Genomic DNA, 72,089 nt, shown 5'->3' on the forward strand with positions numbered 1-72,089 from the left:
GTTCCAAAAAAAAGAAAGTAACACAATGGAGAAATTGAGTCAAGAAGCTCCTACATTTGGATTTGCAAAGGTGATCCTCTCAACTTTTCCCAGACTCAATAATCCATTGTATGGGTCAGCTAGGTGGTACATTGGATGAAGCATTGGACATGGGGTCGGGAGGACTTAGGTTCAAATTTGACCTCAGACACTTGACATTTACTAGCTGTGTGACCCTGGGCAAGTCAACTCCAACTGCCTTGCAAGAACAACCACAAAAATCCACATGTAGTAGTTCTCAGATTGAACTCCCTTAAAGTAACTTGTGGCACTTCCCTCAAATGGTGGATTATTGACTTAGTGATATTTCAGACATTCATAATTGAATTCAAAATTCAAAACAAAATCAAATTCAAGTTCCAAGAGATTTTTACCTCCAACAGCAAGTTTCACTAATTATGACTTAGGGCTAAATACAATTGTTATTGTTCACTCACTTTACTGCAATACCAGTTAACAATAAAAACATTTATCATGCCTTACACACACACACAAAATTCATTCAACATCCTTTTCTTCTTCTCCAGTTTAAACTTATCCTGGTATAAAAATCAATCATCAGGGATCAAGAAAATAATTACATTCTGGAATTCCACACAGATAATGAATAAACGATTATTCACTCAAAAAAAAAACCCAGAAAAAAACCCCACTCACCATAATATGCTCCAAGACTAACAGATATTTGTACCTTAAGGTACTATATATTAATCCCTAAATCAAAAATAAATTATTGAGACTGGAGTCCATTGAGACAAAGATGGCCCAAGATATAACTTCAATATATACTGTTCCAAGTACAACTTTACAATTTTCATAATCACAAATAATCATATAAATCATTTCTACACTATAAACAAATTTGTAAATCCCCTCCCCCACCTTTGTCAAGGAATATTAGTAATGGAAGAGCGGATCCCATTTTTTCAGTAAACCAATTCACAAGTTTTCATCAAGCAGAAACCTGACAAGTTTACAAACAAGGAGATTATGAGGTCTCACTCTCTCTCTCTCTCTCTCTCTTCTCGCAAAGTAATTATTATTATTCTCTCTTAAAATATACTCATTTAAATACTTCATTGATTTTAACATTATAACAATAGCCTCTAATAAATAACAATTTCACAATATCCAGATGAAAAGATAATGATAAATTCAATGATAAAATTGCATTATCTACTTGACAGTATTCCTTATACAATGGATTCCCCAAAATCACAATATAAGAAAATTTATAGACACAATAATAACATATATGATAGCATGAAACAAAACCAGATACCAGTGAGATGACATTAATTCAGTCTAATTATCTTACATAAAAAAGCATTCATTTTATCATCTTTAGCATTTTATACTAATCACATTAAAAACCTAATATTTAGTTACCCAGTATGGAGTGATTATATTCAGTTAAAGAATATAATAATAATAAACAATTACATAGTGCTTACCATATGCCAGGCACTACATTAAGCATTTCACAATTATTATATCATTTTGATCCATACAGCAACCATGGGAGGTAGGTCATCATTCTCCTTACAGATGAGGGAACTGAGATAAACAGAAGTAAGGTAGCTTGCTTAAGGTCACACAGCTAACAAATATCCAAGACTACATTTTAACTAGGGTTTTTCTGAGACATGAAATTACCTTTCGTCTTGCACTAAAAAGAAATAAATCTATCACCATCCAGGGATAGAGTGACACAAGATCTAAGTGTTGTTTCTCTAACTTTCACAATTCTATTCTCGTTTTTCCTCAAAATAAATTCTACTGAGAGTTACCTCAAAATTTACTAAAGTATTTCAACATTTATAAAAACATTAAAAACACATTCTGGAAATTCACAGCAGAGAAATTATATTTAAGTCATAAATTTAGTCTCTATTTTATAATGCCACACATTTCTGCAAATTGGGAACAAATGTTCCCTTTTATCACTGTGTCTTTTCTGTTTTCTAAATTGGCCAGAATTAAAAGATGGGGAGAGAAACTTTCTTTCTGAAGAAAATTTTTTTTCCACTCCTTCTCCCTCTCCTTCAGCTGACCAGGCCCCAGGAAAAATCTAGTTTGACTCAGAAACACAAACAATAGGACAAGACAAACAAGAACACTTAAAAATCATTGTGGACAAGTAGAAGTCTCTTTTAAGCCAAATTTATTGGTAAGGCTAGCAATTTTCAATAAAAGGGGTCATTAGCTCCTCTGCAAGCAAAAAGACCCCGAATGAAGGCAGACAGATCATTTTTTGATAACAAAAGTAGAAGCATCAAAAAGATAGAAAGCAACATCATAGATGTGAAAACAATATGACCGGCTGGAAGTTTGGAATGCAGGGCTAGCAACAACCCCTCCTTCTATCTTGTTGCTATGGAAAGCTCATGGCTAGTTAATGTTACAGTGATGACAGATCAGACTTTCTCGAAGGCTAGTTAGTGTTGCAGAGATAAGAGACTTCCTGGCATCCACCTGCATCCTTCAAGGATAAAAGATTTCTCTGATGCAAGAATAGAACAATGATAGTGGGAAAACTGAACTTCTAAGCTTAATTCAGAAAGGAACTTCTGAACTTAGAGACAAAGAAACATGACTTGGTCAGTATGGAAAATTTTGGTTGTGATACAGAATGGAATAAATTACAAAAATGGGGACAGTATCAATTTGATTTTGCCACTTTGGTAACCTTTAAGAGAAAGATCCTTGGGGCAGAGGTGGCGCAGTGAGTAGAGCACTGGCCTTGGAGGCAGGAGGGCCTGAGTTCAAATCTGGCCTCAGATACTTGATGCACTTACCAGCAGTGTGACAGTGGGCAAGTCACTTAACCCCAATTGCCCTGCCTTCCCCCATGCAAAAAAAAAAAAAAGAGAGAGAGAGAAGGATCCTTGCCCTATATCAAGATGATCATACTTTTGGCTATTTTGTTTTAAATAGTAATTGGTAAATAATACTAGTAATTAATATGACATTCCTTGTGGAACACATTAGGAAATGAGGAAGGTATCATCGACGTAGGTCTACAACGATGTGATATGAGGGTGGAGGGGGAAAATAAGAAGTAGGGCATGAATAAAGGAAGCCCCGAATATCAGCTGGTTTCAGAAGCCAACCCAACCAAGAAGGTTGGGGGAGGAATTTGAAAAGGACAAGAAATATTTGAGCTTCAAAAGAATACTAGATCATAGCTTTAGAGCTGGAAGGGACCCCAGACGTAGATTGTCTAGTCTAACCCTCTTGTGTTACAGGTAAAGGAAGTAGGGCCCAGAGAGGAGAAGTGATTTGCCCTAGACCACATAAAGTGTGGCAGAGCTTGGATTAGAACTGTTCCTCTGACTCAGAAGAGGAGCTTTCCTTTGACATTAAGCCAGGCAAGGATGATCTGTGGGTGCTTGGAGGAGTGGTATCAGAAGTAAGTCTTGCCTTTTAGAATTTTAGGCTAAAATTCTAGAATTTAAATCCAAGCCCTAGCCATAGGGTTCAACTGGACAATTCCTGAGAATTCAGAGGGGTGTTATCAGCCCCCGAGAGGTGGTGCTTGGTATTTGATCTAAATAGTGAAAAGACCAGAAGAAGGAAGGGAGAAAAACACACCAGGCCACTTATGGGCTACATCAAACGCAGATCAGTGCTGGCAGGAACATCTCGAGCACTGACTCAGGGCCAAAACCAGGTATAATTTCAGAGGCCCTGGGTAGACCCCTTGAACCTGTTCCACCTACTAGTCGAATTTTAGCCAAGGGACCGAGACTGTTATTCCCCAACCCCAAATCAAGCAAAATGCCCACTGGGATTGAAACACTCAGTATATACAAATGGTCTTTGCTAAGAAGAGATATTGGGGTGGTGAGAAGGGACAGAGCACAAACCTTTTGGCAACCCCAAACTCGTGGTGATGGTGGCCAATGGTAGAAAGGATGTTCAAAAGTGGAGGAGAGGCCACCAAGAATGAACTTCACAATTTTCAGGAACAGTTGTCTCCAACCTGGGTCATGGAGGATAGTGTTGATTCTTTCTGTTTCCCTTGTATAAGGGAATAATAATAATAATAATAATAATAAGCTCAGCTTATTAAAGTACATTGAGATTTATAAAGCACTTTTCTCATAACAACTCTGTGAAAGAGGGAATAAAGAAATTATTTTTCCTGAGTTGGGTTTTTCGTTTTGTTTTGTTTTGTTTTGTTTTGGAACAGATGAGGAAGCTAGGCCCAAGAGAGAGGTTAAGTGGTTTGACCAAGATGTCAGAGCTGGTAAGTGTCAAAGCTAGGCCTCAAAGCCAGAGACTCTGGCCTGGAATCCAATGTGTTCTCCATCACCCCATCAGATCTCATAACAATGACTCAAGTTTACATAGTGTTCCCAGTTTTCAGAACTGGTTCCTCATAGTCATTCTCTGAGGCGATTAGTATGATATGGAACCTCTCTAAATTCCAAGATCTTTTTCTTCCCTCCTACAATTTTTGCTTTCAGGGTGGATGTCAGCCCTTAGTTGGCCCAGAGTATAACTGGAGACCTAATTTCCAGTAGTTGTGATTAGGCACTAAGTTCTCGGTTTCCTGTGTTCAGCCCTGAGAACCTTGGAGCTCCCAAAACTACTTTATGTAGGGCTGTTCAACTAATTGCTATTCTGCCCTCCATAATGCTTTAACTCTGACATGGGCTTTATTGAAATACATTACTATGTATTTATCAGTGTGGTGTTGTGAAAAGAGGATGGGTTTCCTGGAGACTTGGATGACCTTGGGGAAGTAACAAACATTCTGCATTTCTGCTTCCTGGGCTGTTAAGGGTGGCAATTGCTAAGATTCTCTCAAAGTCTAATAGCCTATGATTCTGTTGCATGAATTTAGACATCATTTTGACTAGCTAACTCCACTAAGTCAGCACAATTCAGTACACAAGTTTTATTAAACTCAGAGTTATGCGATACACTTCACTAGCATGTGATGGGAGTATGAGACCTTCACAATTCAGCTAGTCGTATTTATACACTGCATGAAACAAAGGAAAAAAAATTCCTGATACCACCCCTCCAAGCACCCACAGACCACCGTTGCCTGGCTGTTCATCATACAAAGAAATAAAGTACGCTCATTAAGGAGAATGTATGCCATTAGCTACAGGAGATAGAGAAGGGATGTGTCCTTGCCGGGATAGCTGGTTTCACCAAATCAAAGGGAAGTGACAGGCTAGATAAAGAAGGGAGACATTCCAAAGATTGAAATCCTCTTTCTCTCTCTTTTTTTTTTCTTTTACCAATTTAGTCTTTTTGTACCAAGTAGGGGAGCAAAGGAAGACACTGAAGAGAACCAGCTATTACAACAGTTCATGTAGGAGTCATACACAACAAAATGGTGAATTAGAACAAAATGGAGTCAAGTACCTTCTCCCCAAAATTCACTTTTGTCTGAAGTTAAGCCTGAAATTCTCTTATGACAACTCTAAATACAAACAGTGGTTTCCTGACTTGGAATCAGGGACGCCGGAGTTTTGAATCCCGTCTCAGACACTTATTAGTGGTATGACCCTGGGCAAGTCACTTGACCTTTCTCAGACTCAGTTTCCTTACTTTACCTGTAAAATGTGTACGATACTAGCACCTACCTCACAGGGTCATTGTGAGTATTAAATGGGATGACATGTAAACTGCTTTGCAAACCTCAAAGGGCTATCTAAATGCTAATTGTGTATTATCATTGTGATTATTGCTATAATTATTTCTGTCACGTCTACACCAGTGGCCTGGGAGTTGGGCTGAGCCATCAGTGAACTCTGTCTTTGTTTTCTGCTTTCTGGGATTGACATTCCTGCAACAACTGACTCCTCTTCCTGGCCCTTCCCATGGCCCTTGATGCCCCTGTCCCTTAATTCTCTTCCTCTGTGCTGCACCCCCACCACTTTGCCACCTAAGAGCAGCAGCTGCAGTTTGGGGTCTCTGCCAGGTGAATGGAGGGGCCAGAAGGAATTGGCACCTGTCGGCCTGTGTTTCTGATGACTGGAAAATAAAACAAACCAAAAAATCCCTCCAGGCTCTATCTTTCAAGGCTGGAGGTGACCAGGAAACATGTGTGATTCCTTTATCTTTCCTGTTTGAATGGGGCTAGGGTGGGAGAGGGACTAGCCCTGGGAGAACAAAGTGGGGTGGGGCAGGGAAGGTCCTTTCCCCAGGCCTTTAGCCAACCTTTTCAGCATTGCTAAATAATAGAACCTTTATGCTGCAACTTTATCTGTCCCGTCAAAAGACCCCGACTACCAGAAGAAGGAAGGGCATAGGAATGGGGGAAAGTCACCTCATTCATTCTCAGGAACCTCAAAAGGACCCTAGTCCTGCCATCTGAGTTTCCCAGCCATTGACATTAATATGCTGCTAGCCGGCACAGTGGAGAGGGTCCTGGGTCTGGAATCAGAAAGACTAGAGTTCAAATCCAGCCTCAGATACTTACTAGCTGTGTGGCCCTGAGCAAGTCCCTTGAACTATTTTTGCCCCAGTTTGTCATAAGTAAAATGAGGATCATCGTAGCACCTACCACTCAGCGTTGTTATGAGGATCCAATGAGATAATAACTGTCAGCTGCTTAGCACAGCGTCGGGCACATTTTAAACGCTATATAAATGTTAGCTGCTACAGCTATGCTACGACTACATAACAATACCGATAATGCATAATGATAATTAATGATGATGATATTCAATAACAGCAACAATAAAGTGTATAATAAGTGATGTTGAATAGTGTTGATAAGGATGATGATAAATAAATAGTAACTACCATTTATATTGCATTTTAAGATTTATACAGTGGTTTACAAATATTACCACATTTTGTCCTTATATCAGCGCTGGGAGGTAGGTGTTCTTATTATATTATATTTTACAGATATATAATATATGTGCATAATATATTTTATATATAATATATTATATTATATTTTACAGATATATAATATGTGTGTATAATATATTTTATATATAATATATTATATTTTGCAGATGAGAAAACTGAGGTTAAGTGCTTTGCCCAGGGTCACATAGCTAGTAAGTGCCTGAGGTAGGATCTGAACTCAGGTCTTCCTGACTCTAGTTCCAATGCTCAATCTTCTTCCTCTTAACTGCCAGCGATACTACAAGACATTTGGAGATGTCATCCAGTAACAGTATACTGATAAGTGTCAAGTGGACCGTGTAGACACTAAGTATTATGAGAGTTCAGAGGAGGAGGAGAGCTTAGTGGGTTCAACTGGTCAGAGAAGTCTTCTTGGAGGAGGTGGACATGATCTGGGCCCTGAGGAATGGGAAGGATGTGGATGGGTAACGAGGAATGGAAAGATATTCTAGGTAGAGACAGTGAAATGAGCCAGGGCATGAAGGAAGAGGATTGTCAGGCTGAACTTGGGGGATAGTGAAGAGAGATCATTTTGACTGGCACAATGAGCTTGTATCTGACAGTAATATAGCCACAGGATATCTCTCAAGGTGGAAGGGACCCTAGAGGCCATCTTATCCAACCCCGACATTTGACGGTTGAGGAAACTGAGAAAAGTTGAATCAATCTGGTTCTCTGACTTTTTTTTTCTTAATGCTTTATGTTTAACTGGTTTCCCCCAAAACATTTTAAGTCTCTTCAAGGTGGGAACCATTTCTCCTATTCTTTTTGTTCCTTCCAACAACACCTACTAAAGGTGTCTTTAGATAGGTCCCCAAATCAGTGAGATAGGCTGAAGGACAACAGTCTGAGCCACAGGTGACTGTCCAAGTGGGAAGAGCAACAAGTAGGCATGGATGCCTATTGCTCACTCACTCAGTCACTTCATTCATTCATCTATTTGCCTGGGTGCTAGGCAGGTAACTGGTGGAGTGGATAGGGTGCTGGACCTGGAGTCAGAAAGACCTGAGTCAATATCCAGCTTCATGTACTCCCTGCTTAGTGACTTGAGCAGATCACTTAACCACTCTCTGTCTCAGTTTCCTTAACTACAAAATGGAGACGATAAAGCACCTACCTCGCAGGGTTCCATGAGGATCAAGTGAGATAATATTTGTAAAGCCCTTCACACAGTACCTGGCACAGAGCAGGCACTCTATAAATGCTTATTTCCTTCCCTATCACCTTGAGGTACAGAGGTGAATTCAAAGATGAATAACAGGCAACCCAACCCTTCAAAGAGTTTATAGTCTAGGGGGAGACATAGACAGATGCAAAATTAAGTAACAGATTTTTTAAATCTAAATAATCACTCAAAATAGCTATAAAACTAGAAACGGTGTCCTGAACTTGGTTATGGGAATTTGCTTGTTTTGCTTCATGGATGTTGTTCTAAAGGAACGGACTAAATTTGATCCCAGATGTTACTGCCTTGTAGAGGAAAACACATCTTCTTTGCTCTTGGGGATTGTAAATTAGGGGAGGAAAGGGCAGCTGGAGATAAGTGTTAGGATACACATCAAATTATCAGAAAACATCTTGGTTAATTCCTTTCCTTTTACATAGCAATGAAAACAATACTTTTCATGCTTGGAGCATTTTTCTTTTACCAAAAATGCTTATGGGTATCTTCTTTTGTTGTATTCATGACTTCTGTGAGCGAAGTGGGACAGAGATTACTATTCTCACTTCACAGGTGAGGAAACAAGTCCAGAGATGCTGAATGACGCATTAAATGTCCCATCACTATTTAGGGGCAGAATTAGGGAACAGAACAAAAATCTGATTTCTGAACCAAAGCATCTGGTCTTTTCCCCCTTTCATGGTCTCTGGAAGCCACTCTTATGATTAGAATGGGGGTATTGTGAGTCACTGGTTGAGAATATGGACATTTCTCTTTGTGGACTCTCATGTACACAACCTGACCTTTAGAATCATCCTAGGGCAGGAATTCTTAATCTGTTTTGTGGGTCATGGATTCCCTTGGTGAAACCTGGTGGTCTCTGGACTCCTCAGCATAATGTTTTTAAATTCATAAAATAAGATACATAGAATTACAAAGGAAACCAATTATATTAAAATAGTTGTCAAAATATTTTATTTTTTAAAAAGTACATCATCCCCTGCAAGAGTTTCATATGAGGTCTAAAGTTGACATTGGGTGTTTCTTTGTGAAACCAAGGTCTTATTGCCTAACAAGTGTCATACTATTTCCTAATAGATGTTTTTCCCCCATGGGAAGGTCCTCTCTGTTGACTCAAATCAATTCAATTTGGCAAATGTTAATCAAGCACCTACTATTTGTATAACATTGTGCTAGGCACTGTGGGCGATACAAAGTCTCATTACATCATGAGTAAGTCCAGTTTTGGACATTTCTAATTCTTAGGAAATTCTTGAGTCATTATGTATGTAGGGTGGACTATAAGCAGACAAAGGAAAAGACACTCAGGATTTGTATTCCCACAAATTTGTTGTCCTCTAAACGTAATTTTAAAAAATGATTTATCTTGTTTTTACATCACATTTATTTCCAAACTTGTGCCTCCCTATTCCCCTACTCAACATGAAATGAAGAAGAAAAAAGAAAAAAAATCAATTCAACTCACCAATATATTAACCAAGTCTGGTAGTACACATAATGTTCCATGCCCATAGACCCCAGTTTCACAAATAAACCCCATTTATCACGGTTCGTTCAACTGTTGAAAGAAACTGTTTGGGCCTTTGCTCTCAATAATGAAGCAAAGCCAGTTAGAGAAAATTAAAAGGAGTTTATTGCAGTACCCAAGGCAAAAGTGCATTGAAGGTGGCCAGGAGACAAGACAATCCTGCAAAAAGGGATGGGCTCCTCCCTTAATGCCACATCATAAAGAAATGAAATTTGCAATCAGGAGTTGGGATGAAAGCATGTTGGCTACCTGGGGACTAGTGGGTATTACAAGAACTGGGGATAGCATCAAAGTATGTGCCGCCTTTTCCCACACACTGGCCATTTCTACTCTGGAAGATAAGCAACGTTGGAAGTAATAGGATAGTTCAAACTCTAAACAAATTTCAGTACAACCTCTTCTAAAGCCTGCCTCTGTTTCTAGATACACTCATAGAATTTCCCCTGTAATAATTCAATTTGCTTATACTATTTGCAGTTTGGGTAAAGGTCATGGGGCTCTGAGTCCTTTCTTCCCAGAGCCAAGCTGCCTAGTAAAGAGCATGTACCTGCAGCTGGCCTAGGGCCTCCCACCAGGACCATCCAGCTGGGTGGGCTTAGTTAGGAGAGGATCAGGGCGAAGAGTATGCGTGTATGGGTCTTTAGGTCTGTGAGAAAGGTTTGGCGGGGGGGGGGAGTTGGGGGGGGTGGAAAATTACAAGTAAGAGTAGAAAATTCCATGGTTCTGAGCCAACATAAATGTTTTGGTGTTATCTCTACTACATGATTTTATATATATATATATATATATATATTAGGACCCTTCTCCTCTCCTCTAAAGCCAGTAATTGAGGGGCAACTGAAGAATCACCTTTTCCATTGGGGAGATAGTGAGGCAGAGAGCTAAGATGCTGCGTTTGGAGACAGCTAGCCTTCGTTCAGATCCTCACCTTGCCAGTCACTAGCTATGTGACCTGGGGGAAAATCTCTTCATCTCTCTTCAGGATCCTCTCCTGGACAAGTTGGACAAATTAAGGGGATCTCAAAGAGCACGCACCAAGTCAAGAAGCAGCAAAATGATGGAACCTCAATCTGGAAGAGCAAACTTGGACTTCATCCTTCGTTAGTACAGAGAATATGAAGAAGATTTCTGGAATCTAACAGAGGAATCTGAAGACTATGAGGGAATTAGAGCCATGGGAACAAGAAATAGAGCCATGATGTGGAGCAGCAATGAGAAACTCCATTAGAAATGGGAACTCTGGACAGGAAAAGCACATTGTGCATAGCTGATGTGCAGTTTCACGTACAATCATCTTTTTTATTGGACTGTTACGGAAATGCTTGTTTTATTCCATAAATTCAAAAAAAAGAAATAGGGCCTCTAAATTATACTTACAGATCCCTGCAGGCATATTATATTGACTTAGAAAAACACATTGTTAATGTTGTTGTTGTTTATTCGTTTCAGTCATGTCTGACTCTTTGTGACCTCATTTTTGGTGTTTTCTTGGCAAAGATACTGGAATGGTTTGCCATTTCCTTCTCCAGCTCATTTGACAGATGAGAAAACTGAGGCAAACAGGGTTAAGTGACTTGCCCAGGGTCACTTGCCCATTGTCTGAGGCCAGATTTGAACTAAGGAAGATGAGTCTTCCTGACTCCAGGCCTGGAATTGTATTCACTGCACCACCTAACATTATCTATGTTCTATTGAAGTTTTATTTATTTTTAAAGTATTTCCCAATCACATCTTAATCTGATTCCTGATGTTGTCCAAGTAGAGGAACAAACTAGGATCTTGCCCTTCATTACGACTGCACTTGGAGTCAGGAAGACCCAGCTTCAAATCCTACCTACTTAGTTGTGCAACCCTTAACTTCTCTCCATCTCGGTTTCCTTATCTGTTAAGTGTGGAAAACACTAGCACCCACCTCACAGGGTTGTTGTGAAGACCTAAGAAGACTATATGTATGAAATACTTTGTAAACTTTAAAGTGCCGTCTAAATACGATTTATCATTATTATGATGATGATAAATTTATGTGAACTAACAGCTCGAGGGAAGTCAAAGCTAATGATGCCAACCTTCTATCTTCCGGAAAAGCTTCAATCTTTGAGTAATAGTACAAATCTGGAGGACCATATAGGTCTCCGGGGGGAAACAGAGCTCATTGGAAGGCAGCATGGTCAGTGGAAAAAATAATAAGACTTGTAGTCACTGGACTTGAGTTTAGATACTGGCTCTGCTCCTTACTGTCTGGATGACGCCGAGCAAATCACTTAATTTCTCTGGCATTGATTTTATCCATCTTTCAAATGAGGAGGATGGACCAGGTGACTTCTAAGATCCCTTTCAGCTCTACTTTTGAATCCATGAGGGAGAGTTGCCTTGAATATTCATGAATCTGGTTGTGTGTCCTTTTGTGTTTTGCATTTTCTGTCTGGCAAAATTAAGTCCATCATGTCCTTGATGTGTTGTTAGCCTGAGTGCTTGCTTGGAAGCTAAGGACCTCTTTCTTTTTCTGTAGTGAACTACACATGAACTCTGTCTGTCTGTCTGTCTCTGTCTTTTTCTGTCTCATCCTCTTTCTGTCTCCCTGTCTCTTTCTCTCTGTCTCTATCTCTGTCTCTCTGTCTTATCTCTGTCCTTTCTCTGTCTCTCTGTCTCTCTCTCTTCTCTCTCTGTCTCTGCCTCTAACTGGGATTTGGGTAACAGCATATAGATGAGAAAAAAAAGGTATATGACCAGATGACTTCCATCCCAATGAGAGTCCTCATCCAACTTCATCTCCACCCCATCCCCAAACAACAAACTGTATTTTTTTTTGGAAGCAGAATGTGAAGGCAGCCAAGCCACCTCCTAGCCAATACATTTCTAAAGAAAAAGAGGGTGTGTCAGTTGGCAAGAAAATTTGGTTCCAAGATCAGCAGTACATCTTCCTTGTTTGTCATAAAAATATACAAATTCACAGATGTGATTTCAGCAGAGCTTAGTCCAGAGACAGGGAGAGAAAGTGAGTACAGACACAAAACCGGGGCAGCCAGAATCAGAGCCTATGGAGAACAGAAGGTAAGTTAGATGCATGTTCTGTGATGCAGGTAGGCAAAGGATTTGGGGAACCCTAATGGATGGAGAAAAGAGGAAATTTACCAAATGTGTATGTGTTTGTGTGTGCATTCATGTATGTATGTCCAGAGTTAATCCTAGGAAAAATTTCAAAATTGTTTTCACACCCTACCTTGGATACTTTCCTACTTCTCCTTCTATTCCCTTTTGTGGTTCCTGGTACCCATGCTATACTCATATTCCTTCTAACCACCCTAAGCCCACCCAGGTAGAAGAGAAAGATAATGGAGTCATAAGACTTGGGCTTGAATACTAGCTGTTACTTACTACCTGTGTGGCCTTGGGCAAATCACTTTGCCTTACTGGGTCTCTGTTTTCACTTCATCAAATAAGAGGGTTGGACTTGATCTCTGAGATCCCTTCCAACTCTAGACCCCATAACCCACCTTCTCTCACTGCATTCCCTTACCCAACATTGCTTTTCTCCATTTGCCCATGCCCATAAAAACTCTCATATCCTCAGTGGAGAAGAGGGTTGTCAACAGTGTCAAAGGCTACAGAGAAGTCAAGAAGGATAAGGACTAAGGACAAGCTATTAGATTTGGCAATTAAGAAGTAATTGGTTCTTTGAAGATAGCAGCTTTGGTTGAGTGATTAGGTCAGGAAGAAGTGATGCATGTTACCCCTGCCCCTTTTTCAATAATATAGTCTTCTATTTGCACTCCTGATTATCTGAGATAAGTCCCACTCCTCTCCCTTAATGTATCTTTTTTTCTCTCTCCCTTTCCTTTCTCTTTTTAAGATCATCAAAATATAACAAAATATAACTCCAAGGCTCTCCATCTTATTTGACTCCCTCTGTGACCCTCACTGACATCATCATTTTTAAGGGATGCTTGTCATCATTCCCCTTTTAGAATGCAAACACTTCAAATTATAAAGTCTTTTCTGATTTCTCATTTTTATTTATCTTTTTGTGTTTCTCTTTACTCCCACATTTGTATTTCAAAGTTTTATTAAACTCTGGTCTTTTCATTTGGGATGATTGAAAGTCCTCTACTTCATTAAAGATCCATTTTTGTACCCTGTAAGATTATATTTAGCTTTTCTGGATAATAATTCTTAATTGTATTCTTGATAGTAAGCCTACATCTTTTGACTTTTGGAATATTGTATTCCATGTTCTCTTCCTTTATAGTGGTAGCAACTAAATCTTGTGTGATCCTGATTATAGTTCCCTGCTACCTAGAATCTTTCTTTTAGAACAGTTGTAGTATTTTTCCTTTGACCTGCAACCTTTGGATTTTGGCCTTTACATTTCTAGGAGTTTTCAATTTCTTTCAGGAAACAACTGGTAAATACTTGGAATTGAACATTGTTTTCTTGTTCTAAGAAATGTGAACAGTTTTCTTTCATGACTTCTAGGCTCTTTTTTCAGATGTCACATTAAACTAGTACCAAGATTCTTAAATTATTTCTCTTTGATCTGTTTTTGACATGAGACACCTTGGCTTTATTTTAATATTTCCTTTTTCCCACATTGTCATTAATTCTGATTTTGTCCATTTCAATTTTTGAGTCTATTACTTGGGTAAGGTTTTGTAAGTCTTGCTCTCTTTCAAGTCTCTTCTCGTACTTCTAATTTCTTCTCCAGTTCTTTCTTCTATTATTCTTATTTTACTTACAATACTATCTTTTTACTCATTTTTAAATCTTGTGTTATTTCTTCTAGTGATTCTGGTTGATCTTGTGGGCAAGCTGGGTTTGCTTTGCTTGTGAGCATTTTGGAATTTTCCTCTTCTTGATTTGTGTCTTGGGCATCTCTAATCTCATAATGATTTTCTAATCTTTTTTATTAGTCATTCTTCCAGTGATCAGCATTTCTAGGCTAGCTAAGAACTCTTTTGCATCTAGGTCTATGATCCCAAAACCCTTTGGGAGATCCCTCCGGAGCTGCTGGCCCAGCTCCAAGATCAGTTCTGGGCATCTCTGTGCTGTAGGCTTAGCTCAGCGTTCTGGGTAATGAGTCTGTAATCCCAGCCCAAAGTGGTTCCACAATTTCTTCCTTGGTCATTTTCAAGTAGGTCAAATTTGTGATCTTGGGTGATAGAGATGACCCACTATAATTTCTTATTTGATGTCCTGCTCAGTCTGGCATTCTTTTTAGATCATTGTTGGAGTAGTTTTGGAGACAGCTGGGCTGTACTATTTCCTCCTACTCTGACATCTTGGCTAGTCTCCCAGCCAATTTGTTAATCCCAGCAGCAATACTTGACCTGAGGTCCAGCACTGGTATTCTGGAAAAAGAGCTACCTTTCTTGAGGGGAAATTTCTTTATCCTTTTAGGGGACCAGGTTACAGAGGAAGAGGCTTTTTCTTGAGCATAGGATTAGGGTGAAGGCTGTTGCATGATTTTTTTAATGGATAAATCTAACCAGAGTGGCATAACCTGATAAATTGTCTTTATCCACTCAAACATTGTTTCTGTCTAAGGAACCAGCCACACAGAATTAGAGCCTCGCTCCCCAATCAGTGCTGGGAATAGACTGCAATTCAATTCAATTCAAAAAGCATTTATGGTCTACTATATTGCAAGCACAAAGGAGGCTTAATAAATAATAAGAAATCCCTCTTCTAAAGGAGCTTGCATTCTAGGGGGTGGGAGAAGGGAATTCTATTGGAACTGATCTGGAAAAGGACCAGCTGCCCTCTTCATTCATATGTATGTGTGTGTATATATATATATGTGTGTGTGTGTGTGTGTGTGTGTGTGTGTATATATATATACACACATACACACATATATATGTGTGTGTATATATATATACACACATATATGCACATATACATACACACAAATATGTATGTATATGTGTATATATACATATGTGCATATATAATGTATGTGTACATATACACAAATGTATAGATATGTGTATATACACACAGGTGTATTGCGTACATGTATATTTTGTGTATATGTATAGGTGTGTGTACATATATGTATATACATTATTTATGTATACATATAGACACACAAGTGTGTACGTAGATATGTATTCCTTGGGGACCATCATTCTTTCACATGTACTTATCATTACAATGTTCCTCATTTTGCCACCATGACCTTTAATTCATTTCAGCAGCATTTCATGTCAGACTACAGTCCCAAGATTGCAAATTATTTCCCACTGTTTCAAACATTTAGAGTTGTCCCTTTCCTGCTGACATGCAGAAAGAACATTAATCTCATCAGGAGATGCCTTCATTCCACGTCATAGAATGATTTGCTCTGAGAGAGGTTCCTTGTAGATTGATAATCCTGTATACAATTTGTTCAATTTTCATTTGCCATAGTCCCAGTGGGTTGGCTTTCCTGAAGTTTTCCCTGGGTTCTGGGATCCATTTTTACCAGGGCCCTGTTACACTGGAGTTATAATATAAATGCCTTTGTATTTGAGGAGAGGTCTCTGGTATTCTGTATAGGTCTAAGTATGCAAGAGTCTAGTCCAGGGGGATCTACTAAGGCATGGTGATAGGTACTATGGGTCTGGAAGTGATAAAGATTTCAGAAAATCAAAGAGAAGGAGCAAAATCAGTAGCTGATACCAAAGGCAAGCTGTCTTCCCAGGGCAGAAGTTATTTGCTTTTAACTGGATTTCATATTTCTTGCTTAATTCAATGCTTGGGACATAGTAGGTGCTTAATAAAGAATCCTTTCTTTCCTCCCTCCCTCCTTCTGTTCCTCCTTCCATCCTTCCTTCCTTCTTTCGTTCCTTCCTTCTTTCGTTCCTTCCTTCCTTCTTTCGTTCCTTCCTTCCTTCCTTCTAGCTCTGAGTCCACAAGTGTTCATTATAAGCAGAAAGAAGTCAAAGAGCAATGTCAAAATCAAAGGTTTCAAATGAAACCTGCCCCTAATTGGGGCAGGAGCAAAGGTACTTGGATCATTGGGACTTTCTCTCAGGTTCCTGGTCCTCTTTCCATTGACAAGCCAGAAATTTCCCTTTGGTTCCTCAGTGCCATGAATACTGATGATGATGCTAAGTGGTTGGAGTGGGTGTCACGCCAGTTTGAGGCCATTGCTGGAGAAGACCGGGAGATTGACCTGCAAGAGTTCAAGACAGCATTGAAAGTGAAAGAGGCAAGTGCCTATCCATAAACCCAAGGTAGAACTTATGTTTCACCCAGAGAAAAAGCAAAAAGGTCTTAAGAAATGAGCAATTGGTCCATTCAGTGCTTCTAAGAAAGCTGAGGGCCCCACCAATGAGAATCTGTTGATTTTTTTTCCCTTTTATACAAAGCTCCCCTTTAGGGAAGCTAAGAGGGTGCAGTGGATAGAGGGTTAGGCTTGGAGTTAGGAAGACCTGAGTTTAAATCCAGCCTCAGACACTTATTAGCCACTCGACCCTGGGCAATCAATCACCTGATTACTGTCTGCCTCAGTTTCCTCAACTGTGAAATGGGAGGAATAGTTGCGCCTATCCCTCAGGGTAGTTGTGAGAATCAGATAAGATAGGAATTATAAAGCACTTAGTAAGCACCATATAAATGTTGTTACTATTATTCAGTGTGAGCAGTAATGATAGTCTCCTTGTTTCACCTGGAAGTATCAGGAATAGCTTGATCCTGACCTGATATATTCATCCACAGCTTTTTAGGGGTGAGGAACCTGCAGCCATGAGGCAACACGTGGCCCTCTAGGTCCTTGGGTGTGGCCTTTTGACTGATTCCAAGTTTTACAGAACAAATCCTTTTTATTAAGGGGATTCATTCTATGAGGATTAGATTCAGTCAAAGGGCTGCACTTGAGGACCTAGAGGTCCATATGTGGTCTCAAGGACGCAGGTTCCGCACCCCTGGTTTAGCTATTGTTCCAAGTCCTTTCAATTCTTCTTTTCAATATTTTTGTTCACCCTTCCCTTCCTTCCATTCATATTGCCACAAGCACTTCCCATGTGCATTCTCTGTTTTTATCAGGTCTGATGCCTTGCTGGCACAAGGCTTAGCTAAAAAATGTCTCATATATAAAGAGTTTCTCCACAGCAGTGTAATTGCTGTCACTAATACACTGCTTCTCTCTAGGCTACCAGATTATCAGAAAGAACCAGCAGAAGAGGTCAATCTTTTGCTGGTGATCATGTGATCAGAGTCAGTCCTACTAGGCTTTCCATGTATATTATCTGTTGTGGAATTGCTGTGACTAGTAGGTATTGGAGGAACTTGACTTTGCATTATGGAGCAATCCCTAGTATCTAGCAGCAACATTTTTAGGTAGTCCTTTTGTGTGGGTTACATACAGGGTTATGCTGAGCTAGCTTTAAACCTGCTACTTAAAATTTCAGTATGAAAATTTATTCCTCCAAAACCAGCAAAACAAATCAGGACTTGATTTGTTGTTTTATCGATTGTCTAGAGCCATAGGTTCCCAAAGTGGGTGGTACCACCCCCTAGGGGGTGCTGGAATGATCTAGGGGTGTAGTAGTAGTTTGAAATGTTGCAAATTAAAAAAAAAAACTTTAAAGGGTTAAAGAAAATAGATTTCCGGGAGAGGGGGGGTCCTAAGTAAATTTTTTTAAAGGGAGTGGTAAGCTATATAAGTTTGGAAACCTCTGGCTAGACTTATGAGAGTGATGGAGAAAATATTAATAATGCAGATTAAAGTCAAAAGTGTGTCCTGTGTACACTTTTTCAGAGAGCTGGCTGTTAAACGTTTACCAGCAGGCGTGTCTCCTTATTAGCCTATGCCACTTATCCTGAATCTTAAACACATTATCCCAATACTGTGTATCCTGTATATACTATATGTGTAGGTGTGTGTGTATATATATATATATATACATATATATATGCACACACACATACAGTATATATGGTATATATACTGTATATACTATGTGTATGTGCACATAAATACATGCATATACGTGTACATATACACATATTTGTATATATTGTGTATGTATGTGTGTGTGTGTGTATAATATTCAGGCCCGTGAGGTCAGAATTACCCCAGAGTCTACTAAATCATTTTCATTTGTAAACAAGGGTGAGAGTCTTGGTTAGCCTCAATTCCCTAGGATGTGAGGCAGTGATCTGATAATGTGTTTCTGAGGCTCCCACTGTTTGTTTTCCTTGAAATCTATACCTGGGGAAGTGAGCATTCTCTCACACAGGATCTGAATTGAGTTGAATTGAATGGCTGTGATCCAGACAGCCTGGCCAGCTGTGAGCAGCACATCCCCACCTTGCTTATTCTAACATCTCCCTATAGAAGGTAGGCATACCCAACGAAAGGGAAGAAAATAAAAATCACTGTTGTCTGGGTCCTGATTGTGGACCTCACAGATAAAGCTTATTCTCTGTAGTTCTAGAAGACAGAGTTAGGCCTAAAAATAGAAGCCATAGGGAGGCAAATTGCCTATTTTGAGAATTTTCTAACAATTTTACCTGTTTCCTGTAGGAGTTGACTTACTATTGAAGTGTTCATTGATAGAAGTATTCAAGCATATTTTGACAATGGTCTAGGGACTTCTTGTATCAGTTAGGAGGACTGGGTATTAGGTAGTACAGTAGATAGAGTACTGGCCTTGGAGTCCATAGTTCAAATCTAGTCTTGGATGTTTACTAGCTATATGATCTTGGGCAAGTCACTTTAACCGCTTTCTGCTTCAGTTTCTTCATCAGTAAAATTGGGATAATAATAGCACCTATCTTGAAGGTCAAAGTGTGGATAAAATGAGATAATATTTGTTTTTTTATGAGATAATATTTGTAAAGCACTTTGCAAACATTAAAGCATTTTGTAAGGCTCACTTTAATTAAAATGAGATGATGATGATGATGGTGATGATGATGATGTTGTGACTTCTAAGGCTCTAACACGCTGTGATTCCCACAGTCCTTCTTTGCAGAGAGGTTTTTTGCCCTGTTTGACTCTGACGGAAGCGGCACCATCACCCTACAAGAGCTTCTGAGGGCTCTGACTCTACTCATCCATGGGAATACGATGGACAAACTCAAATTCCTCTTCCAGGTGTATGATGTGGATGGTAAGGGGCTGACCACAGGGGTAGAATCTGATGACTACAATAGAATGATGGGAACACTCCATACACCTGGTAAACAAACTACTTAAGAGTGAAGTGCCATTAAAAAAGTCTTTGTATCCTCGGCACCTGGCATAGTACCTTGAACATTTTCTGTCGAGTCATTCTAGTTGTTTCCAACTCTTTGTGACCCCATCTGGGGTTTTCTTGGCAAAGATACTGGAGCAGTTTGCCATTTCCTTCTCCAGCTCATTTTACAGTTGAGGAAATTGAAGCAAACAGAGTTAAATGATTTGCCTACGGTCACGCAGCTAAGAAGTGTCTGAGGTCAGATTTGAACTTATGAAGATGAGCCTTCCTGATTCCAAGCCCAGGGCTCTATCCACCACACTATCGCACTGTCCTGCCTTAAACATAATAGACATTTAATAAATTATTGTTAAGTTGATGTTTTTGAGCAGAGGGGTTGCATGGTGTCCTTTATCTGCACCTCACTCTATTAGCTATGCCTTGGATGTGTTATGGGATATCTATGGGAAAAGAAAGAGGGTGATAGACTTGGATTCAGGAAGACCTGGGGAATCCAGGTATAAGTCAGCATTCTCATTGTGCCATTGTGTTTCCTTAAAAGGGAGTTGTGCCTGTTCATAGTCATTCATTTTCCTTTTAGAAGGACAGGAAGCTGTGGGAATTTACGTTGTGAGGAGCCTCCAAGTGTGAGGGGCTTAGAAATAGTGAGTACCCTGGGCACTCCCTACCTGCGTGACCCTGGACAATTCCATTTTCTCATTTGTGAAATTATGGTGTTGGACTTGATGGACTCTTAAAGCCCCTTCTTTCTCTAAATCTATGTTTCTATGGTATCAAGTGACTACTCCTCCCCATGCCAATTCCTCCTTCTCTCACCAGGCAGTGGGTCCATTGATCCAGACGAGCTTCGCACAGTGCTGCAGTCTTGCCTGAAGGAGAGTGCCATCTCCCTGCCAGAAGAGAAGCTGGATGACCTCACCCTGGCCCTTTTTGAATCAGCTGACAAAGACCATAATGGCTCTATCACCTTTGAGGAGCTCCATGAGGAATTAGACAATTTTCCTGAGGTCATGGAAAATTTAACCATCAGGTACTATTGACTTCCTTTGAGTAGATGCATCCATTTGGACTAACTCTCCCTCCCCAAATGCCCTCATCCCAGCCTGAATTTGATGCTAACACATCACTCACCATCTACATTTCAGTTGAGTTACTATTTCCATTTGGCCCTCTGTATATCTTGGACTGTGTTTATGTATGCCATTTTGTCCATGTTAGACCAATCAATTAATCAACCAAAAATCCCTTATTAGGCACTCATCATGTGCCAAGCACTATGGTAGGCACTGGGGATATAGATACAAAAGCGAGACAGTCCCTTCCCTTCAAGGAGCTTATACTCTACTGGGTGGAGACATGACAAGTAAATATGGGATATGTGCAATATAAATACACACGGACTAGGGGTGAGGGGCTGTACTAACAACTGAGTCAGGAAAGGCTCTTGGAAGGAGGTACTTATCTAGGAGCTTAGTTTAAGTCCAAAGCTTAGGGGAGGCTAATGGGGTCATTCTAGAAGACCGGCAATTAATTGGAACCAAGTCTAGCGCTCTCTAGAAGGCGTGTGTGCAGGTGGCAGGCACTGGGCTATCAAGATTCTTACTATCTGATGCTAATTTATCTGCCTCAGTTTCCTCAGCAGTAAAAGGGAAAGAAGAATAGCAGCTTCCTCCCAGGATTGTTAAGCACTTAGCACAGTGCCCAGCACATAGTAGGCACTTAATAAATATTTATGGATTGATTAAGCTCCTTCGTGCAAGTACTACATTATACTTTAGACAGCTGTTGAACTATCAGGCTAAATGCAATCAGGTTCATAAATTAAGACTTTCTGACAATGACGATGATCTTGATCTATCCTCACTGGATCTTCTTCCTGGGTGTTTGGTAGATCACTCCATTCATGGGTTTGCAAGCTTTGTAGATTTTCTGCCCCATCGTTTACTAATCTTATAAATCATCCATTTTGTATTTTTTTCCAGTTTGTGGGTTATCTGTTATGTAGACACAGTGGATAGAATAATGAGACTGTAATCAGGAAAACCTGAGTTCAAATCCCACCTCAGACACATACTGGTTGTGTGACCCTGGGCAAGTCACTTCACCGTTATTGGCCTCAGTTTCTTCAATTGTAAAATTGAAGTAATAATCTATCATCTATCAAAAAAAATAATAATAACATTTATCTCCCAAGGTTGTTGTGAGGATCAAATGAAATAATATTTGTAAAGTTCTTGGCACAGAGCAGGAATTAATGTTTCCTTCCTTTATTCCTTCCTTTCTTCCTCATTTTTCCCTTCCATGTAGATGATACATTGTATAGATTATCCACTTTGCAGTATATCCATTTTGTTGTTTGTTCACTTTGATTATTATTCATGGCATACAAAGTTTCCTTTCTTTCTCTCTCTCTTATTCCCTGAACTCACTTATCAGCCTTTCCCCCATAACTAGGTGCCCTCTCCAGTGAATGGAAACCACTTTTCCTTTTCACAGTGCAGCCAGTTGGCTGAAGCCTCCATCCTCCAAGAAAAGGCCACAGATGCCCCGCTACCTGACTTCAGCATACTGGCATAACAACAGTGGGAAGCTGGCCATTCTGGCAGCCTATATGGGGCTCAACATCCTGCTCTTCACCCTGGCAGCCCTGAAGTATCGGTCCTCAGGAGCCAGTATCATGGTGGCCAGAGGCGGTGGCCAATGCTTGAATTTCAACTGCAGTTTCATTGTGGTGAGGACTAGATGGACTTTCCTTCAGGGGGTCATGGAAAAGTAGCTGGATGGGAAGGAATGGAGAGGAAAGAAGTGGGTAGGACTCTAGCATTGCTCAACTGCCTGAAACTGAGGTGTTTTAGGTACACAGAGTTATTTACTCAGGGAGGGAGAGGTGGGGATGGTAGAAAATTAAGGGAAGTTTGTTTTTTCTTTTTCATGGTTTCTCCCATTCATTATAATTCTGCTATGCAACATGACCAACGTGAAATTGAGTTTAATAGGAATATATGTGTAAAGCCCATATCAGATTGTATGCCATCTTGGGGAGGGAGGGGGAGAAAATTTAAAGCTTGCGGAAGTGAATGTTGAAAACTAAAAATAAATAAATAAAACTAAAGTTAAGGGAAGTTGGGGAAGTATCCCCCCAAATACAGATAATTCTTGATTATCTGTGGTCATTAGAGACTGTGAATTAAGTTTCCAAAAAATTCTAAGTTAAATTTGGTCAGTAGCCTCACCTCCTCTTTCCAAGTATGTCTTTATTTTATTTATTTTTAAAAATTTCCTTTGTTATTATTATGAATTTAACATGCACCAGCAGACATCATTTCCTCAATGTATAGAAGAGGAGAATTGCAAATGACACCATGAACCTGTATTATATGCAGTTTTGAAAAAGCATTGATTAAATTTAACTTGGTAGTTCCATGGCTGTCCTGCTTATCTATGTCCTCTTCTGAACTTCTTTCTATTCTTTTCTGTGTATTTTTTAACGTTTCATGGAGGCTTTTCTTTCTGTTTTTTTCTTTTCTTCTTATTTTTTGCCTCACTATTACTATCTGTCCAACCCCCTGGGATTTGTTTTCGCTGTTGTTGAATCATTTCAGTCATGCCTGACTTTTTGTGATCTCATTTTGAGTTTCCTTGGCAGAGACGCTGAAGTGGTTTGCCATATCCTTCTCCGGCTCATTTTTTAAGATGAGGAAACTGAGGCAAACAGGCTTGAGTGACTTGCCAGGGTTACACAGCTAATAAATGTCTGAAAACTCAGGAAGATGTCTTCATAACTCCAGGCCCAGTGTTCTATCTGCTGCTCTTCCTGCCTGCCTATCCCGTCCAGGATTTTCCCCCTCAAAACACACACACACACACACACACACACACACACACACACACACACCCCTCCCTTGTAACAAATAAGTGTAGTCAACAAAACAAATTAACACACTGGCCACAACTGAGAAGTAAACCTCATTTTGTGCCTCTTGTTTACCTCCTTTCTGCCAAGACAGCCTTCATTTTGGAAGGTGAGACAGAATAGGGGGCAACAATATTATGGAAAGGAGGACTTCAGATGTTGCAAAACAGGCTTGGTCCTGTTTCTGGCTCTGCTACTTACTTCCAGGATAACTTCGGGAAAGTCTCGGGGAATCAGTGTTCTCACCTGCAAATGAAGGGGTTGGACTAGTGGCCTCTGGGGTTCCTCACGGCTCTAGGGCTATGATGATATGTCTGCATATTTGCAAGTTGCCTCATAACATGAATTTCTACATAAATCTCCTGAGTAAAATTTGGGTAGGTAGAGAAGAGCCTTGGAAGGCATCCCAAGAAAGCAGGGTGACATGAGCAATGGTCCAAGTTGTCAGGCAGCAGTTACGGGACTAGTTTGGCTAGAATAGAGATTTCATGTTGGAGAATGACAGGGTCGGGGTGGGGATTAAAGGGGGGACTGGCGAGGTGCGGTTGTATGTTTGGGAAGGTAGAGTGAGTTCCTACCACCTGCATAGGATGAAGAAGAGCTAAGGAATTTTGAATGCCAAGCAGAATCATTTGAGTTTTATCCTGTAGATTCTGGGGACTCAGTGTCAGTCCCTGAGCAGGGAACAGGAGTGACAAAAAACAGCACTTTCAGAACCTGGCTGGCCTCGGAAGATACAATAAGGTTATTTCCAGAGAGAAATGCAAATGGAACAGAGAGAGGCACAGGTGTGGAACCATCACTGCTTCTTTTCTCTGCTCCCCACCATCCCCACTCCTTGGGCTTCCTAGGTGCTGATGCTGCGGCGTTGTCTCACGTGGCTAAGGGCTACATGGTTGGCCCGAGTTTTCCCATTGGACCAGAATGTCGAGTTCCACCAGCTTGTCGGCTATGTGGTAGTTGGATTTACAGTCATACACACCACTGCCCATGTGATCAACTTCGGTAAGTTTCTGCTCCTAAGAACTCACCTCCCCAACCAAGACCACCCAGAATTTCATCATGACCCTCTCCTCCCTCCTCACTTTGCTCTGTTCTTAAAATGCAAGTCTAACCACATCACCATTTGAGTCAATAAACTCCCATAGCTCCCTGTTACCTCTAAGAGCAAATGTGAAGTCCTCTGTTTTGACATTTAAAACCCCTTACGACCTGCTCCAAATCTGCTTTGTCAGCCTTATTACACATTATATCTACTCAATGGTCCATTTGAACTGGCCTTATCCATATTCCCTATACACAACATCTGATTTCCTTTCTGTGTTCCTTTGCACTGGCTTTCCCCTGAGCCTGGAATGAACTCCCTCTGCCTTTCAGAATCCCTACTTTCCTAGTGTACCTCCTCCATCAGGCTTTTACTGATCATCTCCCTTAGCTATGCAAGCCATTCCCTCCTATCACCTGGGCCTAAAGCCAAGTCTCAAAATGACCAAGTGGGGTTTGGCTTCAAAGCCTGAATGTTTTTGGTTTGAGGTATGTAGAAATGTAGCCTGGTCATTGTTTGGGCCCTGAGTGACTCAGAGCAAATGTAAATAGGAACTGTTTCTATTTCCTCCAGAAACCCTGAGGGTCTTCCCCTCCCAGTTCAATTGTTCTTTTTTTTTTTTGTACTATGTTTTTGTTTACCTGGCCTTAATCACTGAGTGGGCATTGCCTCAGTCAAATTGAGACCTGCTAAAAACCTTAGCTTTAAAAGGCCAAGGTCTTCCACCACAACTGAGGCCTTCTCCAGTCATCCTGATGTGTATCTGGCCACTGGACCCAGATGGCTCCAGAGGAGAAAGTGAGGTTGGTGACTTTGCACAGCCCTCCCTCACTTTAATCCAATTCATTTGCATGTCACAGCATCACCTTCCTGATGTCATGGTCCTCTTTGAGAAGGACAAACAACAACAACAAGGGGGTGGGTGATGAGCAATGGTTCATCTCCTAAGGGATGAGGCAGAGGGACTTTTCTGCATTTCTGTTATCATTATTCTTGGACAAGCTGACAGAATGCCCTGGCAGCACAATATAGTCTCTGTGTAGGGGGTGGCATTGGCTGGGATATTTGTGCAAGAGGAAGAGCTATCACTGATTGTTGGCAGAGATCTCAATAGGGATGGCTCACCCACCTTGGCTGACCTGATTGGGAAGAAGTCACAAGTCACTAAGCCACTGTGACTTAGGTCAAGTAAAACTACAAGGATTAGTTGAAGGAACAGGAGGGTGATTTGTCTAGAGAAGAGAAGACTGAGGAGAGAGGGGTGGATTTGGGGTGTCTTCAAAAATGTGAAGACTTATTATGTGGAAGAGTGCTTAATATGTTTCTGTTAGGTCTGGGGGGCAGAACTAGAAGCAGTAGGTTGATATAGCAGGGAGGTAGATTAAGGATAGGCATTTAAAAAAAAGCTTCCTAACAGTCAGAGCTACCCCAAATGACATGGGCTTTCTCAGAGGGGAGTGGATTCTCCATCACTGGCAGTCTTCAACCAAGTGATAACCACTAGTCAGGGATATTGAAAGAGGGTGGGGGGGGTCCCATTCAGTTGTGGGACAGACTAGATGGTTTCTGAAGTCCTTTCCAAATCTGAGATTCGATGATTCTAAGTCTGTTTTTGATGCCATCTGCCTCCCCTCCTCTTTTTCTGGTTGCCTTTCCTCCTGCTTTCAACTCCCACTTCCTCCCCAGTGACAAGTGCCCCTGTACTGCCCAAATCTACCCAGTCAAGAGGCCATCTGATAAATACATTCACACCAGGATGCTAATGACTTCATGTGTTCCCCTCCAGTGGGGAAGGGGAGAGAATCATTTCTAAAAAGGAATCTAGAGATTATGAAGTATTGTCAAACCCTAAAGTGGTACAATGAAAAGACTGCTAGTTGTAGAGGCAGAAGATCTGGTTTCAAATCTAGTTTCATACACTTACTACCTATTTGAATTGTGTAGTTCTTTTAAAAATATATATTATATGTTATATATTTTATTTATTTATATTTTATAGATATAACTTACATATTATATATATAATTTGTTTGATTAAATATTTTCCAGTTACACATAAAAATGTTTTTCATTTTTAATAATTGAATATTTCTCTCTTCCTTCCCCTCCCCCATGCCTTGGAAGACAAGCAATAGGATATTAATTATATATTATAAGTTATGCAAAACATATTTCCACATTAGCCATGTTACAAACACACAAACCAACAAGAAAAATTAAGAAAGTAAAAAAATTTGCTTCATATTGTGCAAGGATCAACAACCTCCATGCCTGTAGTATCTCCTGCAAAGGGAGAATGGCATATTTTCTCAGCTCTTTTCTGAGACTCTGTGGTCATTATAATTATCAAATTAATTAATTATTCTTTCCAATTACTTCATTATAGCCATTGTATATATTTATAGACGATAAGATCTTAGATTTGGAGCTGAAGAGAATCTTAGAGACTATCAATTCCCTTATTTTACAGATCAGGAAACCGAGACCCAGTTTAAAATTACTTGACCGAGGTCACAGAGGTATCAGAGGTAGTCCTCAGACTCCAAATCCATTGTTCTTTCTACTATGTCTTTCCACTAAGTCTTAAGATTTTTTGTGTTGTGGGCCTGTTGGGCAGTCTGGGGAAGCCTATGGACTCCTCGAAATAATGTTCTAAATAATTGAAGGAAATGCTGAACTTCAGTCAGTGAAAAAATATTTGTTAAGCACCTACTATGTGACAAGCAGTGTGCTAAGCATTGGGGATTTTTAAAAAAGGGTCAAAAGACAATGTCTCTGCCCTCAAGAAACTTATGATCTAACAGGGGAGGCAACAAGCAAACAAATACATAGGAACAAGCAATATGCAGTATAAGCTGAAAATAATTAACAGAGGGAAGGCACTGGAATTAAGAGGAGTTGGGAAAGGCTTCCTATAGAAGATGGGATTTTAAATGGAATTTAAAGGAAGCCAGGGAAGCCAGGAGGGGGAAGGGAGTGGGAAGAACATTCCAGGCATGGGGTACAGCCTGAGAAAATGTTCAAAGCTTAGGGATGAAGTGTCTTATTCATGGAACAGCCAGGAGACCAGTGTCTCCTGGATCAGAGTATGTGTTGGGGAGTAAGGTATAAAAGACTGGAAAGGTAGGAGGGGGCTAGGTTATGAAGAACTTTGAACATCAAACAGATTTTGGGTTTGATCTTGAAAGAGATAGGAAGAGTTTACTGAGTTGGTGAGTGGCATGGTCATTCCTGCACTCCAGGAAAACCCCTTTGGTGGTAGAATGAAGGATGGAAAGAAATCTGAAGCAGGTTAGCGGGAGAAAAAAAAGAACTAATTTTTTCTTCCATCCAAGTTCATGGAGCCCTTGAAATCTATTCAAGGACCTCAGGCTCAGAACCCTTGAAAACATGAAGTATTTTCCTGGCTCTGCTTCCCTTACTAGGTAACAATTCATATTGGCCTTCCCATGTGCCTCTTAATGTGTCACATTTGTCAGTTCTTTTGGTGTAGCAATGTTACATTCACATACCACGATTTGGTTGGCCATGCCCTCATGGATAGGCAATTTTTCTATTTCCAGCCTTTTGCTACCACAAAAAGGTGCCATTATAAATATGATGGAATAACATGGGATCTTCTTTGACTTTTTTTGAGTGTATGCTTAGCAGTGGGATTGTTAGCTCAATTGTTGGCTCAATTTTAGGCGCTTTTGTACTTTAGCATAATTTGAAATAGCTTACTGGAACGATGGGACTAATTTTCAGCCCCATCAACAGACATTAAGTATTTGCTTATTTTCAAAAGCAGAAAGGACAGTTGCTTATCACCACTTGTCCCGCCTTGCCAGAGTTGCTGCCTCCTGCATCATGATTATTTACTATGGTATTTTCCCTCTGGCTCTGCTTAGGAGCAGGGTTGTAGGCAGGGCTGGTAAAGAGCTAAGCAAGACCAGAGTTCCTAAAAATCAGTGCTATTTAAAAGTGGAATGAGATGCCCTGGGCAATAGTACATTTGTCCTCATTGATGATCTTTAAGCAATCTCTTCAGCTTGCTATGGCCAGGATGCCTCCTTTTGCTGTTCTACTGTCTGCTACAGCACTCTGTGGCTGGCTGGACAGCTAAAATCCTTACTGCAACTGGTCTCTGCTACTATAGACTCCTCATCCCTTGGGGCTGTCCTGTTTTAAAGAAGCTTCTTTCTCCTTCCAAGCAACAGTTGTACCATCAACATCCAGCCTTATGGAAAATAAAATTCTTACTCTCCTCCAATGAGTGCTTATATTCTGGGGTCCCATATCCTGAGAAATGTAGTTCTTTTTCTCTTGGATATTACTGTTACATATAGATAAAGAAACTGAGCCTCAAGAGGTTATCCAGCTTGCTCATGGTTACATAGTTATTATCAATTTAAAAAATATTAATTAATTAATTAATTAATTAAATTTTTGACTACATAAATAGGGCATTCTCAGACTCAATTCTTACCAAGCCTTAATCACTGAATAGATGTTGCCTCAGTTAAACTGAGACCTGTTAAAGATCTTAGCTTGAAAAGGCCAAGGTTCCCCACCACATCCTGGGCCATCTCCAGTTGTCTTGATCCATTTCTGGCCACTGGACACAGATGGCTCCCGAGGAGAAAGTGAAGCAGGTGTCTTTGTACATCCCTCCCTCACTTAAATCTGATTCACTTATATGCCATGGCATCACTTCCCTGATGTCATGGTCTTCTTTGAGAATAGGGAACAGACAGGTTGCCCAGTCATCAGGTACCAGAGTTAAGATACATCCTCATGCAGACGCAATCATAGGATGAAGGACACTGAACAACTGACAACATTCAACCAACATGCCTCTGGCCTCTGATGCGTCCAGCTCCATTCTAGGTGTTGTGAGGGTTATAAAAGAGGGCCATACTCTTTGCCCTTGGGGAGTTAGCATTCTAGTTGTGGAAATGATGTCAATACCTGTGGAACAATTAGAAAATGGAAAGACAGTGCATAATGAGGTGCTAAGCTAAATGTAATTAAGTGGAAAAACATTTAAGTACTTACTCTGTATCAAGTACTTTGCTGAGTACTCAAGACATAAAAAAGAAAATTGAGACAGTCATTGCTCTGGAGGAGGTCACGTTCTTATCAGAAGAGATAACACACAAAGGAAAGCTTGTGTTTATGTTCAGTTTGTGGAAAATAGAAGAGCCAAATAGAACTTAGGAAGTTAAGTTGCAGCGTAGATGGCAAGGCCTAGATGATCTTGGAAGCAAATGGTTGTTCCACTACAAAAAGAACAGTGAGTTCCAGAATGCTCTGGGATATCTCCAGCACAAGTAGGGATTTAGGGGTCAGCTTCCAGTTGGCAGTGGGCACCCTGCACGTAGTGACAACTGGGAGAAGGGGCAATGAGGTTTGTCTGGGGAAAGAAAAAGTCAGCAGCTCCCTTCAGTGGCAGCTGGTCTCTCTTCTTGTCACCCATCAGTGAGATGGGGGCCAGGGTGGGGGGAACAAAATGACAAACAAAGTGACAAAAGATATCCTTTTAAATATCTAAGGCAATCCAATATATATGATACCAATGAATTGGGTGATCTTGAGGAACTCGTCTTCTTCAGGTTTCCATTTTCTCACTGTAGGATTCAAAAGCACAGGCAAGTAGAGGGCAGGAGGTGACCCTGTACACGCCTGAATGATTCTTTTTTTTTAAATGTTCCACTTCATATTTTTTTTTGAATTCTTATTTATTTATTTTTAGTTTTCATCATTCACTTCCATAAGCTTTTGAGTTCCAAATTTTCTCCCCATCCCTTCCTTCCCTCCACCGCAAGACAGTGCGCAATCTGATTCGGGCTCTACATATACATTCATATTAAACATATTTTTACATTAGTCATGTTGTAAAGAAGAATTAGAAGCAATGGGAGAAACCATGAGAAAGAAGAAACAAAAAGAGAGAGAGAAAGGAAATTGTATAATTTGATCTGCACTTAGACTCCAGAGTTCTTTTTCTGGATATGGATAGCATTTTCCATCATGAGTCATTTGCAGTTGTCTTAGATCCTTACATTGCTAAGCAGAGATAAGTCTATCAAAATTAGTCATTGCATAATGTTACTGTTACTGCATAAAATGTTCTTCTGTATCTGCTAACTTCACTCAGCATCAGTTCATGTAAGTCTTTCCAGGTTTTTCTGAAGTCTGCCAGCTCATCATTTCTTATAGCACAATAGTGTACCATTACATTCATATACCACAACTTGTTCAGCCATTCTCCAATTAATGAGTATCCCCTCAATTTCCAATTCTTGGCCACCACAAAAAGAGCTGCTGTAAATATTTTTGTACATGTGGGTCCTTCTGAATGATTCTTAATGGAAAAAAAAAATCAACAAAGATGTCTGCTGTGTGCCCAGCTCTGAGCTGGATCCTGTGAGAGATAGAAGGGAGTCACATTCTAGACTGGAAGATCTCCAAGATCCTTTTCCAATATTAGCATTCTATGACTGGGAATCTAAATGTGGTGTAGGAAGAAGAAAGTTCGGTGTGTCTACTGAGGAGTCTACTGGTGGCTGCTGGCCCCCAGACTCCAGAACAAATTACCTTAAGATTTTGGCTTTGATCTACTGTCCATAGTTATCTCAGGTACCCAGAGGGGTCATCTATATGTCTGTTTTCCCCATTCTGGGATAGGTATATATTTATTTCTCTATCTATCTATCTATCTATCTAGCTATCTATCTATATGTCTATCTCTATCTCTATCTCTATCTCTATGTACCTATATCTATGTCTATGTTTATATCTATATATCTATGTTTATATCTATGTCTATATTTATATATCTATCTCTATCTATCTCTACCTCTACCCCACCTCTGTCTTTATCTCTATCTATCTCTGTCTCTCTGTCTCTCTGTCTCTCTCTCTCTCTATCTATCTATCTATCTATCTATATTTATATATTTGTCTAGTGCGCCTGGCTCAATTGAAGGACAGCCCCTTCCAGTTCTGGGAATATCTCCTCACCACCCGGCCTGGCATTGGCTGGGTCTATGGCGCAGCTTCCCTCACAGGCGTGGTTCTACAGCTTTTCATCTTCATCATGCTTGTATGTTCCTGCTCCTTTGTCCGGAGGAGTGGGCACTTTGAGGTATGATGTCCCTCTATACTTGGTTTCCCATCCCCCCAGAATCTACCCTCTCAGGACCATATCTGTGGTTACATGTCCCCCATCCCCACCCCATTCCATATCCTTTATTCTAGTTATCTCTCTTTCGCTCTTCCCCACGGTTGTATCCCAGTGAACAAAAGGCTCATGAGTATGTTTACATGTTATTTACGTGCAGTTTTCATGTACCACTTTGTACAGCACTATTTTCATGCTCAAGTCAACATGCCTGGCTTTGGATAGATCCTCAATTTTCTCAGTCTCCCTCATCCACTCAAAATCATTGTCAGGTCCTTTCTGCCTATGGTGGACAGTAAAAGCAAAAAAGATTTGCAGAGCCCCAAAAAGAAAGGAAAAACAGCAAGAGTCTTCTTGGGGAGTCTCTGGTTACTTCCGGGTCAGGAATCCCTTCTCTAATCAGCCAGTACTATTCTCAAGAGGCTGGATAGTAGATAGGAACTGTTTCCACCCTACTGAAAAGGGCAGAGGGGGTAGGGTCACCAACAGGACTTGAGTCCTCTGGCTCACTGTGGGGATCCTCACTGTACTCTAGAGTCAAAGGAACACTGTCTCCATTGCTACTCCTTTGGCTGAAATTGTTGCTCTTAGTGAATGAATGTCCCTACTTGCCGTGGCTGTCCTGATTCTGGCAAACCCATCAGCAAAAAGAAATCATTGGCACTGAATAGCTATGCCAAGACTCTTCCCCACTGCCTGCCCAAACCTTCCCAACCCCCACAGGGCAGCACAGGACAGTTCCTTGCTGAATTTGAAGCTGCCTCCAAGCCAGTATCTCTCTCTGTGTTCTTACAGGTATTCTACTGGACTCACCTCCTCTACATCCTTGTCTGGGTGCTGCTCATCGTGCATGGACCCAATTTCTGGAAGTGGCTGCTAGTCCCTGGTCTCTTCTTCTTCTTGGAGAAAGTCGTGGGGTTGGTGTTGTCACGCATGGCAACCCTAAGCATCGTGGAAGTCAACCTCCTCTCCTCCAAGGTAGATTGGTCCTCCTCTGCTACGACCCCCAACCTTTTACGTACTATATCCCCACCCATCACCATAAAGATTTAAGGGAACAGAAACTGGAAGAGGAAAGTTCAAGTGGGTTGGACTCAATGACCACTAGGGTCTCTTCCAGCCCTAAATCTATGATCTAACCATTCTATAAATAAGAGAAAGATATCAGTCATTACATAATTAAGTGTTTCATTATAAGGTGCAAACTATAAATGTTACAGGAGTTCTTATAATACTAATAGCTCACATTTATAGACCTCTATGGAATTTGTGAAGTTCGTTATATATATTATCACATCTGTTCCTCACAATAACCTCATGAGATAGTTGTTATCATTCTTTATAGATGAAGAAACTGAGGCTCTGAGCTTTCGGGGACATGCCCTGGGTCACATAGCTGGAAAGTGTCTGGGGCACATAGTGGGCATTTAATGTATACTTACTGACTATTCAGGGAGGGATCTGGACCCAAGTTTTCCTGATGCCAGGTCCAACACTATCCATTTCACCATGATCCTATCTAAGAAGAGAGAGATCAGCTTAGGCTAAGGTAGTCAGGGTCGGCTTCCTGAAGGAAGTATATATTAAAAAGGTAGTGAAATAGTTTCAAATATTTCCTGAAAAGAAGCGAGATGATGTTCTTCCTCACCGCATCCCACTTCAGTTTCTACCCTGACGCCTTAACGTCTTTGCTCCACACATTTGCTTTCTCCCAGTTAATAGATTAGCATTCTCCATGACTAATATAGCTCAATAGATTAGAACCCTAGATCTGGAGTCAGGCAGACCTGAGCTCAAATCTGCCCTTTGACACTTACTAGCTATAGAGCCTGGGCAAGTCACTTAACCTCTGTTTTCCTCAGTTTCTTCAACTGTAAAAGGAAAGGATTAGGCTCAATGACCTCTAACATCCCAAAAGTCTTCAATCAGGACCCCCTCCATACTTTCACTACTAGGATACTCGCTTGCTTCTTGTGGAATGCTTGTCTGGTCTGACTTGTTTCCTCCAACCCCAGGTCACTCACCTCGTGATCAGTCGGCCCTCTTTTTTCCACTACAAGCCTGGAGACTACGTGTACTTGAACATCCCAGCTATCGCCAAGTACGAATGGCATCCTTTCACCATCAGCAGTGCCCCAGAGCAGGAAGGTAGGAAGGGACATTTGCCCAGCCTGTCACCTGCAAGACCTAGACCATGCCCACCAAACTTTCACCTCGAAACATCGATGTGATCTTTCTCCTCATAGAGTCTTGCTCACTCTGCCTAGGGGAAGTTGTGAAACCAAAAGGCTTTCTTCCTTCTTAGCTGCCGCTGCCTATGGAACTTAGGGTCCTTTCTCATAGTGACCACTCCCCCTTATCTCCTATCTCTCTTCTTCAGGCTGGCTGTCTGGAGTGAGACCAAAACCACATTACTCTGGGCAGAACCAGGCTCGTGTGTAGACGGATCAGGTGTCTGCCTATATTTTCAGGGACTCTGCCCCCCGAATATCTCTCCTACCTACTGACCGGTGTCTGAAATTAGAGCTTCATTCCTTTGACTTGAACCAAGTGGTAGTTCTCCTAGAATCCTAGATTTGGGATCCTAGGTATCACATACCTAGAACTAAAGGGATCTCTGAGGCCATCTTGTCCAGTTGCCTCATTCATAGATGGAGAAGCTGAGGCCCATGGAGGACCTGACTAATGTCACACAGATTATGTCAGAGGTGGGATTTGCACCCAGTTTCTCTGATTCCAGAGCCATTGTTCATTCCATCCCATTTTGTCAGAATGCCATTTAAATTGCAAATGCCCCCCAAGAAGAGTCGCCCACTAAGCGAGCAGTGATTAGTCCTCAAGTGCGGCCCTTTGACTGAATTCGAACTTCACAGAACAAATCCCCTTAGTAAAAGGATTTGTTCTGTAAAACTTGAACTCAGTCAAAAGGCCTCACCCGAAGACCTAGAAGGCTACATGTGGCCTCAAGGCCACAGATTCCCCACCCCAGAACATAGAGAGCACTTAATGAATGCTTGTTGTTGTTCAGTCATCCAGTCGTGTCTAACTCTAAGTGACCCCATGTTTTTCTTGGCAAAGATACTAGAATAGCTTGCCATTTCCTTCTCCAGAGTGTCCCCATTTTATAGATGAGGAACTGAGGCAAATGGGGTTAAGTATCTTGCCCAGGGTCACACAGCTAGTAAGTGTCTGGGGCCAGATTTGAACTCAGGAAGATGAGTCTTCCTGACTCCAGGTCTGGCACTCTATCCACTGCTCCACCCAGCTGCCCCTGTCCATTTTTGGATAGCTCTAATTGTTAGGAAGTTTTTTCTTGTCATCAAGCCTAAATTGGCTTCTTTGCAACTTCTACCCATTACTCTTATGGGGCCAAACAGAAGAAGCTTAATTTTTCCAATATATAACAGTCCTCCAAAAGCTTGAAGACATCTGTCAGTTATGTTCTCCCTGGGTGTTCTCCAGGCTAAACATGCCCAATTCATTCAACTCATTCTCCAATGGCACAAACTCAAGGCTCTCAGCCAATATAGCTCCCCTTCTTTGGATGCTCTCCAGCTTACCTATGTCCTTCTTAAAAGTCTTCTTAAATGGTGACACCCTAAACTGATCACGGTCCTCCTGAGGAGGTCTGATGGAGGCAGAGTACAGTGAGATGACATATCACTTCCCTATTCCCAAAAGTGGATAATGTCTGTTTTCTCTTTCTCGGTTGGGAAGCCCCTTGGATTTATTCTTCATACTTCAGTATTTCAAGCATACATGATTTGATTGGAATTTGATCCTCCTTCAGTAATACAAATCATCGCTCCTCCGCATCTTACTAGGATGCTCTTATGACTTGCTTTGGCTGAAAAATTTCACTATCTGATGGTCAGGCTTTTGGTGGTTGTCCCTGGACAAGACATTTGCTCTATCTGTAGATATACTAAGAGCCTTTCTAGCCTGGCAGAACCTGCCAATACTTATGACCCATTAGAATAGCCTTGGACAAGCCAAGGTCACTTCCTCATCCTGATAAGATGTTAGAGGAGGACTTTAGTGACAAGAATTTGTGTTTTTCTCACAACAGTCCTGTGAGGTGGGTAGCAGAAGTCAGTTTGAGTGAACTACTAAGATAACTCCCTCTCCCTTTTCTCCACTTATCCTTGGTTTCCCATCTGGATATCCTCATTGCACGCCTATTGGTGCTGGAGTCTGGAATGATGATGATGATGACGATGACGATGACGATGATGATGATGATGATGATGATGGTGGTGGTGGTGATGATGATGGTGGTGGTGGTGGTGGTGATGATGATGGTGGTGATGATGATGATGGTGATGGTGATGATGATGATGATGATGATGATGATGATGGTGGTGATGATGATGATGGTGATGGTGATGATGATGTTAATGATGACAATGATGACGATGATGATGATGGTGGTGGTGGTGGTGATGATGATGGTGGTGACGATGGTGATGATGATGGTGGTGACGATGATGATGATGATGGTGGTGATGATGGTGGTGGTGATGATGATGGTGGTGACGATAATGATGGTGATGATGATGATGATATCTAATATGAACGTGGTCTCCTTTAAGATTTTCAAAGCACTTTATGTATATTATCTCACTCATTTTCCACAACCACCTTGTGAGGTGGGTGCTATTATTATCTCCATTTTAAGGTGCAAAAACAGGCTGAGAGATGTTAAGTAACTTGCCCAGGTAAGGTAGAAAAAGCCCTAGATCTGAAGTCAGGAAGACTTGAGTTCAAAACCTGCCTCAGACTCTAGACTAGATGTGTAAATCATCTAATAGGTCTCAGCCTCAGTTTTTTCATCCATTAAAAAAGATAATGATGGTTTTTTAAAAATTCAATTTTATCATGAGTCCTTTGACATTGTGAGTGTCATTGGATTGATCAATTACTAAGCCTTTCTTGGTGGAATGTCTTTGTAATCTTTTGGTTACTTCATAGATTTGTTCTCCAAGTTCTGTTCACTTCACTCTGCATCATTTCGTATAAGTTTTCCCAGGGATTTCTGAAACCTCATCCTTCATCATTTCATACAGTACAATAGTATTGCATCATATTTATATACCATGACTTTTTCCACCATTCTTCAATTGATGGGCATCCCCTCAGTTTCCAATTTTGCCACCACAAAAAGAGCTACTTTATATATATATTTTTACACATGGACCCTTTTCCTTTGATTTCTTCAGGGTATAGACCTAGTATTACTGGGTTAAAGGGTATGCTCGGTTTAATAGTTTCTTATGCATAATTCCAAATTGCTTTCCAGGTTGGACTAGTTCACAACTCCACCAATAATGCATTAGTATACCTGTTTTCCCACCTCCCCTACCCATTTGTAATTTTTTCTTTTCTTCATCTTAGTCAATCTTATGGGTGTGAGAGTACCTCAGAGTTGTTTTAATTTTTGTTTCTCTAATTATTAGTGATTTAGAGCATTTTTTCATATGATTATTGATAGCTTTTATTTCTTCCTCTGAAAACTATCTGTTCATCCTCCTTGACCATTTATCAATTGGGGAATGATTCTGTTCTTATAAATTTGGCTCGGTTGCCTGTATATTTGAGAAATCAGACCTTTATAAGGGAAAATTGCTACAGAGATTTTCCCCAGTTTTCTAATTTTTTTTTATGATTTTAACTGAATTTGTTTGTGCATAAACTTTTTAATTTTATGTAACTAAGATTATCCATTTTATCTCCTGTGAACCTTTCTAACTCTTGTATGGTCACGAACTCATCCCCTATCCATAGATCCGACAGATAATTTCTTCTGTGCTCCACTAATTTACTTATGATGTTACCTTTTATATCTATATCATGTACCATCTTACCTTATCTTGGTATACAGTGTGAGGTGACATATACCTAGCTTCTGCTAGACTACTTTCCAGGAATCTGGGGGAAATAGTGAATTCTTGCCCCAATAGTTGGGATCTTTAGGTTTATCTCAGACGGGGATAATCATAGCATCTATGTGACAGGGCTGTGGTAAGGGCGAATCAAGACAATATGTAGAAGCAGGTAGGCGATACAGTGGATGTATCACTGAGCCTGGAGTCAGAAAGACTTGAGTTCAAATGCAGCCTCAGACACTTACTAGCTATTTGACTGGGGACAAATCACTTAACATATTTTGCCTCAGTTTCCTCAACAGGGATAATAATAGCACCTACCTCCTAGATTTGTTGTGAGGATCAAATGAAATAATATTTGTAAAGAATCTGGCACTGTGCCTGACACATAGTAGACACTATATAAATTCTAGTTGTTACTATCATTGTGTAAGGTGATTTACAAACCTAAAAGTGCTATATAAATACTAGTTATCATTGTCAACATCATCGGCAATATCAAATTATTTCTCAAGTTGCTGGAACTCCAACTATCCTTCTTAAGAGATATCGGAGACCTATGTACTGCTCACTGGAACAATGACTTCAACCTAAGTGGTACTAAATAAAAATAGATTGAGAAATAATGCATGCATATATGAAAGAATGAATAGCCATTTAACTCAACATTTAGTACCAGGCACCATTTCGATAGTCTATGGTAGTCTGACTAGCATCACCTCACTCCCTTCCTGCTCCCTACCTCCACCCCACTGGGTAGAATGGGAAGCTATACAGTTATTCCTTCCACATCATGGATTAAGGGTACAGTAACCCCCAAATCTGGAAAATCCATGCAAAATTTTTGGCTTTCCCTGCATACCAGAGAAAAAGTCTGAATTTTTTTTTTCTTTTATGGGGTATTTACAGTACCTTCTTATAAAAAAATGGGTTGATATTATATAATATTTTACATATATTTTGTGCATTTCTGAGTTTCTAAACCTCTTCTGAATCATTTTCTGTCCTTCACATGTCATCTGCAGCTTCTATAAAATTCCCTCCAAATTCCCATCTAATTTCTTAAGCCAACCAACAATATATCAAAACCATTATGTGGAAAGTCAGATGTGGAAGGGATAACTGTACTTTATAGTCACACTTTCAGGCTTGCCTATTTCCAGTCAATATGGTCAAGAGTATTGGGGATAGTTAAGAGGTGAGTTAAGGAAATTAAAGAATGGGCCAACATGTAGTGTTCCTTAGCAAGGCTGACTTTCTAGAAGTCAGTATGGTACCCAGAGTAACATCAAGGGGATAATGAAAGCTTCCATATCTCCATTCAGTCTCTGGATCTAGGTGAAATAAATAACACATTTCATTTACCTCCCCGGAGCAAGAATCAGTTAGTCCATACTATGGATTGAGCATCTGTTCTATGTAGAGCCTTGACCTAGGTTGAGAAATAAACATACAAAGAATGGTGAAAACAGGGTCCACTCTGTTCTAAGGGAGGGAAACAGCTCCCAGCTTGGGGACCCTTCTGATCTTAATGGAGAGAACCAAAAATAGGGCAGCCAAGAAAGTGAAGAGTGTTGAATCCATGTCATACAACGATGGAATGAAGGAGTTGGACATATTTAGCCTGGAGAAGAGAAAACTCAGGGGCAAGTGACATCTGTCTTCAAGTATTTGAAGGGCTGCCATATAGAGAAGGGATTTGACTTGTTTTGCTTTGGTCCCAGAGAATAGAATCAGGAGTAATGGGTAAATGTTGCAAAGAGGCCAATTTAGGCTTGATATCACCATCATCATCATCATCGTCAACAACAACAGCAACAATGACAAAAATGAGAACAACAACAACTTACTAATAATTAGAGCTGTCCAAAAATGGACTGGGTTATCCTGAGAGGTGGTGGTCCCTTTTTGTGACCTCTTTGAGATACAAACCTAGTAATGGTGTTGCTGGGTCCAAGTTTATGCACAGTTTTATCGTCCTTTGGGCGTAGATTGGGCATTGCTCTCCAGAATGGTTGGACTAATTCAATTAATAGTGATTTAGAGCATTTTTTCATGTGACTATAGACAGCTTAATTTCTTCTTCTGAAAACTGCCTGTTCATATCCTTTGACCACTTACCATCTGGGGAATGGCTCTTATTGTTATAAATTTAGCTAAGTTCCATATATTTGAGAAATGAGACCTTTATCGGAGAAGCTTTCTGTAATTTTTCCACAGTTTCCTGCTTTTCTTCTAATTTTTGCTGCATTGTTTTTGTTTGTGCAACCCCTTTTTAATTTGATGTAATCAAAACTATCCATTTCACATCTCATTACTATTTCTTTGGTCATAAATTCTTCCCTTATTTGTAAATCTGACAAGTAAAATATTCCCTGCTTCTTTAATATATATACATATATCTTTATTATATATGTCTTTGTATCTTTATTTATTATGTCACCCTTTATTTCTAAATCAGGTACCCATTTTTACCTTATTTTGGTATATAGTGTTAGATATTAGTCTACACCTAGTTTCTGCCAAACCGCTTTCCAATTTTCTCAGAAATTTTTGTCAAATAGTGATTTTTTTTTGTCCCAAAATCTTGGATCTTTGTCTTTGTCAAAAAACTGTCAATTTATAGTAAATTACTATTGTGTATTGTGTACCTAATCCATTCCACTGATTCACCACTCTATTTCTGAGCCAGTACCAGGTTGTTTTCACAATTACTACTTTGTAATACAGTTTGAGATCTGCTATGGCTAACCACCTTCCTTCACATTATTTTTCACTGATTCCCTTGAAATTCTTGATCTTGTGTTCTTCCAGATGAATTTTGTTACAATTTTTTTCTAGATCTATAAAATATTTTTTTGGTGATTTGATTGGTATGGCACTGAATAAGTAAATTGATTTAGGTAGAATTATCATTTTTATTATATTTGCTCCTCCTACTCATGAGAAATTAACATTTCTTTAATTATCTAGATGTGACTTTATTTGTGTGAAAAGTATGTTGTAATTATATTCATATAGTTCCTGGGTTTGTCTTGGCAGGCAGACTCCCAGGTATTTTATATTGTCTGCAATTGTTTTAAATGGAATTTCTCTTTCTATCTCTTGCTGCTAAACTATGTTGATAATATATAGAAGTGCTAATGATTTATGTGAGTTTTTTTATATCCTGCAACTTTGCTGAAATTGTTAATTATTTCAACTAGTTTTTTTAGTTGATACTCTGGGATTCTCTAAGTATACCACCAAATCATCTGCAAAGAGTAATAGTTTTATTTCTTCACTGCCAATTTTTATTCCTCCAAATTTTTTTCTTGTCTTATTGCTATAGCTAGTATTTCTAGACCAATATTGAATAATAGGGGGGATAGTGGATATCCTTGCTCTACCCCAATCTCATTGGGAAGGTTTCTAGCTTATCCCAATTACAGACTATGCTTGCTGATGGCTTTAGATAGATACTATCTAACATTTTAAGGAAAGCTTCATGTATTCCTATGCTTTCTAAATAGGAATGAGTGTTGTATTTTGTCAAAAGCTTTTTTCTGCATCTATTGAGATAATATGATTTTTATTGGTTTTGTTATTTGTAAGGTTAATTATGCTGATAATTTTCCTAATATTGAATGAGTCTTGCATTCCTGATATAAATCCCACCTTGTCACAGTGTATTTTCTTTGTGATATTGCTGTAATCTCCTGCTAGTATTTTATTAAACATTTTTTGTATCAATATTTATTAGGGAAATTGATTTATAGTTTTCTTTCTCTGTTTTAGTTCTCCCTGGTTTGGGTATCAGAACCATATTTGTGTTATAAAAGGAATTTTTTAGGACTCCTTTGCTTATTTTTCCAAATAGCCTATATCCTATTGGTATTAATTGTTCTTTAAATATTCAATAAAATTCATTTGTGAATCATCTGGTCCTGGGGATTTTTTCTTAGTAAGCTCATTTATGAATTGTTCAATTCCCTTTTCTAAGATAGAGTTATTTAAGTGTTCTATTTTTGATTCTGTTAATCTAGGCAGTTTGTATTTTTTTTGTAAATATTTATGCATTTCACTTAGATGGCATATAATTGGGCAAAATAATGCCTAATAAATGCTTTAATTTTATCCTCATCGGTGGCACATTCACCCTTTTAATTTTAGATACTGGTAATTTGGTTTTCTTCTTTCTTTTTTAAAAATAAAATGAACTAATAGTTTATTTTGTTGGGTTTTTTTCATAAAACCAGCTCCTCATTTTATTTATTAGTTTAGTGATTTTCTTACTTTCAATTTTATTAATCTCTATTTTGATTTTCAGAATTTCCAACTTGGTGCTTAATTGGGGATTTTTAATTTCTTTTTTTATGTTTTTTAAATTGCAAGTCCAATTCATTGATCTGTTCTTTTTCTATTTTATTGATGTAAGCATTTAGAGATATACATTTTCCCCAACTACTGCTTTGGCTGCACCCCATAAATTTTGGCATGTTGTCTCATTGTCATTCTCTTTAATGAAATTATTGTTTCTGTGATTTGTTCTTTGACTCACTCACTCTTTGGGTTTAGATTATTTAGTTTATATATAATTTTTAATCTGTATTTTCATGGCCTTTTATTAAATATAATTTGTCACATTATGATCTAAAAAGGATGCATTTAATATTTGGTCTTCTGGATTTGGTTGTAAGATTTTTATTCCCTAATACATGGTCAGTTTTTGTGATGATGCCATTATAGCTAAGAAGAAGGTATACTCTTCTACTCCCATGAAACTTTCTCCAGAGGTCAATCATATCTAACTTTTCTAAAATTTTATTCATCTCCTTAATGTTTCTTGTTTATTTTATGGTTAGATTTGTGTAGTTCTGAGAAGATAAAGTTGAGGTTCCACCACTATTATAGATTTTGTTTTATTGGGTTTTTTTGATGTCTCATGGAGTCATTAGCTTCTATTTACCCAATTCTAATTCTTCAGTGAGCTTTTGTACCTCTTTGTCCATTTGGTCTATTCTGATTTTTAAGGTGTTCTCTTCAGTGGATTTTTATGCCTTTTTAAAAAACTACTTGGCTTTTTTAAAGTGTCATTTTCTTCAGTATTTTTGTGCCCCTTTTACCAAACTGTTGACTCTCTTTTCATAATTTTCTTCATCACTCTCATTTCTTTTCTCAGTTTTTCCTTCACCTCTCTTATTTGATTTTTAAAAATCTTTTTTAGTTCTTCCAGGAGTTCTTGTCAGGCTTGCATCCAATTTACATTTTTCTTTGAGGCTTTGCTTGTAGCTGCTTTGATATTGTTATCTTCTTCTGAATTTGTGTCTTGATCTTCCCTGTCACCAGAGTAACTTTTTCTCATCAGTTTCTTTTAGTTGTTGTTGTTGTTTGCTCACTCTTCCAGCCTTTTTCTGGACATATAATTTTGTATTAAGATTGGGTTCTGCTCAAGGAATGGAGAGGGCACTGTTCTAAGCTTCAGGACTTTCTTGCTGATATTTTCACAGCTAGCTTTTGGTTTTTGGTGTTTCCAAGGTGGCGTGATCTAGGGAGAGGTGTGATCACTGCTCTCCTGTCTTGTGTTCTGGCCTTTACCCATACAGGGACCTTGTTTCCCTGTGGCCACCAGCACTAGCACTCCTCCTGGTCCTGGGACTGTGACCAGGTCCCCTACCATCCTGTAGCCTCTATTGTTAATGCTCCCCTCTGTCTTAAAACTGACACCAGGGTCCCTGCTCCCCCACAAGTGACCACAAAGATTCCTCTCCACCCTGGAACTATGACCCAGGGCCTTTGTTCCCCTGCATCTACAAGTGCTATCAGTCCTTTTGTCCCTAGGACTGCAACCTAGAATTTCAAATGGGCAATACAATAAGTTCCTGAATTCAGTGCCAGTAAAGTGTTCCCTGAAATCTACTTCCAACCAATTGTCTGATCCCCTCACTGTCCATTGGCTGAGAGCTCCCACAGCTGCTGCACCAACGCAGTCACCTCCAGAGAGCATCCTGAGCTGTGTGGTCTGCCCTGAGCTCTAGGCTTGCCTGACCGCCACCGTGGTGACATAGAACTTTCCTGACGACCTCCTAAGTTGTCTTGTGCCGGAAAACTGTGCCACCTGACCTTTTGCTAGTTCTGTTGGTCCAGAATTTTATTTGAGGCATCATTTTAGAGTTGTTTGGAAGGGAATTTGGGAGAGCTCAGCTGAGTGTTTCTTTACTCTGCCATCTTGGCTCCCAAAAATTTTCTAAAGCATTTATCACAGTGCCGGTCATATAGAAAGTACTTAATAGATGCTTATTTGTTTCCTTTTTTCTTTCCTGTGAAATTCAACTAGACCTGTCTCCCTCACTGATTTCATTCCCTTCCCAGACACCATCTGGCTGCACATCAGATCTCAGGGACAGTGGACAAACAGGCTGTATGAATACTTCAAGGCTTCTGATCCTATTTGTTTCGGTGCCAAGAGGCTGACACAGAGCCTGAAGCTCAGAAGGAGTCAGAGGAAGCCCCAGGTAGGTGACTGGAAGATAACGGAAATTTTCCTCAAAAGACATGGTTCCCATCCAGAGGTATGCTGGTAGCAGCTTTCTGGACCAAAAAAGAAAATGTGCCCATGAACACTTTAAAAATTTAATCTATGTTATTAACATTTTCTTCATCACTTAAGCCCAGACAATCAACAAAAAATAAACCAAACCCTGGTCTGTAGTGTTTGCAGATTTCCAAGGTGTAAATGCTTACATTGAAAATTTAAGGAGTAGGTTAGAGCTAGCTCAGCACACCCCTGGCCTAGGGCATTGGCCTGAGTACTCCTCCCCCTATAGTTAGTTGATATCATTCACTGAGCAACAGAAGTCTGCACAGAGCTAGACTTACATAGCCTCCTACAATGTGTGATTTCGTTAGCCTCCAGAAGACGCTTTGGATGATGTCTGAAATTCCACCGGCTAAAGCTGATCTCTTTATATTAAGTCTTTATTCTCAGTTAAAAAGCAAATACTGGGGAGAGATGAGACAAAATGTTCTCAGACTCTGACACCTTGGAGGAAGGTGAATGGTCTGAGAGCACCTCCTGATAAGAAGGAGAGGAAATTAAAGAAATCATTAGGACATGGAAGAGGACTGATAAGAGGACACAGAGGCCTAAGGCAGTGTGGCTGTTTCAACAATCCAGCTAGCAGCTGCTGTGGGGGTGTAAAACCAACAACAACCAGCTCACAGAATGCTGCAAGCCCAGGTTCTTTTGATCTGCTTTACTAAGGAAAGCAATGCTAAGGGGTTAACAATCTCAATTTAATACAACATATAAATATCATTCACTTAGTTCAGGGGAAAAAGCCAGCACCCTGAACTTCGGAGCAAATACAAACAAATTACAAACATCAACAGACCAAATCGAATTCATAGTTACCAAGAGAGTCATCAACATCTGAGTTCAGCCAGAAGGCCCTTACAACAGCTGCCCAGAGTCTTGTGCCTCCAGCCTTAAGCAAATAACTCTGTTCTTTCTTTTTAAACAGTTTCAGACGTCATCAAAGGTCATCTAAGTGACCAGAACTTAGGCTCTTACTATTGGCTCTGGAGTTAGCACCTCCCTTCATTGGCCCCACCTGGAGCCCCACCTTACTTACCAATTTACACCCACATAGGCTTAGCATCTAATAGATAGGGGTTTGGGGCCTGGGGTTTAGCACCTAGTAAGGCTCAATCAAAGACACCCAACTTAATTGATATTACAGTGGCCCAGTGAAAAGCATGCTGGATTTGGGATCAGAGGACCTGGTTCAAATCCCAGCTCTGGGTCTTGGTCTGTGTATTACTATGGGGAAATCATGTAGCCTCTCTGGACCTTAGTTTCCTCATCTGGTAAATGAGGAATTTGGGGAAGAGGGCAATTAATCTCTAAGGTCCCTTCCAACTCTTAAATCTGTGTTCCTCTGATCCTGTGTCTTATGTATGCATAGGCTTATAAGAACACAAAGACAAAGGAGACCAGACCCTATCCCTGCCTCCCCTGGGGAGTTTATAATCTTGTAACAGGGATAAGAGAGACCCATGAAATGCCATCAGGCCAATTCTATATTGATCAGTCACATCTGAACAAATACCCAATAGCATGAGATAAAACAGCACCTTGAGGCTGAAGGGAAGGAAAAAGAAGGAACCAAAGCTGGACATGCCAAGTCAGGCAAGGTGACCCAAAGGAGGTGACTTTCTAAGCAGGAAAGCAAATCGGAACATCCTACACTGAAAACTGTTGTTTCCAGGAAACCAAGGTCCAGGTCTTTAGTGTTCATTCTGCTAGTATAACTCAAGGAGTAGTGGCCACTGGCATGGAGAACACTGTGCAGCTGATGAACTTCAAGTCTGAAACATTACCCCAGCAAAAGAAGGAAGACCTTATTGACTGTGGAAAGGAGAGAGAAGAGAAGTCTCAGTCAAGAAGTGTAAGGCTCTGGGACTTGGGGGAGGTTGTGGGGGGCAGGGGTGAGGAGGAAGGAGACAGAGGGGTTAGGAGCAGAGAGTGATCATTTTTCTTTCTCTGGAGACTGTACGTTCTTGTACCCTGAGCTCTGCTCCAGGAACCCCTAAGGTTCAGCTTCCTGACAAATTGGTGTTCTTAAAAGTCCTCAAGATATAGGATTTAGTCCTTCATCTATTTGCAGAAAAGAAGGGTATAACCCTGCTCCTTTTTCCAGCCAAGAAGAAACATGGCATGTTTATATACCCAGGTGATAGCGAATGGGGAGGCCTGCCTATCTCACAGGGATAGAGGAAGAGTGGGCCATCTATAGCAGAGATGAGTGTGTTTGTAATCTACATCACTCAGGAAAATCCCTTTCCCCTTGCTCCTGCTAGCTTCCTGAAAAAGTATTGCTCCCAAAGTGAACAGATGCAGTACCCCACAGCAACCCTGGTGTCCACTGTTTAAATATTTTAAAAATCTGACCTTTTAAAAAATACTGCTAGGACTATTCTAGCTTCCTCCCAAGCCTTGCACTAGAAAAGGGGTTGTGATGGCCAAGAATAGGGAAAAGAGCTAAAGTGGCCCTCTGAACCAGCCCAACTTTCTGTTCCTTATAGGTCTTTCCTCAATTAAATGACAACCAACGATTATGTAACATCAAGGTAAGAGACTCCAAAAGAAGACGGCATGATGGTGAAGAGGGTGGTTGGGGAAAAGTCTTTAAAGAAGTCGTGAGCCATACGCCCCAGGGAGAACTTACATTGTCATTCTTTTCTGAGGATGGGGAGGAGCAAAGCTACAATGGTGACTCTATTGAAGGTTTATCCCCCTGGGTGAAGGAGCTCTCGGCTGAGAATTAGAAGACTTGAGTTCAAATTGGAGCTCATCGATTACTTAACCTATGTGGTATTGGGCAAGTTATCACCTCTCTGGGACTCAGTTTCCTCATCTACAGAATGAGGGGTGGAGTGAAACAGTAGAAAGATAATTGGTTCTGAAGTCAGTAAACAGATTCAAATTCCACCCCAGTCCCTTTGCTATATGTGTGACCTCAGGCTGGTCACACCTCTAGACATTCATTGTCTCATCTATGAAATGAGGGGGGTGAACTAGACGATTTCTAAGGTCCCGTCTAGGGCTAAATCCATGATTTTGTGACATCGTGCCCCATTGACACAACAAATGGAAACTGTCCATGAGGCCATGCTGCTGAATAATGGGATTATAGTTTGGAGGCATCTTAATCCAATTCCTCCATTTTACAGATGAGGAAACTGAGTCCTAGAAAGGTTGTGAATTTCCCAACTTCACATGGCTAGTAAACGGCAGAGCTCGGACTTGAAGCCAGTCCAATAATCCTCTACACCTAATCCAGAGAATCCATTTTCTAGTCTCTGCTCTGCCACGCATTTTAAGAGTGGCTAATAAGAACTAACATTTTTATAGTGTTGTATAGTATGTAGTATGTGCCAGGCACTGTGCTAAATGCTTTACAGATATTATATCATTTGATCCTCACAACACTCTGGGAAGTGCTATTTTCATCCCCATTCTGCAGTTGAGGAAACTGAGGCAAACAGGGGTTAAATGACTTGCTCAGGGTCACACAACCAAGTGCTGGAGGCTGGCTTTGAACTCAGCATTTCCTAATTCTAAGTCCAGAACCCTATCTACTGCATGACCTAGCTATCATAGACAAAGCGCTTCCCATCTCTGAATTTTTATCTTTAAAGTGAGGGGGCCGGACAAAGTGGACTCTCCTAAATTTAAGCCTCTGTGATCCTGTGATTGTATGTCTTCTCCAAAGAGACCTTTTCTCTCCAGGAGAGTCAGTTTGGGGGGTGTGGGAGGGAGCAGTCCCTGAGGCCTGGGCCAGGGCTGCTCAGTAAACCAGAGGTTCAGATGTTCCCAGAGCCAGGAGAAGTATGAAATTCAACGCCTTCCCTCCTCTCCTTCCAGTGCTACCTGGATGGTCCCTATGGAACTCCAACTCGACGGATCTTTGCTTCTGAACATGCTGTATTAATTGGGGCTGGTATCGGCATCACCCCTTTTGCCTCTATTCTACAGAGCATCATGTACAGGTGAGTAGGGGGTCTGTGACTGACCTGCCAGTGAAGGGATTGTGGGTACCAAATTGACTCCATCTTGTAAAACTGACTCTGTTTTCCTGACTTACATTTTCCTGTAAATTCCACCTGCTTACTAATCCTAAGAACTGAGTGATGTCCTGTTTCACATCCCCCAAAGTCCGCTAGCTCACTCTCCCACCTCCCAACTCCCAAAACTCATTCATCCCCCTCCCCACTTGGAAAGTCCCTAATCTTTCCTCCAATTAGAAATCAGATTACTTAATCTTGTATCCTGGTTTATATCCTGTTAACTGTTTTCTTTTAATGCACGAAAATCTGTCTCCCCCTTTATTTGGGGTCCAATGCCAAGCTGAGCGGGCATTGTTATACAATTGCAACGCATGATTTAATACCTCGACATGCTCAGAAGCTTGAACCTTTGTTTCCTTGGCTATCTCTGATTTCACCTGTCATTACAGCCCCTATCTCCTGAAGTCTTGCCCCCTTCTTTTTCTTCTGTTTTTCTTATCTAACAAGCCTATCCTTGCTGGGGTTTTGCTTCTGATGTATTGGATCACTCACTGCCTGAGGGGTCAAATAAACTTCCTGTTTAATTAAAACATAATCAAATATCCAAGGGGTAAAAGTAGTTTCCAAGACAATTAAAAGCAATTCAGGAAAATAAAAGTGGCAACAAGAAAATTAAAAGCAGACAGAAAGGAGGTTCCCTACGGTCTCAGGAGCTCATCACCAAAGTCCTAAAAACTGATTTTGTGTGTACCCAGAGTCCATAGCCAGTCCCAGATCAAGTTACCTGGGGCCAAAGGTAAGCCCAACTGCCTCAGGTCTGTCCATAGCTTCTTTGCTAATGACAGTTACAACTGGCATTGTGGGAGTGTAGAGGGTTAACTTAAAAAAAAACCCAACAACCCAGTTCCTTCAGTATCTTGGTACACTACACCCTCTTTCTTCCCTTCTCTTTTCCTCTTCTCCCTTGTTCCTCTTTCTTCATTTTTCATACTCCAGCTTCCAAACTTTCTCATTGGCCCTCTCTGTCTGACTTTACTCAGGTACCAAAAGAGAAAGCGAAAATGCCCCAAGTGCTTTTACTCCTGGTGTGAGAATGTCAGGGATGGTGAGATGAAGCTGCAGAAGGTATGTCATGGTTTTCTAAGGGTGGGGTGGCTGGGACCACATCTTTCTCTATAACAACCCAAAAGGAGAATATCCTTCACAGAGGAAGGGGGGAATAAGATGACTCTTTACCTGCTGGAACACTTCATTACTTTCCCACGCCCTCTCCCAGCCCTGCCCCCACCCCCCATCCTGCTTTCCCAGATGCCCAGTGTTCTCATGCTGCCCTATCCCAGGGGAGCTGCTCTCCCCCTCCTCTGTTTCATCCACCCTTTCTGTGAGAGGATCTTGATTACCTATCAGGAAGAAACCATCCGATTAAACTAATCAAAACAGATGGGAAAGGCTGTCGCATGGAAGAAGGATCAGACTTATTCTGTATGGTTTCTGAGGGAAAAATTAGGACTGGCAGGTGTGTATGATCTGGGGAGGCAGAGAGGAAGATTTAGATTATGCATAGCAATTAGAGTTGTTATACAACAAAATGAGGGGCTTGGCTTTCACAGGAATGAGTTCTCTGTCATGAGAAGTATTTGAATCTTTGTCAAGGACACTGCAGAGAGGGTTCTTGCATTGAGTGAGAGGCTCTATTAGATGTTGAAGAGTCTGTGATTCTAATGCCTCCTAAGTTTACATTTAAATAAAGAATTATGTGTCTCATTTTGAAAGCTAGGAATTCATTAATACAAAGAAATAAATTTCTAGTAGGGAAAATGTGTCTAATGCTGTGAGAGTAGGGATAGAGGGAAAAATAGTATTCCTTGGCCATTTAAATAACAGTCTCTGGTGGTGTTGGTGGTGGTAGGAATGCTGTGGTTCCCACAATCTTTTCTGAAGCTCCCCCTAGCTAGGGATTCTTTGAGAAGTCCATGAATTTGGATAGAAAAAAAAATACATCCCTATTTTCACTAGCTTTTGGCTTCCTTTGTATTTTATTTTATACCTTTAAAAACATTATTCCAAGAAGGAATCCATAGGCTTCTCAAGACTGTCAAGGGGTCCATGTCACCAAAAAGGTTAAGAATCCCTGCTCTAATTCTTTCATTTTGCAAAAGGTTACCACTCCTCACCCCCTACATCCCTTTTGAAATAGCCTTCAGGGAGAATAGGTGAGTTTTTCATGTATTCTTGGCAAGGCTGCAGGGTGTATGGCCATGGCTGGGAGCTGAGTACAGAAGGTAGCACTGGGAGGTTTGGGAAATGGACAAGGACCTCCTCCAAACTCACTCACTGTACCCAAAGCAATGTGAGATGGTCTCTTTATTAAGCATCTAGGCCAGAAAGGAAACTTTTTTGAGAGTCAGGAGAGACCTCACAGTAAAGTTGCAGAATTTGGAGTCAAAAGGCCTGAGTTCAAATCCTGGTTCTGTCACCCACTGCCTCTCTGGGCCTCAGGTTCCGCGTATGTAAAATGAAGAGGTCCAACTTGATGGCCTTTGGAAGCCCCTTCCAGATCTAGATTTGCAACTATTGACATTGGTTCTAGACTCGGCTCTGCTGCCAAACCAGCTATGTGACCTTAGATAGGTTACTTCTCTTTGGGCCCTAGTTTCCTCCACTGCCAAATGAGGGGGTCCAGCTAGATGACTTCTAACTTTCAGAAGCTGTGATTCCATTTGCCGTAGGCAACATGCTGGTGCCGAGAGAGAATGATCACTGACATGGCCCCATTCTATTAACCATAATAACTGCTTACATTTAGATAGCACTTTAAGGTCACACAGCTCTTTCCTGACGACTGCTCAGTGGTTGCCAAGTATTATTCTTCTGATTTTAATTCAATTTAATAAACATTTATTAAGAGCCTACATGCCGGCACTGTGCTAAGCCCTGGGGATACAAAAGGGTAGTCCTCGCCCTCAAAGAACTTATAATCAAATAAGGAAGACAACCAGACTTCCCACCCAGTTCTCCATAGTCCAGGTCTGGCACACTTTTCACTATACTGCATCTGCAACAGATCAAATGGGTGTACACTTACACAGAAAATCAGCCTGAGTTTTATGATGAAGCAGGGCATCCAGTCCTAGGTATTCCAATGGAAGGGTCGAGAGACAGAACATTCAGGGTTGTGTCCTGGCTGTCTGTCTAAGCTTGAACAAGTCACTTAATTTTCTCAACCTAACTTTTCTTATCTCCAAAATGAGCAGGTTGCACTTGACTACCTCCAAGGTCCTTTTCGGCTCAAAATATATGATTTTATGATCTCATGACTTATTTGGGTCTCAACTTTCTCATCTGAAAAATAAGCATTATAATCATAGGTCAATGAATGTAAGGAAATCCTGGCATCTAGGTGGAGCACGGAACCTGGAGTCAGGAAGGCCCGAGTTTGTGTCCGTCCTCAGACACTTACGAGCTGTATAACCCTGGACAATTACTTAACCTCCCTTTGCCTCAGTTTCCTCAATTGTAAAATGGGGATTAAAATAGTACCTACCTCTCAAGGTTGTTGTGAGGATAAAATGAAATAATATTTGTAAAGCACTTTGTAGAGGGCGTGCCCATCAATTGAGGAATGGCTGAATAAGTTGTGGCATATGAATGTAATGGAATACTATTGTGCTATAAGAAATGAGGAGCAGGCAGACTTTGGGAAAACCTGGAAAGACTTGAATGAACTGATGCTGAGTGAAGGGCGCAGAACCAGGAGAACATTGTACACAGTTACAGCCACATTGCATGATGACCAGCTTTGATAAACTTAGCCCTTCTCAGCAATGCAAGGACCTAAAATAATTCCAAAGGACTCACGATGGAAAATGCTATCCACATCCAGAGAAAGAACTACGGAGTCTGAATGCAGAGTGAAGAATACCATTTGCTCTCTCTTTTTGTTTTGTTTTGTTTTTTCTTTCTCATGATTTCTCCCATTTATTAGAATTCTTTTATATAACATGACTAATGTGAAAAATTTTTTAAAAGCACTTTGTAAACCTTGAAATGCTATATAAATGCTAGCTAGCAGCAGCAGCAGTAGTAGTACTAGTGGTAGTAGTAGTGGTAGTAGTAGTAGTGGTGGTGGTAGTAGTAGTAGTGGTAGTAGTAGTAGTAGTAGTAGTAGTAGTGGTAGTAGTAGTAGTAGTAGTAGTGGTAGTAGTAGTAGTTGTGGTAGTAGTAGTAGTAGTAGCAATAGTAGTAGTAGTACCACAAGTGGTTGTCATAAGGAATAAATGTGAGAATAAATGTGAAATACTCTTCACCCAGAGCCTTGTAGATAGCAGGTACTCAGATAATCAACTGGACTGAAAGTACCTGAAAAAGTTAACGAAAAAAGCTAATCGTATATTTACCAACTTGATGGATTAATATCACTAGGTGGACTTCATTTGGATCAACCGAGACCAGAAGTCATTTGAATGGTTTGTGAGTTTGCTGACAAAGCTTGAGATGGATCAGGCTGAAGAGGAGCCGGGAGGTAAGCTGAGATGGTCAGGGAGTCTCAGAGGCTGGTATGGCCTGCAAATGAGGTAGCACTCACGTGCACCCTAATAAACAGAACCTGGGAATGGGGTAGGGACAGGAAAAGTCAAGGAAGGTGCTAAGGGGATTGGGATCTGTCTTGAGGAATGCCCACACTTGTGAAACCATAAATATTTTCAAATATTGAATTAGAAATTGGTTAAATAAATTCATTTCAGGGCTTTTCCATTGCTACCTCAAACCCCCAGAAGGGGTAGAACTGGATCATATCCTACCTCAGTTGAACTGGCCTCTCTTCAAAGCATGTTCCCTCTTCTCTTGCCCCCAGACCATTTCCTGGAGTTGCACATGTACATGACTTCAGCCCTGGGCAAGAATGACATGAAGGCCATTGGCCTACAGATGGCACTTGATCTCCTGGCTAAGAAAGAAAATAAAGACTCCATCACTGGGCTGAAGACAAGGACCCAGCCAGGGAGACCAGACTGGAGCAAAGTAAGGACCTGAAGGCGTCACAGAATTATAATACAGTTTAATCACACACATTAGCACCTTCATACTATCCTGTGGTTCTCCTTCCCATCTAGGAACTTACCCATAGAGCAATACCTCTTCTCTCCCAGGGAAAATAGGGATGATCCTTTACATTTCTAAAATGGGAAAATTGGGGCAGCTAGGTGGTACAGTGAGTAGAGCACTGGCTCTGGAGTCAGGAGGACCTGAGTCTAAATCCAGCCTCAGACACTTGACACACTTACTAGCTGTGTGACCTTGGGTAAGTCACTTAACCCCAGTTGCCCTGCCTTCCCCCCTCCAAAAAAAATAGGGAAACTGAGGAACCATGCATAGGACTCAGAGCAAGTGTTTAGATATAATTTAAGATCATGGGGAGACATTGCTATGGTCTCTATAACTTCTACAGCACATAGTGGAGAGGCCACCCCAGTAGAGGAAGAAGGAGAAGACTCAGAAGTTAAAATTATGTGCCTTGTTTGAGGGTCATGGAGTTAGTGACAGAGACTTGGTTTCATTTCTGTCTTCAACCAAGATTTCCCACCTATTTCAATCCACCTCCCTTTTCTGGACCACAATTTCCTCATCTATAAAATTAGGAGGTTGAGGTGCATTATTTCTAAGTCCTCTTCCTGCTCTAAATCTGTGACCAGTCTCCTTCACCCCTTCCTCTTCTCTCTCCTCCTCTGCTTCAGGTGTTCAGCCAAGGTGCTGAAGAGTCACTGTGAACAGCTCAACTTCAGATTCTTCAAAGAGAATTTCTAATTCCAACCCCACAAGCTCTTTCTCACTAGGATTTAGGAAACTGTCATTCTTCTCGTTAATGGTGATGTATTGTTGTTGTTGAATGTCAAAACCTGCCACCTGTGATCAAATTTGTGGTCACATAGGCTACCTGGAAGGACAAAAACAAGAGCAGAGGTATTAATGCTCATCTCCAAATTTTATCTTCTCCTGATGGAACTGAAGAGACCAATACCAGATGGATTCATTTGGAACACAATATAGTGGAAAATATATTGTTGAATGTTTGTATTCTAGAACTTTGGAGGGCCTGCCATATGTTTCTCAACCATCTCAGACTGAAAACTGACTGTGGTGGGAAAAGTATATGTACATATTGGCAAAAACAGTTGCAGGGAGAATCTCAGGTCAATTTTACCTTTTGATGTCGTCTTCAGAGAGAGCCTCCCCCAAAACACCCAATGTGTGCCTAATCTATGCTCTCTCTCAGAGACAAACAAATAGATAAGTGGAAAAATGTTTTCAATTCACATGGAGAAAATCTCTCCACTTATCTGTATGTTGTTTGCTATCTTTTTCCTTGGCATCTTTCCATGTATTTCTCTGTTTGTCTCTATCTCTCAAGATCTTTGTGTCTGTCTCTCTTCTTTTCTCTTTCTTGAGAGGCAGCATCATAGTGTAGGAAGCCTGTTGGACTTTTAGTCAGGAATACCTGTGTTTGAATCCCAATTTTGAAAAGCACCAGTGGTGTGACTCTAGGCAAGTAGAATAACCTAAGTCTCAGCCTCCTTATTGCAAAATGGGCAACTTCTCTTACAGAATATTGTGAGCATCAAGTGAGATATTGTAGAGAAAGCTCTTTGCAATACTCAAAACATTACATAGTCACGTCTCTTATCTCTCTCATTTTATTGATTCGGAAACCAAGTCCCAAAGGCATGAAATGACTAGCCTAAGGTCACACAGCTAGTGAAATCCTGGGAATATCCATGCTCACCACATTCAGCAAAACACAAAGCAAAGCTTGAAAATCATTCTTAGAGGAGCAAAGTCTGAGGACTTTTTCTGGAATTCTCTTTCTTGGGATTTTCAGGTAGGTTGAAAGAGGCCCCAGGAGAGAGTCTGAGCAGAAGGAGCTCCACCCACAGCATGTCAGCACATGTGTGTACCTACTTTTAAAAATCTTTTTCCTTTTTTGACAGGACCTGTGATTTAATTGGGGGTAGAGAGTTCTCCACGAGGAAACTCCTCCTACGAATGCAGTTCAGTAACTGTTCTGTAACCTTGAGTCTTAGAGGGCTACCTAGGGGCACTGAGTGACTTGCCTAGGGTCACATAGCCTGTATGATTCTGAAATGAGATTTGAACCCAGTACTTCCTGGTTACCTTATAGGTTTCTCTTCTCTGTATCACACTTCCTACTCCCAGTAATATACGTATGTATGACAGACAGAGAGAAAGAGAGACAGAGTCAGAGATAGAGAGGCAGAGACAGAGAGATATTTGCTGGGAAGATTGAAAAGTTATAGCCTAATATGCTATCATATGTATCACAGTGCCCTTCATACGTTAGGTCTGAGTTCAGAACATGGGACAGAATTTGAAAAAATAGCTCCAAGGGACAAAAAGACCAAAGGCAATGCGTACAGGGAATAAAACCTTGGATTCAGAGTAAGATGACCTGAGTTCTAGCCCTGACTGCCATTTACTGGATCTGTATGACCTTGTATAAGTCATTATCATCTCTGAGCTTTATTTGTTAATTGATGATAACATTATGTATCCTGCTTGGCTCACAAAGGGTTGTGAAGATCAAATGAGATACTCTATGTGAAAGTGCTTTGTAAACTATAAAGTTCTATACACATATGTAAAGGAAGAAAGAAAGAAAAGATATGGAGGGAAGGAGGAAAGGAAAGAACAAAGGAAGGAGGAAAGAAAGAAAAAAGAAGAAAGAAGAAAGAAGGAAGGGAGGGAGGAAGGAAGGGAAGGAGGGAGGAAGGAAGGAAGGAAGGAAAGAAGGAAGGAATGAATGAACAGAGGGAGGGAGGAAGGGAGGGAGGAAGGAGGAAGGAAAGAAGGGAGGAAAGGAGGAAAGAAGGAAGGAAGGAAGGGAGGGAGGAAAGAAGGAAGGGAGGAAGGAAGGATGAAAGAAAGGAAGGTAGGAAGGAAGGAAGGAAGGAAAATGATGCATATATCTAGAATATGCTTTATTGAGGCATTTGTCAAGGTGTGTTTTAGTAAGGATTCCTTTTCTATATGGTTGGACTACATGACCACTGAGGCTTCTTCTAAACCTCAAATTCTGTGATTCTGTGGAGGCATTAAGGTTATCTACGCTAGATCAACATAGTGGTAGATTATGAGACGCTAGGAATTCCTAGGGCCAGAGTCAGTGGTAAAAAAGATACTTGAAATGTCATTGTGGTACTGATGAAAAACTAGAGGGCTAAATTCTGAGCCCAAATGGTTGAGGACCTCTCTCATCTGGAGACTAGAAGGAAACACAAGAAAGAAACTTAGTTCAGGAAGGCAGACTATGAAGTGGGGATGGGGGGAGGGTGGAGTGAGAGGCTGGTATGATCATATAGAGACAGCAGAAAGGATAGAGGTATCATCTAGCCCAACCTCCTCACATTACAGATGAGGAAACTGAGGCATAGAGAGGTTAAGTGACTTACCTAGGGTCACACACTGATAAGCGCCTCAGATGGGTTTAGTTCTTCCGGTTTCCCAGTTCAGTGCCCTATCCATTATACACTTCCTTCCGGAGGGGACAGACAAGAGCCTCCGGTAAGAATTTAGTCCCATTAGTGTAGTTATTGCTGTTTTATATTTTGTTGTTACACTTTTTCCTGGTTAAGAAAAAAACCCACTGATAATTTACTCCTTAAACCCCACCCCCACCTCATTTAGTCCTAGATTTCCACCTATAAATTTACTTGAAATAATCCCTTCAGCATTTAGCACCGACAGCACCAGCATCATCTAGTGTTGGAAGGATACAACTACAGGCAGACAGTTATCCCAAATTGGAGTAGTGATGGAGCTGGAGAGGTGATGATGCCCACCCTTCCCCATTCCACTTTACAATGAAGTTCCCAGGAATGCATTACAGCAAAGAACAAGAGAGCATCTGTCTTTGGGAACTTGAAGCATCGGCTACAATTGGCAATGTTAGCCTGTGAGTGCTTGCAAGCTTGAGTTGAGCCAAGCTGACTAGCCAGTAAGAATGTCTATCAGTGGTCATTTTCATCTGCATGTAGCTTGTGCCCTGAAATTCCCTTACATGGTAATAAAACTTAACTGTACTCCAAAGTCATTTTTGTCTGCTAGACTACCTTGCCTACTTCCAGAGGAGAAGGGAGAATGTGTGGGTTAAAGATGCCAGAATCACGATGACACTTCTGGGATAGATATCCACTTTTCTTACCTTCCTGTTAGAGTTCCGCCTGGAGTGATCATGATGTCCAGTGGATAATAAAGTGGGAGGCTTCTCTTCTGGAAGCATGCCTCCATTTTTGTCCCAGTATCTGGCAGGCTTTTATTTACTGAGTCTCAGAAATAAAGGAATTCACCCCCCGCCACTTTTTTGTGCAGCCCTATCATTTCACTGATAGAGAGGCTTCCCAGTACAGAAACACTCTTCCAATGCAGACTGGCAATTGATTTGTAGCTTTTTGTCTTAGAGAGTGGTCTTGAGCCTTGAAGGGTATTGTCACAGAAATACACATTCCTAGGGCCAGTATGTCTCAGAGGAAGTACTTGAATCCAGGATATAGTGGCTCTGAGGCTGACTCTCTATTACACCACGATCTAATATTAGTGATTCCTCATTAAAAAAGGGAAGAAAAAAACCAGAACTTTTGGTAAAATGACATTGTAAGGGACACTTGCTTCAAAGGAACTAAAAATGGTGGCTATGTTCTTGAGTGGACAAAATGGTCTTTAAAGAGACCTGAAGACCTGAATGGGGAAATGTGGGAATGTGGGCTGAGCCGGGCAGATGTAATCATCTGAACATGCTATAAAGATCTGAGACCGGACATGGGTGGAGACCAGAGACCCCCAACTTGGGCTTCCAACCCATATTGTTTGGCTCCAAATCCAGTTCTCCATCTGAAATATTACTCTGTGTCTTACCAGTCCAAAAGCTTCATATTATATATGAGGAAACTGAGGTCCAGAGAGGGGAAATGACCAAGATTACATTGGTAGTAATTAGCAGAGCTTCCATGAAGGTAGAAGCCCCTTTCACTCTGGTTTGAGCCAGAACAAAAACTAAGCAAAACAGGCTAGATCCTTGCGCTCCACTCTCCTGGCCCTCAGTTCTGCCTTTATTATGTAAATGTGTCAGTAGCAAGACCAGCTGGCTTTGAAGCTGGATTTTGGCCATCAGAAAGCCTCATTGTCTCTCTAAGGCAGAGAGCTTCTTAACCTTTTTGTGTCATGTTCCCCTTTGGCAGGCTGATGAAGCCCAAAGACCTTGCCGCAGAATAATTTTTTGTTGCCTGCCCACATTCATGATTGAAGAAAATGCTAATTTTCGAATAGAGATTAGTGAAAATAAAGATACATTTTCCTCCATCCAAGTAAATGGATCTGCTGAAATCTATACTCAGTGACAGACCCCAGTTTAAGAACCTTTGCTCTAAGATAAATTTGGGGAGAATCAGCACCAAGTAAAGAACTGAGAGCTGAGGAAAAGAGAGAATGAAGCAGGACACAATGGGAGGGGGGAAGGGGAACAGTTGTATAGAACTCCATTAAGTCTGAAGGAAAGAACCCAACATCCAGCTGGGTTCAGTTCTGTTCCCCCCAAAGTCACTTGGGGCAGAAATGTATGCTGGTGAACTCCAAATTGCTTAACATGGGAGAAGGCTGAGATGCTTTGAGATCTATCCCCCAGGGAAACCATCATCAGAAAGGAGGGAATCAGAAAGAGCAGTAGGGAAAAATAAGGGGGGAGAAGACTAAAATTGCCAAAGGCTTCATGAAGAAGAAAACTCAAAGCCCCCAAATCGAAGCAGATAAATCAACAGTGAAAATATTAACAACAGAAGGAAGTACAGCCTCCAAATCTAATAGATGAGTTCAGACATCTATGAATAAATACTGAAAAATATAGGAAAATTATCCAACACTTGATGAGACAGAGGACTTTGTTGAATTTGAAGATAACATGGAATTACTACAACCTGTTCCTGGGTGGTTTAAAAGAGACAGAGTTTATGATCCGCACAGCAGAAATAATTGACAGAATAGAAAAACTTGCATCTCTGAAGGCAAATCTCACTAAATAAACAAAAAAAAGGGAACATTGATTGGAAATGCAAATACACAGAATTGAAGGATAATCTATAAGAACAGAAGTGAAAAAAACCAATAAAATTAATAGAAAATAAGCTCTTGATTGAATTAAAACATCCTGGTATCAAAGACAGGATGCACAGAGATAATCCAAAAATTAGAGATTTCCCAGAAGAACGTAACAAATCAAAAAACCTGAAAACCATAAAGCAAGAAATAATAAAAGAAAACTGCCTGGGACTTCTGAATGTAGAAAATGAAATACCAATAGGAAGAAAACATAGATTTCCTCTAGGAAATAAAGGTTGCAAACTCCAAGTTACATAATGGCTAAATTTAACAATTCAATTCAGAAACAAGAATTTCTGCAAACAACCAGGAGAAGGACCTGTGAGTAGAAAGGAAAGAAAATTCAAATAGCATAAAACTATCCTGCACCCACCAGAAAATACAGGAGGGAGTGGAATAATGTATTCTGAAGAGCAATGGAGCTCAGAATGCAGCCTAGAGTGCCCTGACTATCTGAAATTAATCATAAATGGGAAAAGATGGACATTCAATAGGAAAAAGGTGTTTCAAATATTCTCAGAAAGAAAACCAGGCTTGATGAGATTATTTATCTCTTATACACCCCAAACAAAAGGAGAGCAACAACAGAGGGAGAGCAGAGGGAACAGCAAGAGGTTTCTTTCTAAATGTACACAAAGAGACATGGGTGAAGGCAGAAATCAGGAGAGAGTAACAGTAGAGAGGTAGGCCTGGGGCAGCATAGATAGACTCTTATGACACCTGCCTACAGATGAATCAGTGCTTTTTGTGGGACTATATTATAAAATGTGAAGATACATGAAAGGGGGGAGTGGAGCAGGAGAATAAAGAAGAGTACATGATGTGTCCAAGTCAAATTAAGGGCTAGCAATGAGGGGGAAATGACCCCCTGTGGTCACAGAAAGAGAAAACTCTACAGGAAGTAAGGAGGTGGGGTGTGTGTGTGTGTGTGTGTGTGTGTGTTAAAATGTGGGTAGGAGGAGAAGAAGGCCTTATTTTAGTTGTAGAAGGGAAAGGGATGAATGTTCCTACAGACAAAGAGATATGTTCTGTGAAGGGAGATGGGGATCCTGTGCTGGATATCATCAGGGGGATTTTTAGTACTTGAAAAGACTACTTATCCTACATTAGGGTGAAGGAGGAAGTTGGAGCTCCTGGGAGCACTGGCACCTTTGGGAATGGGAGGGCATAGACCCAGGGAGAAGACTTTGAGGCAAATGGGGAAAGAAAATCACCAAGGGTAGGGTAAAGATTAGTGGTGGTCTGCATAATTAGGGATATGGAGCAGGAAATGTCCTCTTATAAGCAGTATCCTCTCTGTCACCTTCAAGAACTGGCATTGTTTTGGGATTGAGGCACAGCTGTAAAGGGGAATCTGTAGGCAAGCTCTACAAGGCAGTAACAAAAACTGCCTAGTGGAGAGAGATCAAAATGGATACCATGGAAGTTCTGATTACATGAGGAATACAGACAATAGAGAGAGACCAGATAATTATAGAGGTCATGAACCAGAGAATGAGGGTCTGGAGTAGACAGAAAGAAAGGATACATAATGAAAAGAATGAGAGAAATCCTCTCAGTAAATAGGTGCAAAAGATGGAATTAAAAACAACTAATGAACAATACTAGTTGAAGGGAAGGAGAAGTGGGAATCTACTTGACTGGGAAAAAAGAGGGAGAAAATTAATAAACAGATAAAATCAGGAAAGAAGACAGAATTAATAAGCAAACCCCAAAGAGAAAGGGATAAAAAATGGAAGGGAGTATTGGGGGTAAGGGGAAGAGAGCCAATAGGAACAGGGCCACTTTAAAAAAAAAGATTAAAATAAGATCACTGAAGGACTCATGGAAGAGAGGGAAAATGATAACTTGAAAAAAACAACATTAGAGACAAATAGGAGAAAATATAAATTTCTCATAACTTTAGATATGAATGGATTAAATAATCCAATAAAATGAAAAAGAGTGACAGATTGGTTAAGAAAACAAAACCCTACAATCCATTTCTTACAAGAAACATTTAAAAAATAAAAACTTACACAAAATAAATCTGAGGGGATAGAATTTTTTTCTATACATCAAGTGAATCTAAAAAAGCAGGATTTGCAATCATGCTATCTCACAAAACTAAAACAAACATTCAAAAAATAAAAAGGGATAAGCAAAGAAAGCATATTATATCAAAAGGGAACCATAAACAAGAAACCAATATCAATAATAAACTTAAACACTACAAATACCTTAACATCCAAATTCATAAAGAAAACATTATCTGAGCTACAAGAAGACATAAACAGTAACTCAATAGTGAGAAAAGACTTTAATATGCCTTTCTCAGTTTTGTATAAGTCTAACACAAAGATAAACAAAAGGGAAAATCTGGAACTGAACAATTTGATGGAGAAACTAGATCTAAAAGACTTGTGATAACTTCTAAATGGACTGCAAAAGAACAAACATATTTCTTAGAAGTCCATGGAACTTTTACAAAAATTGACCATGTATTAGGGTAGAGAGATATTGCAAACATATGTAAAAGGGAGAAAATAGTAAATACATCCTTTACAAAATATAAAGCAATAAAAAAGTAGTCATTGGTTCGGGGACCACAAACAAAAGACACAGACCCAAATGGAGACTTAATAATGAAATCCTAAATAATGTGTGGGTCAAAGAACAAATCATAGAAACAATTAATGATGATGTAAAAGAAAATGATATGATGAAAAAATACACCAGAATTTCTGAGATATAGCTAAAGCAATCCTCAGGGGGAAATCACATCCCTACAGATATACATTAACAAAATAGAAAAAGAGAGGCTTGATGAATTGAATGTGTGTTTTTAAAAGTTAAAAAGCAAACAAGTAATTAAACCTAAAATAAGCACAAAAGACGAAGTCTTAAAAACTAGAAGAGAATTAGATACACTGAAAACAGAATACCCTTAGAAATGATAAATAAAACTAAAATCTGGTTTTTTGACTAATTTAGCTATTTTGATTAAAAATAAGAGAGCAGACAATCAAATAAAAAATAGCAAATGAGCAAGGTGAAATCACAACAAAACCAGAAGAAATAATCAGGGCATACTATATACAGTTATGTGCTAAGAAAACTGAGAACATAGAAGAAATAGAAGAATACCTTCAAAAATATAAAATTCCCAAACTATCAGAAGACCAAGCAGAAATCTTAAATGACCCAAACTCAGAGAAGGAAATGTAAATGTAAAGGAACTATCAAAGGAAAAAAAACTCCAGGTTTTGATGGATTCACAGGAAAATTCCATCAAGCTTTTAAAAAATAATTTGTATCTATATGTTACAAATTATTGTCAAACACCGAGAAAGAAAGCACTCTACCAGAATCATTTCATGAGACAAATATAATCCTAATACTTAAACCAGGAAAGATAAAACACAGTAGGAAAACTATTAGACAGTATCATTAATGAATATTAACTCAAAAATTATAAACAAAGTCCTATCAAACAAACTATAGTTATTTATTAAAATCATTCATTATATTCACAAGAAATGTATACCAGAGATGCAATGGTTCAACATTAAGAAATCAATCAACATAATTAATCACATTAAAAACCAAAACATTCTTAATCGCAGTATTCTATCAACAGATGCAGAAAAAGTCTTTGACAAAATACAACACTCATTTATGCTAAAAATAATACAAAACAAAAATACGAATTATAGGCAGAGAGGGGCTAGCTAGTTCTCCCTGAACACCCCGTATGCCCCAAGGAAGCTATTGATAAGAAGAAAGTCCCCAATTACACCAAAATACAGGGTATCCCTAAAGTCTGGACACACAGGAAATCTCATTAACATCTCATTAACCATTTCACCGAAGACTCTGTTGTTCAGCGACTTCATTTTCTGCGGTATGTTAAAGGAGAAGGTGTACTCAATGAAAATCACAGATGCAACACCCTGAATTGAATGCATAAAGAGTGAATGTGCTAAAAATTGACAGCAATGTGGAGTTATTGCATCGAGTTCATGTGAATCTTGCAAAGCACATCAACCTTTGCATCACAAATGATGGAAATCATATTGAAGATGTTATTTGTTAATATTCTAATTAAATAAAATGTTGAAAATTTTATTCATTTCATTTCTTGAAAATATGCATTTTTGCCTATGTGTTCAGACTTTAGGAACACCCTGCATTTATAGCAGCACATTTTATGATAGCAAAGAATCAAAAACCAAGCAAATACTCATTGTTTGGGGAATAGATAAATTTGGTACATAAACATAATAGAATATTACTGTGCTGTAAGAAATTGTATGTGTGATGAACCCAGAGAAGCGTAGAAAGACCTACATGAAGTGATGCAGAGTGAAGTAAGAAGAGCCAAGAAAACAATGTAGACAGTGACTACAATGGTGTAAATTGAAAGAACAAACATACAAAAAAAAAATCAAGAGTGAATGTAGCATAATTTTAAAGATCAAGCATGACATAAATGAAAAAATATTAAAGGATACCTTGATGGAGATAAGGAGGTAGGTAGGAGGTGTTTTTTCATATTTTCAACATTTTCCAATGTATTTATCAATTTGCTGTCTTCTTTTTTCTCCTCCTCCTCCTCCTCCTCTTCTTCTTCCTCCTTCTCCTTCTTCTTCTTCTCTCTCTGTCTCTATCTCTGTCTCTCTCTGTCTCTGTCTCTCTCTCATCTCTAAAAAAATATTATTTGTTATATGAGTTGGCTCTCTTGAAGGAACAAGAGGAGGGATCCTGGGGATAACTATGATGATATTTTTTTAAAAGGAAGATATCAATAAAAACATTTTTAAAAGAGTTTACTATATACCAGACTTCATGCAAATACTAGGAATACAAGTAGAAACATAAAGAAAGAGGAGTTGCTCTTAAGGAGTTTACATTCTAATTTGGAAAACAACCATTCCACAAATATTTATTACAAACTTACTATGTGCTAAACACTGTGAACACACACATAAACAGAAAGACAAACAGTATCCACCCTCAAGGTGTTACATTCTAATGGGGGAAGACAACACATAAAAAGAAGCCAAGAAGGCAGTCAAAGGTACCAGCACAGGGGCATAGTGGACAAGGTCTGGAGATTCAGAAACGGAATGTGGAGAGTCAGGGAGATGGTGCAGTAGAGAGAGTGCTGGAGCTGGAATCAGGGAAATCTGAGCTCAAATCCAGCTTCAGACGCTGCCTGCGTCACTCTGGACAAGTCACCCAACTTTGCTTTCTTCATCAGCAAAAGGTGGATAATCTTTAGCATGTATCTCCTAGGCTTGTTTTGAGGATAAAATGAGATCGTATTTATAAAGCATTAGGCATTAAGCTATATTACAAATCTCAAAGTGCCATAATGCTAGCTATTATTAATTATGAAGAATTGGCCGACCTGAACACTTTCCTTAAAATGAAGGTTCTGGGAGGAACCAATCAATTAAAGAAGGGGGCTACAAAGATGGAGTATACTTGCAGCGTGAGAAAGTCAAAAGTGATTGAACTTCCAGGTTGAGAAGACCAATATAGCATAGTGGATATAGTAGGATTAGAGCCTGGTATATACGGAAGATATGCAAAATTAATACAAAATTAGATTTGAGAGGGGGTCCACTAGCCACTGGGACCCTAGGTGGCACAGTGGAGAAAGCTCCTAACCTGGAGTCAGGAAGACCTGAGTTCAAATGTGACCTCAGACACTTACTAGCTGTGGGATGCTAGGCAAATCACTTAACCCTGTTTGCCTCAGTTTCCTCATCTGTAAAATGAGCTGGAGAAGGAAATGGCAAACCTCTCCAGTATCTCTGCCAAGAAAACCCCAAATGGAGTCAGGGAGAGTCAGACACAACTGAAAACATGACCAAACAACCACACTAGAAACTGGGAGGACCTGGAAAAGCCTCATGTATAGCACATGAAATATCCTAAGGGAGGAATGGGAGAGTCCCATGGTGTGGAAGGGTCGACAACGGCACCCTTACTCATTCATTCATGCTCTGCTGCTTTGGGCTTTAAAAGTCTGCAATCCTCAATGCTTTGCTCTCTTCCAAGTGACTAGAAAACATCTAATAAACTAATCTCAACAAAATAGTGGTCTTGGTTAATAACTGGGTCATATATTTAGAGCTAGAAGGGAACTCAAAGGTCATCTCAGACAACCCTCTCATTTTAAAGATGAAGAAACTGAGGCTCAGAGGTTAAATGACTTGCTCAGGGCCACACAACTATTAAATATCCAGGGTAGGATTTGAACTCTGACTCCATAATTTATACTCTTTGCACGAGAGCCTAGCATTATTCCTTCCAGGAATGCTTATGTTTTTAACAGGGGATAATACCTTATTCAGTCCTCAGTAATGAAGCTCTAATGATGGAGAATCCAATACTGGGAAAGATTATATAATAATGTATCGGTGTTAACAAATACCTACCTCGCAGGGTTGTTGTGAGGGTAAAGTGAGAAAATAATTGTCAAGAGCTTTGCAAACCTTAAAGAGTTATATAAATACTAGCTATTATTACCTTGTAAAATCAGAGGGTCGGACTCTGATATCTAAAGCCCCTCTTAGCTCTAAATCTTTTGTTGTGGTGCTTTTGTTTTTGTTTTTTAGCTCTAAATCTTTGATCCCATGATTAGATAGTCTTTCAAAGACAATTTTAGGATTTTCCACTTTCATCATGATACTAAGCTGTTCGCTCACTAGAGGGCGGCGTAGACTAAGTAATGTCTCTAAAGCCTGGCACATCAGACTTGGCTGACAATGGCCCATCAATAACATCATCTTAAATAGTGGCGCCACAGGAATCCCTGGAAGCTGAGAGCAAAGGACTGGAATCATCCCTCCTCCCATGCAATCTTGCCCGGGAAAGGGACAGACAGAACCCTGTGCCATTAGAAAGACTGCATGATGGAAGTGGTCCAATGAAAGGGGCTCTGACTCTCGAGTCAGAGGACCTGTGTTTAACTCTTGCTTCTAATACCTCCTACCTGTATGGCCTTGGGCTCTCTGGACCTCAGTTTCTTCATCTGTAAAATGTCTTAGATGAAGGGACCTCTAAGGTCTGGCTAGGTGGTGTGGTGGATAGAGCACCGGGCCTGGAGTCAGGAAGAGCTGAGTTGAAATCTGGCCTTCTGAGGCCACACTAGCTAGCTGTATGACCCTGAGTGAGTCACTTTACTCTCTTTGTCTCAGTTTCCACATCTGTAAAATGAGCTGGGGAAGGAAATGGCAAAACACTCCCATATCTTTGACAAGAAAACCCCAAATGGAGTCACAAAGAGTCTGAAATGACTAAACAACAACCACAAAGGTCCCTTCTAGCTCTAGATATCTGATTTTGTGAAATACCATGATGTCTCAGGCTGTCTGTGCTAAAATTGGGAAGTTGTCCAAGTTCTTGATAGGCCCATCCAGCTTTCCTCTTCTATTCACTTTTTTTCGTTCCTTCACTGACCTCATTCCCTCTCCGGTATCCAACATCCTCATGCTGGGCCAAGCTCTTCTCTTTATCATCCCATAACTAAAGTTCCATTCAACCTATCAACACATATTTACTAAGGATGGATTGTGTATCCTGTGCTAGGCATTGGGAATACAAAGACCAAAAAAAGTACAAAAACAAAACAAAAATCCATCAAACAGTCCCCACTCTCAAGCTTATAATCTGGGGAGGAGACAACATAATGAGAGCCAGCTTGGTGTGATGAATAGAACACTTAACTTGGAATTAGATTTTAGCCCTGTTTTAGACACCAGCTGTGTGACCGTGGTCAAGTCACTTAACCAGAAATGGAGATTCTGGGAGGAATATCTATTTAGGCCGCAATTTTCTTACTACAAAATAAGGGTTTGGGATTCAATCATCTGTAAGGGCCCCTCTAGTTCTAAATCTAATATTCTATGACCCTATATACATATGTAACTGTATATATTGCATATATATACACACAATATAAGTATATGTGATATATACATACATAACTGTATATGTTGTATATACATATACATATATAAGTGTATATTGAGTAAGTACAAAAATAAATACAAGACAGGGAGAAAGGGCATCAGCAGTGGAAGGGATCAAGGATAACTTTGTATAGAAGGTGATGTGTGAGCTATGTCTTGACCTATGCAGCAAAGGTGGGGAGGAAGGAAATTTAACCAGTACAAAGGAACAGAGTGGAGGCCAGTTCGTCTGGACCACAAAGTATGGGAAGAAAAGTGTCGTGAGGCTTGTGCCAGGTTGAATAGGGCTTTAAAAGTCAAAGATATTTCTGTTTTGTCCTAGAGGCAATGGGAAGCCTTGGTGGACTTTATTGATAAAGATAAAGGAGTTGTGGTAAGATCTGTCCTTAAGGAAAATCACTTTGGCAACTACGCAGAGACTGAATAAGAGAAGAAAGGACTTGAGGCAGGGAAATAAAACTTCCCACAAGGCTAGAAAAGACATAATGAATTCATTCATATTAAAGCCTTTAAAACGAAGATGGCTTAATACAGTCTGCCTCTCCCAGGATGGATTTTCATTTCAATAGAGGAAAATATTTCTGTCCAAAGGAATGACACTCTAATGATAGGACTTCAGTCACTGTGTCCAAGTGAATCACTTCAAATGGAATATTGAGGGGTGGGAGACCTTCTCTAACTTCTTCCATATACACTGCAGAGGCAGATGCCTCTTAAGTCTGCTCAAAGTGAGGCTGACCCATTTTATTGCTGTTGACTATTTGCCCTTGCATCCCAGAACCTGAACCTGAGGCCCATCAGGAAAGTAACCAAATCATCAGAAAGTCTTTAGAGCATGTTCACAAGGCTGGCCTAGCCTTCCTTGAGAAAGTACTAACCAGCCCTACTTCCTGCCCTCTGGGACCACACCATCTGGGCTGAAAGAGAAAAATTCGGTCAGTTGTCTGGATGTTTCCCAAATATCCAGATGTTTGGCATCCTGCAGGCCAACGAAAACATCCGGCTGGACTTCATTTTTCACTTTGCATTCAGATGTTGGCTATCCTGTGGACACATCTGAGCCTAAGTCAATAACACTACAGCATGTATAAAGAAAACAGATGGTGAAAGATCATATGGGAAAACTACAAATCATGCCTCAATGAGATCCAATCTTGATGAAACATGGGAGGTAGTGTAGTCTAATAGAGAAAGAGCTGGCTTCGAACCTGGCTTCAAGTCCCAGTTCTGACCCATTCTGTCTGTGTGACCCTGAGCAAGTATCAGTACTCTCTACAACCCTCTATGGATATAGATTTCAAATAAGTTGTCAACCTGAATTGACAGAGAGAATTTCCTCACCTGGGAGTTCCCCATGCTGATGAAATCCTAGATCTAAGCCCTATCCTCTTTATGGAATACCATCTACTCAGCCCTATGCTAAGTATTGTAGAAGACAACTTAGGCAGATGATACTCATCCATGTGAAACAATCAAAAGTCAGTATAAGGTTATAGAAAATCAGGCATAAGACTGCATGGCACAGATTGTAGTTGTTGTAGGAATTCAGAAAAGAGAACGACTGTTACATACTGGAATGGGCAGGAGAGGCTTCATGGAGGAGGGGCTACTCATAAATACTTCTCAAATTCAAAGGATGCTAAAGTGAGAAAGAACCTCAAAAACCTTTAGTCCATCCATCAAATGGGGAAACTGAGGTCCAGAATGGGACTTGTCCAATGCCTTTCACTGCACCATTCTGACCCATAAAATTGAGAGGCAGTAATTACATTGCAGCTAGATGCAGAGGCAACTAGGTGCCACAGTGGCTATAGGGATGGACCTGGAGTGAGGAAAATCTGAGTTTGAATCCACCCTCAGGCTAGCTGTATGACCCTGGGCAAGTCACTTAACCTCTGTTTGCCTCAGTTCCTCAGCTGTGTTGTGAGAATAAAGTAATATTTTGTAAAATGCTTAGTGCAGAGCCTGGCACATAGTAGGTTCTTGTTTCCTTCCTTTCTAATTTGCCGGCCTCGTGCATTGCCTTTTAATCCGAGGGGCTAACAGTGGCATCAGCATAAACAGCTGAAGCCGTATTGCAGCAGGGCTGCACCTGTTCTTTTACCTGTCTCTTTCAGCTCATTTGTGCCATTTTCCCTGCTGTGCTAACACAAAGATGAATACAGTCAGTGTACGGCCAAGTGCCAAAATGATTATAATCAATAGCCCTGTGAATGTTATAGAAAGGGTTTGAAGAAAGGAAGAGATCGATGTGGCCTAAAATAGTTGGAGACAGCTTCATGGAAGAAGCAACACTTGAGGCGAGTCCTGAAGAAGGATTTGGATAGGTGGAAAGGAGAGGGTATGGGGTAGTTATGGTACCTAATGGGAATAAAGACACAGAGGTAGGAATGAGCACACCCAAGGCACAGAAGGATATGGGCCTGAATACTGTGGAGGCTGTTTGGTGAGCTGTGGGAGATGCCTTCTACCTTCAGAAACAAAATCAGTATTCTTATTTTTTGTTTTTACATCACATTCATCAGAGATCACACCCCTAAGCAGGGGGTTCTTAACCTGGAGTCTGTGAATATGATTTTTTAAAAAAATATTTTGATAACTATATTTCAATATAATTGGCTTCCTTTATAATCTTATTTGATGCAATTAAAAAGGCTAATCTGGAAAGGGATCCGGAGGCTACCTCAAACTGCCTTAGCAGTCCAGGACATAGAACAGGGTAAGAACTCCAGCCGGCATATGGGATCTTTCGCTCTCCTGATTGATGATTATCTCTCCCAGAACACTATTTCAGGAAAGTTCCAGCCATGCTCCACCTTATTCCTTCCCCTCCAACCACCTGCTTCTTAGTCTTCTTCTCAGAACCCTTGAGTTCTTGAACCCTGATCACATAGTCAATCAACTCTGCCTTTGTTCCTGGATGGGTTTTATTAAGCAACTCCCTCTAAGCTCCACACACATCATCCCTTTAACTTTTTGGATCAAAGTGTCCTTCCCTGCCCACCATTGGCCTATTTGTCTCTCTATCCTTAGATTATAAGCTCTTTGAGGACAGGAACTGTCTTTGCCTTTTTTTTTTATTTTTATCCCTCATGTTTAGCACAGAGCTTGGCATATGATAGCGCTTTTAAAATGCTTTTTCATTCATCAGCCTACATTTCCTGACTTTTGCTACCTTGCCAGCTACCCAGAGGCAGCTTGGTGGCCCAGAAGATAGAAGGCTAGTCCTGGAATGAAGAAAACCAGAGTTCAAATCCTGCCTCGAATACTTGCTAGTTGTGTGACCCTGGGCCAGTCATTTAACCTCTGTGTGCCTTAATCTCAACTATAAAATAGGATTGATGATAGCACCCCCTTCCTAGGGTTGTTGTAAGGATCAAATGAGATAATATTTATAAAGTGCTTAGGGGCTTAATAAATATTTCCTTCCTGTTTGCCTGCAGATTTAGCCCTAATGCCAAAGAATAACAAAGAAAGAGGGGGGAAAGCAGTTCCTAAGCCAGGAATAACAGAAGTTCGACTGTATGTACACTGTTCCACACCCAGAATCCTCTAGCTCTTCAAAGGAGGGGCGGAGGGGGCATTCTCATATCTCTTCAAGAGGTCAAGCTTAGTCATTCTTCCTAGACCCTCCTCATACAGCTGCCTGCCTCTGCAGGGAGAGGATGACACTGATCTTTTGATCCTTGATCTTTGCTTCTTGGGGCAGCTAGGTGGCTCAATGGATAGAGTGCCGGCCCTGGAGTTAGGAAGACTCATGTTTCTGACTTCAAATGTAGCCTCAGACACTTCCTAGCCGTGTGACCTTGGACAAGTCCCTTCACCCCATTTGCCTCAGTTTCCTCATCTGTCAAATGAGCTGGAGAAGGAAATGGCAAAGTACTCCAGTATCTTTGCCAAGGAAACCCCAAATGGGGTCATGGAGTGTCAGGCACGACTAAAAAAAAAACAAAACAAATAATTTACCAAACCCTTTTTTAGAGGCTCAAGGAGAAGAACCAAAGAGACACGCCCCCAACCTCTGTCTTAATCCCTTCTCCTCCCTTATGAGGAGTATAGGTTGGAGTAGATGATGAAGATGATGATAATTAGCATTTATATATATACATATATATATACATATACACACACACACATACTTTAAAGTGTGCAGAGGGCTTTACATGTTTCATCTCTTCTCTCTTTTTTTTGTCTTTTTTTTAATCTTTTATCTCCTCTCTCTTGAGTCAGGAAGCCCAAGAGCCAAGCCACAGCGTGGCAGGGGCCAAGGGATGAAGTGATTTCTGTTTCCAGCTCCTTGGAATCTTTCCCCAGGTGGCCTCCCTTTCCTTCTCGTCATCGGATGGGGCTTGTCTGACTCCAGCTGTTGGCAGCTGAAATTTTGATTTCTCTCCATGGGCCCTGGCTCTAGAAGAGAGAGCCCAGATTCTCTCAGCCCCTACACATGTTGCCTGCCAACCAAAGAACTCTATAAATTGCCTTGCGTGCCGTGTGTGTGCATGTGTGCGTGTATGCATGTGTGTGTGTGTGTTAGATTTCTTTCTTTTTTTTTTTTCTTTCTTTTTTTTCCAGCATTTCTGAGTG

The 72,089-nt window shown here is 40.4% G+C and overlaps 1 protein-coding gene across 1 annotated transcript; it reads left to right on the plus strand.

Annotated features, from left to right (window-relative positions):
* Positions 1-12,636: 12,636 nt before the first annotated feature.
* On the plus strand, positions 12,637-54,183 carry NOX5 (NADPH oxidase 5). Its single transcript, XM_036736584.1, has 18 exons — positions 12,637-12,686; positions 16,701-16,824; positions 19,582-19,732; positions 20,639-20,849; positions 22,316-22,550; positions 24,584-24,737; positions 31,728-31,906; positions 32,738-32,920; positions 33,958-34,090; positions 44,179-44,321; positions 46,077-46,256; positions 46,894-46,938; positions 48,236-48,360; positions 49,419-49,503; positions 52,801-52,900; positions 53,234-53,400; positions 53,828-53,850; positions 54,114-54,183. The coding sequence occupies exons 1-18, from the start codon at positions 12,673-12,675 to the stop codon at positions 54,181-54,183; spliced, it is 2,322 nt and encodes a 773-aa protein (XP_036592479.1). The 5' UTR covers positions 12,637-12,672.
* The last annotated feature ends 17,906 nt before the right edge of the window (positions 54,184-72,089 follow it).

This window comes from Trichosurus vulpecula, chromosome 8 (genome assembly GCF_011100635.1).
Source record: "Trichosurus vulpecula isolate mTriVul1 chromosome 8, mTriVul1.pri, whole genome shotgun sequence".
Taxonomy (NCBI): Eukaryota; Metazoa; Chordata; class Mammalia; order Diprotodontia; family Phalangeridae; genus Trichosurus; species Trichosurus vulpecula.

What these genes read in the sequence shown, in the direction of transcription:
- NOX5 (XM_036736584.1), top strand. An exon ending in TCAACCTCCTCTCCTCCAAG is followed by an intron (nt 32,921 to 33,957) that starts GTAGATTGGTCC and finishes CTCCAACCCCAG; the next exon opens with GTCACTCACCTCGTGATCAG. An exon ending in ATAGTGGAGAGGCCACCCCA is followed by an intron (nt 53,851 to 54,113) that starts GTAGAGGAAGAA and finishes CCTCTGCTTCAG; the next exon opens with GTGTTCAGCCAAGGTGCTGA.